Here is a 72,089-nt window from a genome sequence, read left to right on the forward strand (position 1 = left end):
GACATAACTCAATTGTTGATCGAATCGCCTATCATTGAAAGTGAACCTTCTGAGTCCATACTGGATCAAAGTCAACTGGTCAAGACGGCAGTCGACCCAGTCTTGCCTTCAAAAAATCCACCTTTAGATGATATAGCTTCCAAAGAGGATGAGAACGACACCATTCAAATTCTTCTTGTTGACATAGAGTCTAATGAACTTGGGGGCAATCCGCCCATTCCTTCACAACAGGAAGAGACCCCCCAGTTCATGAAACTTATCCAGACATTTATCTGGTACCTCCTCCAAGCAGTCTAGTTGTTTTCTTTGATTGGAATCAACTAACAAAACCTCGCCTTCCATCTAATGTACCATTCTGAATCGTAGTACAAGTTTATGAAATGATCGTGTCTGGCACAATCATAGATGAAGGGGATTCGGTGAGTATCCTTTCCTTAACTACTTGGAAAGCGCTTGGTTTGCCATTGCTTTTCCTAAAAATCAAAATTTGTCGGGCTTCAACAAAGGAACCAGTCGACCATTAGGGATCCTTCCAAAGTTTCTGATAACTTTGAGAAAGAAAATTGTTTATTTGAACGTGATGCTAGTCCAAGTTCCACTAGAGTACAATCTACTCCTTGGATGTGATTATATATATAGCATGGAAGCCATTGTTTCCACATTCTTTCGAGTGATGTGTTTTCCACATGAAGGCAAACTGGTGCAACTTGTCGACCAACTTTCATTTCCTGGTTCAAACATAGCTATAAATCGACCATCATCCCTAAATGGTATCTTCGCATCAACAATGTCTCTTCCATCTTCATCCCATCCACCTAATTACCATGAGTAGTTCGGTAAGTGTGATGAAGATTAGGGCGCGTGCACCCTAGTATGCTTCAGCAGGTGAACCCAGAGGAAAAGAGAGAATTTCTAGAAAGGTCATAATACTTGGACCGAATAACATTCCCGTATAAGTTATGCGATCAGTCTGATGCGATTATTTCCTTTGTACAATTGTGAAGCTTACATCATTCATCTTCGTACGTTATGTGATTGGGGCTCACAGCAATCACCTTCATCCATTTCGATGGGCAAAGCAAAGGAAGAGTTTTTTTCAATCGACGAAAACGATCCTGCCTATCCACAGGAACTTCCATTTGGTAACCAAGAAACTCTCCTTTTACTGAAATACCTAGGGGCATGGAAACCTTTGCATGCCAGTGAAAAGCGACCCTTGATTTTCTTAGTTTGTTGGTTCTTAACCCTTTAACCTCGTAGCTTGGTCATTTCTATCTTACATAAAAAGGTCATGAGCACATGTTATAGTAGTGATCAAGCTCATTAAAAAATAAATCTACCAAGAGACATAATCAAAAGACTGGTAAGAGCAATGTTCCCGTAAGGTTTAAGCTCGTTAAAAAATCAACCTACACTGAGCACATGTTGGCACAAGGTTCAAGCTCATTAAAAATAAATCCGCCTTTGGTAAATAACCTTTGTGATCGCTTTTCTATTTTCCCTTTGTGAACTTTGGTTGTGTTCCTTCTGTCACCTCCATTTCATTCGGCCAACCATACGCTTCCACTTGATTGTTTACCCTTTTGAGGAACATTTGCGATGAGTGATTCTGATTGCCACCCTCTTCACACTGCCATGTTTTGAGAAGTTCCAAACTTACCTGGAACCAGCTGCTACCCAGAAATATCACTCGTTCCTAAAAAACGAGCCTCTTTTAAACTCTTTTTAGACTCGTTAAATATAAAAATATTGTCGAGCTATTGGCCTTCCCAGCTCATTAAAATAAGGGGAATGCTCTCATATATTTTAATCTTTTTGGACTTGAGGGATCATTAAACAAAAATATCGAGCGCTTGTCTTTGTCAACTCCTTAAAACTATCGAAAAGTCATGCCTTTTGTATTATTTTTACACTTTTTTGGACTTAAGGGATTATGCCACGAAAAAGAACTGTTGGAGTCTCGTTTTCATCCATTTTCAGACTCTCTAAACAAGAAAATGACCGAGTTATCTTTGTCGTTAAACTAGTTAAAAAAATAGCAACGAACTTGTCCACCCAGACAAGAACGAGTCTCACTGACGCTAGGCTCGCTAAACACAAAGCAACAGGTTTGCCCAAAGGGAAAATTATAGACCAAGCATTTATTATCCTCCTCAAGCTTGTCAAAAATAAAGAGGTACTGGTCAGTAATGACTGGGGAAAAATGGGAAGAAAACTTGAAGAACTCTATTGGTAGCAAGTCGCTCTTGAACATGACAATTTCACTCCATCACCGTGATTGAGTTGGGTTGGGTTTCCGTTCACCGTCACCATTGGTCCGCCATGCCATCCATGGGGTTAACACTACCAGTCCATATTAGTGTCGCCAATATGTTCAAGAGAATTCATTCATAGAATTCACCATCCAGCAAACGCCTCATCCATTGCATTACATCCACACTTCATTTTTCATGACCGCCATTCCTGAACCCCATATCATCAGATCATTTTCACCTCCACAAAAATCATTTTCTCTGTTTCGCGTCATAGATGTGGGATACATCAAGGCCCTCCTATGACAAGTCACTTCTTGTCGACATCAGCTCATTATCCAAGAAGTTGACTCAGAAACAACCCTTTTAGTACTTTGAAGCTTGCATGCCTTAATGGAAATTTTCTCACTTCCGGCGACGGGTTTACATCAATGACCTTCGACCGAAAGACTTTGCATGGTGTTCAACATCGGCTCATATATTCATACCACGGGAATTGTATTGTAGTACCTTGAGGGTCATCATCATTATCGGTGGCTCCTCTCGCGTCTATTAATAGCTTATATCATTGGCTGGTAATCAGGCAATGGCTTTCCATGTTCGACTTCAAAACATCTTTTCACATGGATCGACTTGTACATCAAGCGAAGATTGCACGATTTTTGAAGACCCTGGATCTAGTTTCATCCATCCGGGCTGTGATATATTTAGGAAAATAAAGACATCAATTGTACATAGAAGCTGCACAGATGGTCATCTAAACCATGGAAGATGACTCTTCATGCGAAGAATAACAAGTCTGCAACAGCAAACGAATGTCTGTCCTATGTACATGAAAATGAATTTATAAAGTTGAGCATGGGAATGCCTGCCTCAGCTAGATCATGAAAATAATATGATGATGATGTATTGTATTGTATCTTATACAGGTCACCTTCCAATTCGAATACCTTGGATCCTCATGAATAAATCATTTCACCCGACATCAGAAGATTTACGACCACATGCTTTAAGGGGCAGTTGTTATAGACATATTTGGGTATTGAAACCCCAAACTCATATTTCCATAAACTAAGGGCTCCTTAAGTCCCTAAAAATTGTTGTTTCACACCCTAAAGGATCATGGTCAACTGATTACATCATTTCTGAGAAGTTCCACCTGAAAAACTACTCAAAACTGGCCAAAACTGGACCATACAGACTACTCCATGGGCAAGGTGCGATGCATACTAACTGCCTAACTGGCCAGGTGTGATGCATACTCAAATGGCCTTTTGTAGGGTTCGATGAGCGAGAATAGACAAATGGCAGAGACAGTTTGCAAGGTGGGTGATCGTGGAATCTTCCAGAAACTTCTCCTGTGACACTTGCCTCTCTGAATTCGCCCAGGGATGAGTAAGAGATCATGAAATCTCTAAGTGGAACCAAGAATTATCAGTGGAATGACACTAATCAAAAACCCAGAGCTGACTCACACCCTTGTAAGACATCTATAAATGGGTCCCGCATCCGAGAGATCTAGAGGCTGGAATTTTGTATTTTGTAAGGAAGTGTTGTTGGTTTGTTGGTGAGAAGAGACATTGCATTGTTTGGGTGATTTTCTTGTTCATGAGGTGAAGAGGGCTTATACAACTAGGAGGATGATGCTGGATCAAACAACTGGGTTGTAATCCTCTCTTACATTACTATTAATAAAGTTCTTTGATTTTTCCTCCATATGATCTTGTATTTGTGAATCTTATTGTTTATGAATGCAATTGTATGGTCAATGTGTTTCTGATTCCGCATTGTTTATGATGTTTTAGATAGAGATGCTTTGATATTTTGTTGTTACTTTGACTCTACAGGTACTCTTTGAAGTGGGACAAGTAGGAGAGGAGTGGCAAATTCTATCAAGGAAAGGAGAAATCAAGCTAGGATCAAAGCGAAAGATCCAAGTTGGTCCTCTCTTCGTCTCTTCCATCTATCACACTTAAAGGAACTCTTGGAAAGCTTTCATTGTTCATTTCTAAGATAGTTACCCATCTTAGTGGGACTAGCAGTTCGAATTGACAATAGTTTTCCCTGAAACAGTATACTTCTTAAAACTCAAGAGTGAAGTATTTAACATGTTCTGAGCCTTTAAGGCCTTTGTTGAGAAACAATCTAGACATCAAATTCTTAAGCTAAGATATGATAATGGCAGAGAATATGTTAACAAAAAATTCATCAACGTTTTCACTAAGCATGGAATTCAATTGCAACATACTGTTCCATATACTCCACAGCGAAATGATGTAGTTGAAAAGAAGAATCACACCTTAAAGGAAATGGCTAATTGTATGATTCAATCTAAATGACTTAATCTTAATTTTTGGGCAGAAGCAATTAAATGTGAAAATTACATAGTAAATCACACTCCTACTAAGGTTTTAAACAATATCACTCCAGAAGAAGCATGGATCTCAATTAAATGAGATGTAAGTCACTTTCATGTTTTTGGAAGTGAAGCATGGGCCCATGACGCAGGAGGCTGATGAAACAAAGGTGGTAGTCTTAAAAATAGACTATTGGTTACTTTAAAACCAATCAGATGCGTTCAAGCGGATTTTGTTTGTGGCTTACTTTATCCTGAGGGCCCCACTTTTCCCCTAAACACGTCGTTCCCACGTTGACTTTCCCTTTTTAAACAAGCGCTTCGCTCTACATCGTTGATCTCCTCTCTCCAGATCTAACGATCATCACTCATCCTGACCAATGAAACAATCTGATGATCCTACACCATTGATCAAAGCGCACTTGATCCAACGGTTAATAGTGATATCAGGTGAGCCACTTTGTTATAGACATTTTTGTGCCTTACAGCTCTAAGCATGAAATGTCCATAAACCAAGGGATCCTAAGTCCCTAAAAGTGTTGTTCTGACCCCTAAAGGAACAAGGTCAACAAATTACAGCTTCTCCCAGAAGTTCTCCACCAGAAAATGCTCAGAATCAGTCAAATCAGGATCATTTCAGCTGCTCCACTGGCTAGCTGCGTTGCATAGCACCCAAATACACTAGCTAGGTGCGTTGCAACGCACCTAAATGCACTACCAGGGTGCATTGAGCGGGAAATGACAAATGGCAGTGCCATTCCGCGAGGTGGAAAGACAATGGAAGCTTCCAGAATCTTCTCCAATGACACTTTCCTCACTGAATTTGACCAAGGATGAGTAAGAGGCTCTCAGTCTCCAAGTGGAAGCAAGAACTGACAGAGAGAAGCCACTAGTCAAATCATAAGCTGACTCATCCTCCTTGCATACATCTATATATGGATCCCTCATCCCAGAGATCCGGAGGCTGGAATTTTGTACATTGCAAAGAATTGTTGTTGGTTTTGAGATAGATATCAGAGTATTGGGTGATTTATGCTTTTTTGGAGGTGAAGAGGGGCTTCTTTGCTGGGAGGTTGATGCTGGATCAGGAATCATCGGTTGTAACTCCTCCTGGATCTTCTTCTTATATCAATAAAACTATTTGAGTTTCTCCTACATGCTTGTGTATCATTGATGTTTGTTACATTTGTATGTTTAGCTTAAATCTGATCCTAAGCTTTTTATGAATATAAACCCATGTCTTTGTATAGTTTCCTTCTTCTGTGATCTTGCAGGTACTTGGTGAAGTTGGACAAGTAAGGGAGCAAGTAGCTAGAAGCTGTCAAAGAGGAGAGAGATTGGATCAAAGGACTAGCGCAAGACACAGGTTGGTTCATCCTATTACTCTTTGTTTATAGTTCATAAAGAAGAATACAAAAGTAGTTTTCTCTATTTGTTTCTAAGGTCACTGTCACACCTTAGTGGGATAGGGTCGTTCTGAATAGACACTTTTCCCGTTAACAAAATGGCGACTCCACTGGGGATGATTGTCTAATTAGTTTGTTTGTGTTTCTCTTGCTGTTTGTTTCATAAACTTAGAAGTAGCAATCGAACTGCATTTGCCATTAACAAATGCAAAGTAGATATCTGCTACTTCAATCCATTCACTGGGTCTGTTTATGATTTGAACAGCTGATTCACAAATGATCTGATTGCCCTTTGTGATAGCTCTTAGACCTTCTTTAAATCTACCCTCTGATTGTGCATTACTGATTTCTTTTACTCGACCAAAAACCATAAATTAAACTGCAAACCGTGACCCAGAACCCAGATAGAATTCTCGTTTCTGCCCTAGCGCAGGCTCTATGAAGAGGTTCTGCATTTCAACGGACTTCCTGAGAGGGCTACCTGCGCTGCAATGCAATTTCTCTGTGTAACAGGTGCGCTGATCAGCCTAGCCCTGTGCAGCTGAGGTTCTTGTGCTTCATTCTTTCCAGTTTTGTCTCTATTTTTTGCAGCCTGTGATCAGTGTATGTGTCTGTTTAAAAACCCCTTTTCTTTGTTGTAATTCCGCCTCCTTTGTACAAAAAGACTGTAGATGTTTTTGTGTGTTTGTTACATCATTTACAGTTTTCCATTGCAAAAGTAGAATAGTCATACTGTCGTCCTTTGATTTAGATCTGTCGCAAGTGTCGATTTTGATCATAGGAGAAAGTTTATTTGTTGTTGACAGTCGATTATGCTTTTACTTTTGCCTTTGGTTTGAATTTGTAACTTTCTAGTGTCGAAACGAGTATTTATTTCAAAATCATAAAGTGTCGTAATCATCTCTACCTTTTGATTTCGAAAAGAAGCTTGTTTGTGTTGGTCACTTGAAAGCAAATTCAGATTTGTACATCAACTTTATTTTTAGGCATCAATATTAAGAAAGTGAAAAACAAATACATGCACATGTGCATTTGCATATTGACAGTCTGTTTGGCTTGATTTACGAAAGTGCATTTACAGTGTGCTCTTTGCTCTTTGTGAAAAGATTGTGTCTTCCTTTTCCCCTTGTAGCTAGGATTTTCATTGCTGAAAAGAGATAAAAGTTTGCTTATCATCTTTAGATTGCATTTTAGGAATTACATCTACATCTCGTGGTGAACCCAAAAGGAAAACTTCATAAGAAAGATCAACTTAAAATAAATTCAATGAACTTAACAACGCTTTGGAACTTAACGCGCAACATTTAGAGGTCTAGGCTAGAGATGTATTCCGGCGTCGTAAAGCCTGGTAACTATTGTCCTCACTGATGGTTGGGTGATTCCTCCACTTTGAGACGATAAGTGCTAGTACGGACTTGTGCTCCCACGTACCTTCGAGTATATATTGGGAGACCCTATAGGCTTAAATCCTTTTATCCATAGGAAGCCGTGTCGGCCGCCCTACTGATCGCAATGCACCGAACACAGCATTCGGGAAGATTGACTGTCGTACCGTAAAAAGTATTCTGCAGTTTTGCGATTGGTTTTGTACTCCCTCTACCTAGATCTCCAGAGCAGTCCCTTTTGTTCCTTTTCAGACTCCTTAACGGAAAAGGTCCATCTGAGCACTTGTCACTTCAGGCTCATTAAAAATCGAAGGAGACTAGAGTCACCTTTTGTTTTTTCTCGACTCTTAAAAACTGAAAAAACAAGTTGTGTCAAAGCGTCTAAAAATTTATTTTAAACGGAATATTCATTACCCCTTTCCTACGTTGATCTTAGGTTGAGAAAATGGAGTCCACCAACCAAGGAATTCCCCTTGGTGGAAATCCTAGTCCCTTCTCCTCTTGGGGAGATGTTGGTGCACCCCATATGGCCACATTGTGGCTTCCAGGACTGACAATTGGCTTGCCGGTATGGCTCTTCTCAACCAATGTCGTTCAGAACACCACTATTCTTGAAAAATCGAATCAGCAATTAGACGAGTCCAGAGTTGCCCACCAACCTTCTACTTCCTCTAATTCTTCCTCTCCTCCTTCCTCTTCACTTGATGGGGTTGGCAAAGCCAAAAGTCAAGTTCCTAAGGAGAAGAAGGAAAAGAAGAAGAAATAGAAGAAGAAGAAGGAGCCAAAGGCGAATGGGGGAAAACGAGTGTCGTCTAACGAAAATCCACACACTGCACCGACCAAGCCTAAATCGCCATGTGTCATTTGCAAAGGAGACCACATTCACAGAGATTGTCCTTGCATCCCCCGGATACTAAGGGACTGGTCTCCTCGTTTGCACAATCCGGTGTTGTCAACCTCTGGTGATCATGTTGAAAGTACACCGTCAACTAGTGAAAGTGAAGCCCCAGGACAAAAAGGGAAAGCTAACTTTCCTTGTAAACTGTGTGAAGGCAGTCATGCCGTCCACCGTTGTCCCTTCTTAGACGAAGCTAAAAGAGTTTTGGATTTATCGTCTGGTTTCATCGTTACGACTTCCTCCTGGATATAAAAAACTTTTGCCGAGTCCGTCGCTAGTTGAGAATCCAGCTGGCCCGCTCAAGTGGTCGGCTGAGGCGCCTATCATTGAAGATAAACCAACTGAATCCATACCAGACGAAAGTCAAAAGGTCAAGGCAGCAGTTGACCCGGTCTTGCCTTCAGAGGTTTTATCTTCAGATGATACAGTCACTGAAGAGAACAAAGATGACACCGTCCAAATTCTCTTCATCAACACAGACTCCGACGAACATGGGGGCAATCTACCCATTCCCTTACCGCAGGAGGGAAGTTCGTCAGAGCCATACCCGGCCGTCTACTCGGTCCCACCTCCAAGCAACCTAGTTGTCTCCTTCGATTCGAATCAACTAGGCAGACCCCGTTTACCAGCAAGCATACCATTCCGAATTATCGTTCAAATATATAGAATGGTCATGGTTGGTACCATCATAGATGAGGGGGCTTATGTGAGTATCCTTTCCTCTACTGCTTGGAAAGCGCTTGGTTCGCCATCGCTTTTTCCTGAGATGAGAAATCTGACAGGCTTTCATAAAGGAACCAGTCGACCTTTAGGGATCCTTCCCGATGTGCCCATAACATTGAGAGGGAAGACAGTTCGCATGAACGTAATGGTAGTTCAAGGACCCTTGGATTATAACCTACTCCTTGGACGAGACTATATTTATTGCATGGGAGCCATCGTCTCTTCACTCTTTAGAGTAATGTGTTTTCCGCACGAAGGAAGAGTGGTCAAGCTCATGGACCAGCTTTCATTTCCCGGATCACGCATAGCAAATAGTCATATACCGTCCCTAAATGGTCTTTTCAAGCAAGAAATGTCTCAATCCCCGGTCTGTCCTCCCGATGAGCGCGAGTAATTCGTAGGGATATGACTGAAACCCAGGGGGCATGCGTCCTGGTCTGCTTCAGCAGGAAAACTTCGGGTATAGGGTAGGTTTCCGCGAGAGAATATGACTAGTCTGTACCCCGTCCATCAGTGGAAGAGGGGTTATTCTAGAATAAGATTCTCTTGTCAAAGTTATGTGAGTTGGCGGGCATCGTCGCTCACCTTTGTTTATCTCGGTAGACATCGCCGAAGAAATGTTTCATTCGCAACGCGAATAAGACAATCTTTGGTAACCTGTAAGAGGTAGGCCTCTCCTGATAGAACAAATGTTTTGTCTGCAAATTGAGGGGTAACCTTCAAACCATATTTTATACCTGGGGGCATGAAAACCTTTTGGAGTGCAAGCGAGGGGCGGCTATTTATTTTTTTAAATTTTTAGGACCTCTAACCCTTTAAACTCTTAGGATTAGTCGTCACCTAACTTGCATAAAGAAAGGATGTGGGGCAAAAATCTAAAAATTGCCATTTTTTATATGAGACATTCTTATCATATGACTGGATTAATCGAGCAGTTTTAGCACATAGTTCAAGCTCGTTAAAAAATAAACATTAGACATGAGCAAATGTTTCCACCCGCGTTCAAGCTCGTTAAAAAATGAACTATTCCCTGGTCAATAACCACCGTGAATGTAGCATTTCAGCCATTAAAGCCTTGGTCGTGTTTGCACCGTCACCTCCACTTTTCCATTGGCCGATCATTCACCTCCATTTGATTGTTTACCCATTTTGAGGAACAGCTACGAAGAGTGATTTCACTAGCCAGCCTTGTGACACTGCCGTGATTGGAAAATTCCAACCCTTACCTGGAATCAACTGCTACCCATTTTATCACTCGTTCCTCAAAAGAGGAGTCTTCTTTAAGCTCTTTTCAACTGACTCGTAAAATATGAAAATATTGCGGAGTTTTGGCCTTCCAACTCGTTAAAGTGACGGGAAGTGCTATCCCTCCTCTAGATTTTAATCTTTTTGGACCTGAGGGATTATTGCACAAAAAGATCGAGCGCTTGTTTTGTTCGGCTCATTAAAACTATTGAAAATTCATCCCTTCTGTATTGTTTTATACTTTTTCGGACTCAAGGGATTAGATGACGAAAAAGGAATTTTGGAGTTACCTTTACGTACCTTTTCAGACTCTCTAAAAATGAAAAGGACCGAGTTATCTTTGTCGTTAAACTCGTTAAAAAGATTAATAGCGACAAACTTGTCTTTAGACGAGAACGAGTTTCACTATCGCTAGGCTCGTTAAAACATAGCGATGGATTTGCCCGAAGGGCAAATTATAGAACAAGCATATGTTATCCTCCTCAAGCTTGACAAAAATAAAGAGGTACTGGTCAGCAATGACTGGGGAAAAATTGGGAAGAAAACTCAAAGAATCTTTATTGGTAGCAAGTCGCTCTTGAACATGACACTTCCACTCCGTGTCCGAGTCAGGTTGGGTTGTTTCATTCGCCGGTCACATCACCATGGTCATGCCATACCATCCATATTTGGGGTAAATGCTACCAATCCATCACATAAGTGTCGCCGACATGTTCAAGAGAAGTCATCCAGAGAAGTCACCCGTGTCCCATCCACTACCATACATTATACTTCATTCTTTCATGACCGCCATCCTGAACCATATATCATCAGATCGTTTTCACCTCCATCAAAATCATTTGCTCCGTTCCGTGTCATTGATGTGGGATTCATTAAGGCCCTCCTTTGACGGATCGCTTCTTGTCGACATCAGCTCATTATCCAAGAAGTTGATTTAGGAACACCCCATTCAGTACTTTGAAGCTTGCATGCCTCAATGGCAAGTTTCTCACTTCCGGCGACAGGTATACATCAATGACCTTCGACCGAAAGATTTTGCGTGGTGTTTGACGCCAAGTCCTTTATTCACACCACGTGAATTGTACTACAGTACCTTGAGGGTCATCATCATTATCGGTGATTCCTCTCGTGCTTGTTAACAGTTTACATCATTGACTGGTAATCAAGCGATGTCTTTCCATGTTCGACTTCAAAACATTTCTCACATGGATCGACTTATACTTCGAGTGAAGATCAGACGAGATTGAAGACCCCGGATCTAGTTTCATCCATCCGGGCTGCGATATATATTCAGGAAAATAAAGACATTGAAATGTACAGCACTGCAGCACAGATAATCATCCTACCAAAAGGATGATGGCTCTATCAGAATCATCAGTCTACCATCAGACGATTGTCTGTCCTATGTACATGAAAATGAATTTATAAAGCTGAGCATGGGAATTCCCGCTCAGCTAGATCATGAAAATAGTATGAAGATAATGTATTGTATTGTATCTTATTACAGGTCTCCTCCCAGCATTGAAAGAACTTCGGATCCTCCTAATAAAGCATTTCACCCGATAAACGACCTCATACTTTAGGGGGCAACTGTTATAGACATTTTTTTGCCTTACAGCTCTAAGCATGAAATATCCATAAACCAAGGGATCCTAATTCCCTAAAATCGTTGTTCCGACCCCTAAAGGAACAAGGTCAACAAATTACAGCTTCTCCCAGAAGTTCTCCACCAGAAAATGCTCAGAATCAGTCAAATCAGGATCATTTCAGTTGCTCCACTGGCTAGCTGTGCTGCATATCACCCAAATACACTAGCTAGGTGCGTTGCAACGCACCTAAATGCACTACCAGGGTGCGTTGAGCAGGAAATGACAAATGGCAGTGCCATTCCGCGAGGTGGAAAGACAATGGAAGCTTCCAGAATCTTCTCCAATGACACTTGCCTCACTGAATTCAACCAAGGATGAGTAAGAGGCTATCAGTCTCCAAGTGGAAGCAAGAACTGACAGAGAGAAGCCATTAGTCAAATCATAAGCTGACTCATCCTCCTTGCATACATCTATATAGGGATCCCTCATCCCAGAGATCCGAAGGCTGGAATTTTGTACATTGCAAAGAATTGTTGTTGGCTTTGAGATAGATATCAGAGTATTGGGTGATTTATGCTTTGTTGGAGGTGAAGAGGGGCTTCTTTGCTGGGAGGTTGATGGTGGATCAGGAATCATCGGTTGTAAATCCTCCTGGATCTTCTTGTTATATCAATAAAACTATTTGAGTTTCTCCTACATGCTTGTGTATCATTGATGTTTGTTACATTTGTATGTTTAGCTTAAATCTGATCCTAAGCTTTTTATGAATATAAACCCATGTCTTTGTATAGTTTCCTTCTTTTGTGATCTTGCAGGTACTTGGTGAAGCTGGGCAAGTAAGGGAGCAAGTAGCTGGAAGCTGTCAAAGAGGAGAGAGATTGGATCAAAGGACTAGCGCAAGACACAGGTTGGTTCATCCTATTACTCTTTGTTTATAGTTCATAAAGAAGAATACAAAAGTAGTTTTCTCTGTTTGTTTCTAAGGTCACTGTCACACCTTAGTGGGATAGGGTCGTTCTGAATAGACACTTTTCCCGTTAACACACTTGCACAAGGATTACCCGCCTGATAAAGTGGTTTTCTCTCTCCACCTGAGTGCTATGTGTCACTTGGTTAATGGAATCAGGTGACAACCCTGAATTACCACTTACCACTTTTCCTCCGCCTGATAACCACCTTCACTGGAAAAACCCCGCTTTTCCAATACAACCACGTGCATTAAATCAAACTTAAATAAAGTCCTTAACAAGTGGTTTAGCGCTTAATTTCAAGGTTACTTATTAACATTAAATGACAACAATTTAGTGAAAAAACACATAAATAGTGAGATTTACCATTAAAGTGTGAAAATAGAGAAATACCCATTTACGTTTCCAAACGTGGATACACAGAGGTAAACGAGATTCTACACTAGGATTAATGCACAAATGCACACTGAATCAATTTCTTCAATATAATAGAAGTTACAGAGTCTTGACCCTCTTGTCTCAATTACAACAATTTGTTTTACCTCTGTCTCAATCTTAAATCCCTATATAACACTCAAACTCTCGCCTCTTACTCAATTCTCAATCATCTCAATTAATCCCTCTCCATTACATTTTTTCCTCTTTTATGAGTCAAATCCTATTCTAACTGTACTAACAACTCGATCTCTATTTTAATCAATCTAACAATCAAATCTCTCTTTGTAAGCTCTATTACACACCTATGCTAACAAATTATCCCTTAGTCTAAAATAATACAATTATATAATTATTACAATAATGAAATAAAGATCGTTTTTTAGAGATCCAACCCTCTCTACCAAACTGAATTTTGACCACTCAGGTCAGTGAAATTCAACTCATTTAGCCAGAACATGTGAACAAACCATCACATTGCTGGCTAAGTCCAGATGCTCTTGCATCAGACTCCCAGGGAAGAAAAGAATCATCCCTCAGACTTTCAAGTTTTACTCCATACTTCTGCAACTCTGCTATTGTCAACCAACTAGCATCCTCCACTGGCTGTCCTTTCCATTTGACTAGATATTGAAAATAAACATGTCCTCTGGTTCTTTTGGATACTCTTTTCTCCAAAATAGCTTCCACCTCTTTCTTAACTGTCTTTGGCATTTGTTCTTCCCAGTTCAAAGTTTGAACTTCATCTTCTATAGTTTCCTCCTATAGCTTTGTCTATGTCTCTTTGTATGGATACAAATCTGCAACATTGAAGATAGGTGATATTCCAATTCCTTCTGGCAATTCAATTTCATAAGCATTAGTTGAAAACTTTCTTACAATTCTACATGGTCCTATCTTTTTCATTTTTAGTTTATTGTAAGCCTTAGTAGGAAATATTTATTTTCTCAAGTACACCATCACTAAATTTCCCACTTGGAATTCTTTCTCTTTTCTTTTCATATCTACTCTTTGTTTGTATTTTCCACTGCTTTCCTGTAATCTGCCTTTGACATCTTCTTGTAGTCTCTGCATCTGCTCTACAAACTCTTCAGCTTTTGCACTTCTTGTCTCCTGTTTACCCAAATTTCTGAGCTCATACACACCTCTTGGATTCATCCCAAAAACAATCTGAAATGGACTCATTCCAATACTTCGATTTGGAGTGTCATTATAAGCAAACTCAGCCTGAGCTAGTGTTAAATCCCACTTCTTAGGATTTTGATACACTAAACTTCTCAATATGTTTCCCAAGCTTCTGTTTACCACTTTGATCTGTCCATCTATTTGAGGATGGTATGCTGAACTGAAACTGAGGTTAGTACCTAGTTTCTTCCAAAGGGTTCTCTAGAAATTCCCTACAAACTTTGTATCTCTGTCAGACACAATACTTATAGGCAATCCATGTAATCTTACAATTTCTGAAAAAAAAAAATAGATTAGCAATATGTGTTTCATCACTAGTCTTCTTACATACAATGAAATGTGCCATCTTGGAAAATCTGTCTACCACAACATAAATGGAATCATTCCCCCTTTGAGTTTTAGGTAACCACAAAACAAAATCCATGCTAACTGCATCCCATGGTCGGTCTGGTATTGGCAATGGCTGGTGCAATCCTGTATTCTGGCTTCTCCCTTTAGCATGCTGACATATCCTTCACTTCTCAACAAATCTCTTAACATCAGTCTGCATCTTAGGCCAATAGTAAAACGTATTTACCTGAGCAAAGGTTTTTTCTTGTCCAAAGTGACCAGATAACCCTCCACTGTATTTCTCCTTTATTATGTTTTCCCTCATAGAACATTTGGGAATGCACAACTTGTTGCCTTTAAACAATAAACGTCCTTGGATAAGATAATCTAACCACTGACTTCTATTATGAACTATTGGATTTTGTACTGCTGTATAAATAGCTTTGAAATCTACATCATCTTTATAGATTTCAACCATTTCTTCAAATCCTACAACACCAACTTTGAATTCTTGCACAATGAAATTTACCCTGCTTAAAGCATCAACAACTTTTTTCAACTTACCACTTGTGTGTTTTATCACAAAAGTAAAGCTCTGCAAAAGCTCTACCCACTTGGCATGTTTCTGGTTCAATTTTGGCTGGTTGTTTATGAACTGTAATGCATGATTGTCAGAATACAATATAAACTCCTTTGGTAGAAAATAATGTCTCCATTTTTTAAGGCTTGTACAATAGCTTAAAACTATTTATCATAAGAAGAATAGTTCCTCTTAGCTTATTTTAATTTCTCACTAAAGTATGCTATTGGTCTTTGTTCCTAAATCAAAATTGCTCCAATTGCAACTCCACTAGCATCTGTTTCAACTTGAAATACTTTTTCAAAATCAGGTTAATCCAAAACTAGTTTCTCTGTGATTTTCCTCTTCAGTAACTTAAAATTCTTGTCTGCTACTATCCACTTGAATGGCTAATTAGTCTCCTTGATTGTTTCAAGAATTGGTGCACAAATCTGACTAAAACCTCTGATAAATTTCCTATAAAAACTTGCAAGACCATGAAAACTTCTTACCTCAAATATATTCCTTGGAATAGGCCAGTTCTAAATTGCTTGGACTTTCTCTGGATCCATTTTCAACCCTTCTTTAGAAACTACAAATCCCAAGTAAATTAATTCTTCTTTCGTGAAACTACATTTCTTCATATTTATCTGTAGTTTCTCTTTCTGTAGAGTTCTTAAAACCAATTTAATATGCTCTAGATGTTCTTCTTTACTTCTACTAAAAACTAGAATATCATCAAGATAAATAATGACGAACTTGCCTGCATATTCATTCAAGACTTAATTCATCAATCTCATGAACGTGCTAGGTGCATTAGTGAGTCCAAAAGGCATCACTAACCACTCATACAGCCAATTGTTTGTTTTAAATGCAGTATTCCATTCATCTCCTTCTCTAATTCTTATTTGATGATATCCACTCTTCAGATCTATTTTAGTAAAATACTTTGACCCACGCAAACAATCCATCAAATCATCCATGTATGGTAAAGGAAATCTCTACCTGATAGTGATCTTGTTTATGGCTCTGGAATCTGTACACATACGCCATTTGCCTCCTTTCTTTGGATTGAGTATTGTTGGTACAACACATGGACTAAGACCCTCTCTGATTAGTCCCTTATTCATCAGTTCTTGCACTTGTTTTCCAACTTCTATATTCTCTTGAGGAGTTAATCTGTATGCTACTTTGTTTGGCAAACTTGCTTCTGGTATTAGATCAATATGATGACTAATACTCCTTATTGGTGGCAACGCATTTGGCAACTCATCCACAATAATATCAGCGAAATCATTCAACAGAGTTTTGATTTCTTCAGGTAAATCATATAAGTTTGTGGAAGCCAAAATTACCTTAGATATCCCTATGATAGCAAAATGCATTTCTTCACCTTTTCCAACCTCTTGCAACAACTCCTTTCCACTCATTAGCATAACACAGTTTCTAGGTGCTCCTTTGTCATCTTCATCTTTCAATGGCAGCAGTGTATGTTTATTTCCATCCTTTTCTAGAGTATAAGTATTTTTCCTCCCATCATGAATAGCTTTCCGATCAAACTACCAAGGTCTTCCTAGCAATACATGGCATACATCCATTGGCATTACATCACACAATACCACATCTTTATAAGTACCAATCTTTATCTCTACCTTACATTGTTCAGTGCTTCCACTGTCAATTATCACTTTACAACATTTACCTTTTGATTTGCATGTAGTTCTGAATAAACTCTTCCTCTGAGTTGGTTCTCTAATCTCTTTCTCTACCTTAAGCAATACCGTTTTCAACATTAGGGATTCTCCTACTTCAGGAGATTCTTCCTTTTCTATAATTTAAGGTGTTTCTTGCTTTGCCTCAGCCACATTCACATTTTGATGGCTTGTTGTTTTATTATGATGGCAGTCCCATGATACATGTCCCCATTCTCCACATGTGTAACACCAAATATCTCTTCCTCAACCTCTTCCTCTGGGTGCAAATTTTCCTCTATTAAAATCTCTCCTTTGTGTTGGTCTGCTACTTGAACTTCCTGCTTCATGCTAATGTTGTTGAACCCTTGGTCTGGTAGTTCCTCTACCTCTTACTGAACTTTTCCCTCTATTCCTCTGCTTTTGTTTTCTCAACATCTTCTCGTTTGCCTTCAAACCTGCTTGATAGGCATCTTCAATGGTCATCAGACTCAACAAGTTGATCTCATCCTGTATGTCATATCTTAAGCCATTGATATATCTTACTACCTTCTCCATGTCATCCTCTGCATGTCTTGCTCTAATACTCAATCTATAAAACTCTTTTGTATATTCTTTAACAGACATTCCTTTTTGCCTTAAATTATGTAATTGTTTGAAAATATTTAACTAATAATCTTAGGGCATAAATTTAGCTTTCATTTTACTCACCACTTGTCCCATTGCTTGATCTTGGACTTTCCTTTTCTTGTTATGGATGTTTTTAGTTCATCCCACTAAATAGCTGCATGACCCTTCAATCTGGTAACTGCAAATTTCACCTTCTTTTTGTCGTCAACCTCCTCATAGTCAAAATATTTTTCCAATGAACTGATCCAATCCATTAGCTCCTCTGCATTGATACTCCCTTCATACATAGGAATTTCCACCTTTGGTTTTCCACCTACTTTAGCCAACATCTTGATAAATTTGGTAGTTTCATTTTCCTCCTCTTCTTCTTCTTCAGAAGATTCTTCTGTAGCACTGGCAACTCTCAGGTGTTCTCCTCTGAGCAATCTCCATTGTGTCCATCCTCGTACGCAGACTCTGGATCTCTTCCAACAGAACTGCATTTGCTTTAGGTCTTCCTTGACCTATACCAGCTCCTCTCCTAGGCAGCATATTTACTACAGTCAACTCAATCTCTGTGCTCTAATACCAAAAATGGCGCAGGAGTCTGATGAAATTAAGGTGGTAGTCTTAAAAAAAGACTATTCGTTACTTTATAACCAATCAAATGCGTTCAAGTGGATTTTGTTTGTGGCCTATTTTATCCTGAGGGTCCCACTTTGCCCCTAAACATGTCAGTCCCACATTGACTTTCCCTTTTTAAACAAGTGTTTCGCTCTACGTCGTTGATCTCCTCTCTCCAAATCTAATGGTCATCACTCATCCTGATCAACAAAACAATTTGATGATCCTACTCGTTGATCAAAGAACACTTGATCCAACGGTTAATAGTGATATCGGGTTAACCACTTGCACAGGGATTACTCGCCCGATAAAGTGGTTTTATCTCTCCACCCGAGTGTTATGTGTCGCTTGGTTAATGGAATCAGGTGACCACCCCGAATTACCACTTACCACTTTTCCTCCACCCGATAACCAATACAACCACATGCATTAAATCAAACTTAAATAAAGTGCTTAACAAGTGGTTTAGCGCTTAATTTCAAGATTACTTATTAACACTAAATGACCACAATTTAGTGAAAAAACACATAAATACTGAGATTTACCATTAAAGTGTGAAAACAGAGAAATGCACGTTTACGTTTCCGAATGTGGATACATATAGGTAAACGAGAGTCTACACAAGGATTAACACACAAATGCACACTAAATCAATTTCTTCAATATAATAGAAGTTATAGAGTCTTGGCCCTCTCGGCTCAACAACAACAATTTGTTTGACCTTTGTTTCAATCTCAAATCCCTATATAACACTCAAACTCTTGCCTCTTACTCAATTCTCAATCATCTCAGCTAATCCCTCTCCATTAAATTTTTCCTCTTTTATGAGTCAAATCCTATTCTAATTGTACTAACAACTCGATCTCTATTTTAATCAATCTAACAATCAATTCTCTCTTTTTAAGCTCTATTACACACTTATGCTAACAACTTATCCCTTAGTCTAAAATAAGACAATTTTCTAATTATTACAATAATGAAGTAAAGATCATTTTCAAGAGATCCAACCCTCTCTACCAAACTAACTTTTGACCACTCATGTCAGTGAAATTCAACTCATTTAGCCACAACATGTGAACAAACCATCACATTGCTGGCTAAGTCCAAATGCTCCTGCATCAGCCCATATTCCAGATGAGAAACATAAAGCCTTAGAACCTAAGAGTGAAAAAATGTAGTTTTGTTGGATATTCTAAAGATGTCAAAGGTTATAGACTTCTTCAATATAAATCCAAAAATGTTATCATTAGAAGGAATGTAAAGTTTGTTGAAAATATATCGACCTACAAGCCTATTTCGGTGGATGTGCCACCTCTCTCTATCCCTTCTACTTCTGAAAACATTCCTTCTTCAAATGATGACAGCGAGGATGAAAATCCTTCCCCACCTTCTTGGGATCCTCCTTCAGCTCCTCAGCCTCCAAAATGGGTCCGTGCTACCCCGGATGCATCAAGTGCTCTTGCAGGTGATCCTACAAATCAGCGTCGTACACGTTATCAGTTCGATAGAGCCTCTTCTTTACTAGCTCAAGCTTCAGCGAATTATGATCCTAACACCTTTGCAGAAGCTTCAGGCCATCCAGATTGGGACGCAGCAATGAATGAATAATATCGTTCACTATTGGCAAATAACACATGGGACCTTGTTTCTCTTCCAAAGGGACGAAAACTTGTTAGATGAAAACAGGTTTACAGAACCAAGTTTGGACCAGATGGAAAAGTTGATAAACATAAAGCTCATCTTGTTGCTAAGGGTTTTTCACAAGTTGAAAGCATTTATTATACTGAAACCTTCTCCCCTGTTGCCAAAATGAACTCTATCTGCCTTGTTCTTTCCTTTGCTGCCTCTTTCAAATGGGAAGTCCATCAGATGGATGTTAAATCCACCTTCTTGCATGGGGACTTTCATGAAGAAATCTATATGGAACAACCTCCTGGATTTATACAAACAGACTCCAGCCTTGTATGTCAGCTTAAGAAATCCCTTTATGGTCTCAAGCAAGCCCCTCAGGCTTGGTATGCCAAAATGGATAACTTTCTTTTAGATACTAGATTTTCTAGGTGTCATTCTGAAAATATTGTCTACACCAAGAAAGTGGGTAAGTCTCTTATCATTCTTGTTCTTTATGTTGATGATCTCATCCTTACTAGTAGTGATACCAACCTTATAAACCATGTGACGTCCAGCCTTAAAAAGTAGTTTGAAATTACAGACTTAGGACACTTACATTATTTTCTTGGTCTTCAAATCTTGCAATCTAAATAAGGTATTTCCCTTTCCCAGTCCAAGTATTCCTGTGATCTTCTATGCCACTTTCACATGGAAGTCTGTAAGCCAACTCCTTCTCCCTTTCAGTTTGAAGCCAAACTTTCAGTCACTTGTACTTCCCCTAAAGTTGATGCTACCTTATACAATCAACTTGTTGAAAAAAATTTGTATCTGACCCATACCCGTCCTGACCTTTCCTTTGTTGTTGGCCTTGTTGCTCGGTTTATGAAAAACCCACATGAAAGTCATTGGAAAGAAACTAAAAGAATACTTCATTACGTTTGAGATACAATTCAGTATGGAATTCAGTACAATGCAGAAGCATCTCCTCTATTGGTTGGTTTCACTGATTCTGATTTGGCTGGTGACCCTGATGATCGGAAGTCTACTGCGGGTTATGTCTTCACTCTTGGTTCTGGACCTATTACGTGGGCTTGCAAGAAACAAAGTGTCATTTCTCTTTCTTCAACAAAAGCAGAGTATTATGGCATTGTTGAAGCTAGTAAGGAAGCCATGTGGCTTCGTCAGATCCAGTTAGAGTTTGGTTTTCAACAGCAAAATCCGACTACACTTTTGTGTGATAATCAAAGTGCCATTTAACTATGCAAAGATCCAATCCAACATCAGCGCAGCAAACACATTGAAATACGCATGCACTTCATCATAAATTCATTCATGACCATGTTCTTGAAGTGCAATATTTTTAAACTGATGGTCAAGTTGCAGAGATCTTTATAAAGGCTCTCACAAAGGCGAAGTTTACTAAACTTCAATTTATGGTTGGGGTTTAGGAAGTTTTCACTAATGGGGGATATGCTTTAATGCCTCCTTACTTCTCCTATTGTGTCATATTTGTACATCCTTCAACCCTATCCCAAGTTGTTATTAAGGGGGGATGTTAAGATGTTTCGACACATAGGAAATAATTAAGTATAACTTGGGCTAGTGTATATTTAGGTAAAGTGTGTTTCTTTAGTATGTACTTTTTGTAACTTACAATCCAATGGTCACGATATGTTCTAGACATGAAGTGATCTGACGGTTCATTCTCTCCTCGGTATTACCGACGCTTGATCTTTGTCTTAACACTAGATTGGTCCATGATCTCTATTTAAAGAGCATGGAGGCTCATTTGTTAGGTGACCGTTCATGAGAGAAGCTTATGTAAATTTTATTTCTTTTACATTAATAAATTGCCTAAAGTGGCCGCATTGACTCAGGCCAGGGACTGTTTCCCTCTTTGAGGGTTTTAACCACGTCAATAATACTGGTGTACTGATCTGTGATCTGTTTGTGAGAGGTGTCCTTTGGTGTTCTATCTAAGGAACTTACCCTGTAAATTCCTACAAGAGAGAATCTACCATAATGCTTACAAAATAAACCTTTAAAAACCAAATATAACCAAACATTTCTCATGAAAAATATAAGAATATAGAGAGAAAACTCATTAAGCTAGGGTAACACCATCAAATACACATTATGGAAGGAATCACTCCACAATCCATGCTTGTTACAAGACAACAAAATTCAACACACCTCCAATACAATGATACCCATGTGTATTTATACTTTCTCATGAACAATCATAATGGTCTTTTGTCAATTACCCCTTATTATTATAGGATTTCATTTTAATTACATAGTGGGCATATTCCATTATTATGCCCACATTACATTTATTATCACCTTGGATACCTCCCTAGGTATCCCATATTATCCTCCCTAAGTACATTAATTTAAGGTTTTCATTTCAAGGAAATATATTCTCAAAGCAATTGACTTTTGTATGCATTCAACGTTTAAAATTTTATTTTAATCATCGCAGTAATAGTCATTCTAATCTATTTGGGAATGAGCTTATAACTCGTAGTTCTAGAATCAAATATGACCTCTCTTCATTTGACAAGGTCACACTCTTTCATATCAAGCATGATCTAAACTTGAAGATTTATTATTGGGCCAAATTTGCTATTGATTTCATCCAAGAAAATTTGTCAAAAAATGGGGAATTTAAGCTTTAGCTCAATACCCTACCAAATATGAATCAATATGCAATTAGGTAGATCATGCCTTGGGAAGGATGAAGGGAGATTTATTCCTCAATTCCATTTATATTTGCAGAATCAACTTGTGGAAATTCAATACCCATTTGATGCTTGGGATTTGGAAATATGGATTATGGATGTTTGGCTCTCCTTGTAGAAACATTTCACAAGTCTTATGGCTATGTCCTTGTTGGGTCTTGGTGGTGGCCTCAGAGGTGGTTGTAGTGGCAGTCTTTATGTCAATTTTAAGTTTTTATTATTATTTTTCTATGGTGGTCTTGGTTGTGGTTTTGGTGGTTGTGTTAGTGCATATTTCATGGCCCTATCCTTGTTGGATCTCAATGGTGGTCTTTGTGCCTTGGTGATCTCAATTTTTTCAGGAGGTGATGGAGATATATCATCTCCACCTCCCTCTCTTTTTGTTTTCATGGAATCTATGTGTAGTGTTTGTTGGTGGAGGGAATTGTTGGTTCCAAAGTTGTGTGGTTTAGAGGAAACTCAAGGTGAAAGTTTCATGGTACAAGGAAGTTTTTCTATTTCAATGTTTGGAACCTCTTCCTATTATTTCAAACTTAGCAATTTGGTAAGGCAAGTCCTAAAATGTTTTCTTTGTCATTTTGGCAATCTCGTAAGTGTACTTTAAGTTCAAGATATCTAGAAATCTTGGAATAATATAAAGTTATAGTCTAAATCTTTGGATGACAAATGAATAGGTTAATTATAGTCAATTTGGTGTTTCCCATCCCACCTCTAGTCACCTATGAATGCAATACCATGAACCCGTACCTATGATTTCCTTCCCAATATTTTCAGGCCGGGAGGGTAACTCCACGAATTAACTTTCTTATTATATTACTAAGTTCATGAATGTATATCCCGGATGCGGGTGGTTATTTGGCATAGCAGGTCCGTGGCTCGTCATAAGGGCATCTGTACGCCCGGACGAGACACGTATACCAGGAGGATTTGTATTAGGTGTAGCAGCGTGCAGCATTTAAGGTCGCAGGTGATGGTTCATGGCAGTCGAGTCCTTTCGGCATTTACTGCCCTTCTTGGTAACTGGAACATGGCGCTTCAAAGCCAAAGCTTCTCGGTCATTCTCCCGCAGTTCATGTTGGCTCATGCTCTGGTCCTGAGGGAGGTCGTGGTGGCTCATTGTATTGGCTCCTGCTCTGGTTCTGACGGTGGTTGTGGAGGTTCTGAGGTCGCGAGGGGGTATTCCTTCAATTCGAGCAATTCGGGGATGTATGTCATTCTCCCGCAGTCTGGTATAAGGATTGGGTGCTCGGCGGTGGTGTGGGCTCATTCTCTGGTTCAGAAGGAGGCTGCGCGAGAGTATACCTGCTACCCGCCCAATTCAAGGATGCAGCGAGAGCGCCAACGAGGGATAAGTCGGCGCGGGAGTTATAGAGGCCGGGCTTCGATTCAGAGGCAAGCCCCCTCCCCCTCCTCCTCAATTGAGGTTTCTTCCGAACGCAGACGATCCAGGGGACGGGCAGTGGGCAGAGGAAGAGCCGCGGAACACCAAGAACGGATGGAATGTGGGCACTCTGAGCATCCTATGGTAAGATACCGCATTCCATGCACACTGTCAAATTCTACTTTCTTTGTAACGGTTTCGGTGGAGCACTGCAGAAATCCTCGAGGTCAAGATGAGGCTCTTCATGCCAGCCCTCCGCGGATTCCTGGGTTGGCTCCCTCAGTCGATATGCAACTTCCCGCCGTTGACATGCTGCGCCCTGTTCAAGACAGTTTCTCCCCAGATCCTGGGGCAGGCCCAAGTGAACCTGTGCAGCGCAACATTCCCACCGAACCGGACATCCACCAGCCTCCCAGATGCAAAACGGAGGACGACCCGCACACCACTGATGATGACTAGTTCGCTCTGCAATTCGCCACAGGTTTCTGAGCAAGGAATTTTTTCACTGTCTGCTCTCACCGCTATCTTATATGTGTCAGGTCTTTGTCATTATGTAATTCTATCCCTCTCTGTTACAGTGACGGCTATCTATAGTTGTTTCAGTCTCCATGTGTTTCAGTCTCAGCTAAACATGTATGTCGGTCTCATGAATGTCGATTTAGTTCAAGTGTCAATATTTTGTAATTTTGGAGATGATTATTCCTGAGCTTACTGTCAGTCCTTCGATAGGAATCACAGGGTTTCGGCTCTGTTGTAACACTGATGATGTAATTTTTGCCTTTTTTGTAATATAATAGCATAGTCTTATTCAGAAAAAAAAAAAAAAAAAAAAAAAAGTTCATGAATGTATACATGAGTGGAGAGACTCTTAGGATTCCAATTCCAAGGTCTCTGGGTTTTCTCTAATGCATAACTGGAATTATTTACAATAATCCCAATCCTTTCGAATTAGGTGTCAAAATTCCCCCACTTAATCTGAAGGGGTGTTGGTGAACCCAAGCATCATTATGAATCTTTCAAACTTTTCCCTTCCAAGTGCTTTGGTGAAGATGTCTGCAATCTACTCATTTGTGGAACAATGTTGTAGGTGGATTGTCTTGGCCTCAACATGATGTTGAATCAGATGATATTTTGTATTTATGTCCTTGGTTCGATCATGGAACTTTTGGTTCTTGGCTAACTTTATTGCAAAAGTGTTATCAATCAAAAGATAAGTTGAATGCACTTGTTTCTCCTGCAAACCCTCCAGAATTTTCCCGAGCTACACAATTTCCTTTGTTGCTTCAACTGCTACCACATATTTTACCTCAGTTGTGGAATCTGCTAGAACTGATTGTTTGTGTGAGCTCCAAGAGATAGCTTTTGATCCAAGACTCATAACATAACCTGAAGTAGATACCCTAGTTTCTTTATCTCCATCAAAATATGAATTAGAGTATCCAATCAAACTGAAGTCACCCACATGTGTATACTTGAGTCCAAAGTCTTGAGTTCCCTTCAAGTACTTTAGAACTCTTTTTGCAGCAGACCAATGACCCTCACAAGGCTTTTGCATAAACCTAGAGAGGATTCCAACAACAAATGAAATGTTTGGTTTGGTACTAGTCAGAAAGTTGAGACTTCCTACGAGTTGTCTATACTTTGTTGCATCCTCAAATTCTTTTCATTCAATAGATGTGAGATTTATGTTATGTTCCAGTGGAGTAGTCAAAGGATTGCACTCAGCCATGCCAAAATTGTTCAACATGTCTCCAATGTACTTCTTCTGAGAGAGGAATATAAACTTCGGATGTTGAGTTACTTCAATACCAAGATAGTAGTGAACATAGCCCAAATCTGTCATTTCAAAATCTTTCCTAAATTCTTTCTTTATGGATGCAATGTAGCTCTAATTTTTCCTTGTCATTAGAAGATCATCTACATACACCACAAGATATACAAATATTTTTCCAACTTTCTTGTCAAATAAAGTTGCATCATCAAGATCATAATATTTGAAATTGAGTTTCAAAAGATGCTCAGTCAGCCTTCTCTTAGTAGGCTGACGGTGCTTGCTTGAGGCTATACACGGATTTTACAAACTTGCATATATGCATCCAGATATATCATGACATCTCATAATAAATAGAACCACATGTCAACATAACCTCATCCCATAACATCATAAATAGGAGAATATTCTCAACACACATCAAATATAGAGCAATAATACACTATAAGCATTCTTATCATGAATCAATTTCATTTTCTTATATAAACAATGAATACCAACTACGAAATAAGATTATTCAACATCCCTTTAGGATCTAGGCTATCTCATCAATACCATTAGTGATATGTTTTTATCAAGATATCAATTAGTTTTCAATAATCATTCCCTGTTCTTTTAACTAGGAAGTTGGCTATTTACCTAGGTTATAGACATCATTGCTAAATTTCAAGGAGTGACATGCTTGGAGCAATGTTGACCAATCTTGATGACTATGAGAGTTCAATTATATATATATATATATATATATATATATATATATATATATATATATATATATATATATATATATATTCAACCATACAAATTGTGTCTATATCATTATTTAAATGATTCTCCCCACTATACATGACAACCGAAAATAACACAAATGTACACCTTTGCGAGATCAAACTCTTACATCAATTCCATCAAAAGATAATATGCTAGCAACTAGGATACAATAGGGGCACATTATCACATTATTGCTACCAACCCATAAATAAATATAGTAAGCAGTATCGAAATAATTGTATATGACTTATTGTGGATGAACACCATGAGAAAACTTGGTAATTCTATAATCAATTGATGATATCAAGTCATAATTGACACAACATCAATTATTCTAAAACTAATGCTAATAAGGTCCAGAGAATTATCCCTAAATCAAATGTAACTTTAATCTATTAATATCAACAACATTAGTAGCTCTATCAAAAGAAATCCAAATAATGAATAAAATTGACATCCCAACTTAATAAAGAAATAAAAAATCAATATTGTGATTAAAATTAGGTTTTCAACACTAAATAAATATATCCTTTCTTTCTTTCATGAAAATAATAATAAATTCCACCATCGAAAACAAAACCTAAATCTATTTTATTATTCATCCAAATCTCTTTCAAATCATCATATGTATGAATTTCACATCAACACAAAATAGCCTAAAAAAAAATTGGTAAATTCTTTTATCAAATAAAACAATTCTCTTATATATGGTTAATAAATATAACTTTTGTTGTTATCCTTCAGTGACCATATAAATGGCCTTTTTTCTTTGTTAGTGTTCAATCATTATAATTGGTTTCCATTACCTTTGTGAAAGAACTAAGAAATGATACGTTGCGTGTTCGAGTCACATAGGCACAGCTAACTATGAAAATATACGTTAATGCTAGTTTCAGATTATTTGGTAGTCACAGAAATTAATATAAAAGACACGTTTTAAATTTTAAATTTCCTAAGTAGTAACCGAATTTAGAAACTCACTTCTGTTGATATTTCGAAATGGGATAATTCTCAATTTAAAAAATAAATCACAACTAATTTATTTTATTATTAAGCATTTCCAATTTATTACTATTTAAAAAATCTCCAAAATTTATTGTCTCCATTGTCGCATTATAAGCCAGATTTATAAGTACAAGTTTCTTGCTAGATGGTTCCAAAAATTTTGTTTTACATATAGAATTTTAAATTTTATGTTTAAATTTTATATGATTTTATTATGTTAATTCATGGGAATTTTCGGAAAAAATTACATAGAGTATTTGGTCACGTTCGAACTAGTCAATGTGGTTCATCTGCAGGCAAGATGAAGAGACAGATCTCAGATGAAGATTAAATAAGGAACTAGGTCAACCTAACGGTCATAAGAAAAAACGACTAAATTTAACTAGCTAGGGAAAATATTAATGAAAACTAACTAAACGGCTATATAAGACTAGAGAAAGAGTAACTTTAAATTGATTAAATAATTAATAAATAATAATTTAATTAATTTAAATTTAATATATTAATTAACTTATTCATACCTTATTTATTTTTTGTCACAAGAACGATTATGGATTATATTAACTGATTGGCCTAATTGCCAGAGTTCTGATTACAAAGGGAGTTGTCCAGATCCACAATAGAACCGATCTCCTGAAGTATTGAATTTGTGTTCCTCTTTCATCTCTTTTTGGGCTCTACAATGGAGTTGATTTCTGTAATTTGTCCAAGTTTGAAAATGCAAACAAACTGATTTAGAATCAGGTAATAGAACATAGGTGCTGAAGTGATTATGGTATTGGATCCCAAGTTTCTATCCCGTCCCTTATCATTGCCCCGGCGGAGAGAAGAGCGGCCTTATTTGCTTCACGATCCGCTTCTTTATTATTTTCTCTTAGTACATGGAAATATTTCAGATTTTGGAACAGCTTTCCCAGGCTTCGAATTCTTTGTATCTGCCTTGCTAATCTTAAGTCCCGGGGGGCAGTGTTGGTTACCATGAGCTTTATGATCACTTGAGAATCCCCTAGAATGATTGCCTCCTTGATTTCCAGGCTCAATAGCAGTTTGAGACCTTGATACAGGGCCAATGCTTCCGCTTGGATGCTGGAATTGAACCCCAGCCCCCAGGCAAAGCTGTGAATCTGAGTGCCTTCCATGCTATTAACCGTTCCTCCTGCCTTATTTATTAATCAATATTATATATTTATTTATATGATTATTCGATTAAAAATAAATAATAAATAAATAAGATTATATAGAAATAAAATAAAAGCAGAGGGTGTCCGCATGGGGTAGCTCAAGTGGCAGTGGCCGTGGAAATGAAGTCTCACTGAACTAGAAGTCTTGGGTTCAAATCTTGGGCTACCCTTCCCCTGTAGCGGGGTGTGTAATGGACATGAAAATAAGAGAGTCCTACCAAGCTTACAAAAAAAAATAAAAAATAAAAGGTGTTCCTTAAATAATAAATAATAAATAAATAAAAATAGAATAAAATGAAACAAAAATATAACAAATTATTAAGTAAATTAAAAGGGTATATATATATACAAGTAAAATTAAATATTAAATAAACAAGTGTTGAAAATTAATTAATTAATTAATTATATATATATATATATATATATATATATATATATATATATATATATATAACTAATTATCAATGTTGTTTATTTAACATTTAATTTTACTTGTATTTATATACATTTTTAGTTTACTTAATAATTTGTTATATTTTTGTTTCATTTTATTCTATTTATTAAGTAAACTAAAAATGTATATATATATATATACAAGTAAAATTAAATATTAAATAAACAGTGTTGAAAATTAATTAATTTTTTATATTTATATATATATATAGATAATTAATTTTCAATATTGTTTATTTAACATTTAATTTTACTTGCATTTATATACATTTTTAGTTTACTTAATAATTTGTTATATTTTTGTTTCATTTTATTCTATTTTTGTTTATTTATTTTTATTTAAGAACACTTTTTCTTTTTATTTTATTTCTATATATTTTTATTTATTTATTTATTTTTAATCAAATAATCATATGAATAAATATATAATATTAATTAATAAATAAGGTATGAATAAGTTAATTAATATACTAAATTTAAATTAATTAAATTATTATTTATTAATTATTTAATCAATTTAAAGTGATCCCCTTCCCCTAGCTTATATAGTTGTTTAGTTGGTTTTCATTAATATTTTCCCTCCCTAGTTAAATTTAGCCATTTTTCCTTATGACCATTAGGTTGACCTAGTTCCTTATTTAACCTTCCTCTGAGATCTGTCTCTTCATCTTGTCCTGAAGATGAACCACAATGGTTGGTTCGAAATGCGTAGACCAAATACTCTCTATGTGATTTTTTCGGAAATTCTCATGAATTAACAAGTTATGGATGACAGAAGCTTGAATCGAATATGACTTTACTATAAGTGACAAGTCTTTTGTTAAATCTGTAATATTGAATTTATATATTCATTTTCTTAAATAAAAAAATGTTAAACGCTAAATTTTTTATTTTTCAAAATCAATCCTACTAAGTATTAAAAAATATTTTTAAAAAATTGTATATTACATGAATCATGTCTTTTTCAGCTGAGTATCTCTTTTATATATATATATATATATATATATATATATATGTGTGTGTGTGGGGTATTTGTTATTGAAATATAGTTTACCTGATTAGGTATATATAAAAAATTCCCTTCAAAATTTAAATTTTAAGGCTAATTAAAATTTAATAATTAATATAAGGAGATAGAGTAAATTATTTAATGTCATTAAAGGAAAAGTCTTTTATAACATATGTATTTGGTATTTATTTATTTATTTTTGTTATGAATAAATAATTTAACTAGTAATGCAGTTGTCATGAAACACAATTGTCAAAACTTGAAATTGGGTTAATCTTAATTTCACAAACAATTTTTTTTTTGACAAGGTCGGATATTGATTATATTACCAAAAAAAAGTGAAAATGAGCATGCTCCTGTTACATTCGATGCAGATTAAATTCAAATTGTAAAGGGAAATGGGAACGCAGTCCCTGATTCTATGCTTGAAATCCAAAATTCTATTCATTCCTATATCTATCCTGGCATATTGCCTTACATATTAGCCTGCAAGTAATATAAATTTACAAAACATTATATTACTTGTTTTTTTTTTCAGGTTTTATGGACTGACTGTTCTTCGGAGGAATGTTGCTTCTTTCCTTGGTGGACTGAATTTTCTCCCTCCTAGCTCAGGGTGGAGGATTTGAGGTAGGCTACCGCTTCCTCCAAGTGCACACATTTGTTCTTTAGTGCAATTATCTCCACTTTCTGGCTTTCCATATTCCTCTTTTGATAGTTGAATTCCATTTTCATTTCTGACTTAAGGTCTTGAAGAGCATCTTGAAACCTGTTGATCATAAACTTGTTTGCCTTACATGTGGCACAGCCGTCATTTCTTGTTGCTTTCTCAATTGGATTGAATTCCATCTTTGTCAACTCCTTCTCTATGTTTTTAAGGTAGTTGTTGTTCCTTTTGCGAATGTTATTCCTGTGATTTCTGTTGCCTAGAATGTTCCCTCTGCTAATTTTGTATTGCACTAGTATGTTGATTTCCGGATTTAGATGGGTTGTTGTTTTTGAGATAGGTTGCCCTTCCTTTGAATCATAGGATGAAACAGAGCAGAAGCTAACTGATAGAGTATTAATGGGTAAGGAGTTCAGGGATGCACGATATGGGGGACGAGAGGAGCATAGGGACCGCTTAGATGGATAGCCTGCAGTGAGCTTATTGATGTCTACGAGTAATGAAGTGAAGAGGTCGAGATGGTGTGAGGGAGAACGGTGAAGGAGAGGATAGGACGAGCACTTATTGAGAAAAAGAGGATGAGAGCTTTTGTAAGGCTCGGGATGAAGATTATACAGGAAGAGAGTGTTGAGTGAAGAGTTCAGATGGTGGATCAGGTGAGGAGGTGTCACAAGAGGGATTTTAATGGTACTACGAGATAACTGAAACAGAGAGATTGAGATAAATTTAACACTAATACAGCGGAGAGGAATGTTGAAATGCTTACACTTTAAAGGAGGAGAGTTGCATCGGTATTTGTCAAGGATGAGACAGTTTACTACACCATTCATTCGAATAGGATCATCCTCCTTGGTCTTCGGGCTAGAGTTGGATGCTGATTTTCTCCAGATTTTTTGATGGGGAGCCCATGATTTCCATCTGAGAGTTACTGCTGAAATATCTTCTCGATGATTTGTTGTTGTCCTTTTGAGGATATTTTGGTAGTTTTCATTCTTTTTTTAATGAGTAAATCTTTTCTCATGACAATTGATTTGATCTATGGAACTAAATTGTAATATATCTCTTTATTTCCTCTGGTGATTCCTTCAGTTCTTTCGGTTGCTTTGTTTGCATAATTGTCAGCCATTTTATTGTGCTCTCTCAGAACGTGCTTGAAAGTAACCATTCCTGAACCTTCCAGATTAGTTCTTATCCTCTTATAAATTCTATTTATGGCTAAATTGTTGGGGCTCTTGTTCCTAGCCATTGCCTCTATAATGATTGCTGAGTCTCCTATTATTATTGGATCTCAGATGGCTCTCTTTTTAATTATCCTTGATCCCAATAACAAACTATACGCTTCTACTTTATTGTTTGTTGTTTCTCCCAGACCCCATTCATATGAAACTATCTCTTTCCCATCAGGATCGCTTATAATTCCTCCTGCCCCTGCTTTCCTAGGATTGTTTTTTGATGCCCCATCAAAGAAGAGGTTGTATCTTTTTTGTTTTTCTTTCCAATTTGCAAATTCTTCTTCATTTAGCCGAATTTTCCAACTCTGTGCTGTGGGTGTTTTCTTAGGTCCTTTTTTCCCATTGTTTTTTATTATAGCTTTCCTGATCCAGTTTTTCTCCTCTTGCTATAAGATGGTATAGTCCATTACTGTAGTCCCATTTGTGCTTAAGATTTCGGATGTTAAGCCCCAAGTTTTTGATAAGATTTTTCCTATTCTTGGAGTCTGATCTTTGAAGATGCTTTTATTTCTTGTAAGCCATATTTTCCAACATAAGACTGCTAGTAGGCATTTCCAGAACCTGTTAATTGTCGCCTTATTCTTTGTTGGATAGGGATATGCCTTCTCCCAGGCTTGGAAGAAATCCGAAAAGGAGTTTGCAAAATTTAAGTTGATTTCCAGAGGGCTTGAGAGTTGTTTCCAGCATTCTTTTGCTATCATGCAATCCTGAAATAGGTGTTGGATGGTCTCTTCTTCCTTCAAGCACATAGAACACCTGGATGGGCCATGAAAGCCTTTTTTTTTAGATTTTCAGAGGTTAGGATTTTTCCTTTTAAGAGGGTCCAAATAAATATTTTGATTTTAGGTAGGCTTTCAGTCTTCCATATTGATTTCCAAGGGGCCCAATCCTGTTGGTTTTGATGATCTTGGAGAGCTTTGTAACCCATCTTGACTGTGTAGCCTCCTCCGCTTGGATCCCATGCAAATGCATCTTCTTCCTCAATGCTTGTGGGAGCTGCTCCTTTGAGGTGTTGCCTTAATCTGTCCCATTGGCCTTTCAGATTTGAAGGGATTATTATAGTTTTTCATTCATGCCAATTTCGTTGATCCCATGTGGAGATTGAGTGAAGTGTGTTCAGGCCTCTTTCTGTCATCCAGATTTGAATGCCTTCAAGATATGGTTGGAGATTTAAAGGCTCTTTTCCCATAATTCTATCCTCCCATATTGAGACCGTTTTCTCGTTACCTGGGATTTTAGAGATATGATTTCTGAGTAGAGGGATTGTCTTTTTTCACAAGTTTCCATACTTGTGTGCACAACCTTATGAGAATATTTTCAGTCAATAACTTTGTTCTAGATTGGTTCATGTATTTTATAGCGAGAGTTTTTTTTTCACCAACTCTCATTTCCTGTTATCATTCTCCATATGATTTTCATTCCTAATGCAGCATTCATTAAGCTGGGGAGTCTTATGGATAATCCTCCTTGTTCATATGGTAATGTGACTTTCTCCCACTTGACCAAACTGAATTTTTTGTTCTCTTGTTTCCATCCATGCCATAGGAAGCCTCTTATTATTAATTCCATTTGCTTATGTGCACTTGTTGAGGCCAAAATTATTGCATACTAATAGATTGGGAGCGCCATGAGTAATGCCTTAATCAAATCACCCTACCTGCCATATTGAGCCACATCATACCCCATTTTTGGATTTTATCTTTCATTTTTTCAACCTGTTTGATCCATAATTCTACTTTCAATTTCTCTTTTGAGATAGGAAGCCCAAGATAGAAGAAGTAGGTCCATTTTTGTTGAGTGGGGATATCAAGAATTTGCAAGATCTTTTGCATGATTCTGGGGTGAATATTCCAGCCATATATTCTGCACTTTGAGTTATTTAAAAGCCCACCAAAGACCTGAAGAAAATCTTCTGGGACTTTCTTTAATTTGCCTGCAATTATACTTGAATCACCTCCCAACAAGAGGGTGTCATCCGCAAAAAGAGAGTGATTGATGCTTTTGACTCCTCTTGCAATTTGGAGACCTGTGATGTTTCTTTCTCTCCTTTGTTTTTCTAGGGCTCTTCTTAGTGTTTCAGCCATAATGATATAGAGAAAAGGGGAGAGCGGGCACCCTTGTCTCAAACCTCTCGTGCTCTGGAAGAAATCGCTTGGCCTTCCATTTATAAGAGGTGCCATTAGATATGGAAGACTGACCCTGTCAAAAGCATTGGCCATATCTAATTTTATAATGATTCATTTCTCTTTCCTTTGCATGCTTGTATGAATGGCTTCTTGTACAACAATTACATTGTCAATAATTTGCCTGCTAGGAACAAAGCCTCCCTGATTTTCAGATATTATTTCCAGGAGCACTTTCTTGATTCTGTTGGCTATTATTTTTGTAATAATCTTGTAGGAGGAGTTACAAAGGGAGATAGGACGGAATCTATTGAAAGTGGAGGGATTGGGTTCCTTTGGAACTAGAGCCAGATAAGATGATTTTGTATTGCCACCCATTTATTTTTGAATACATTTCTTACCATTCTTAAGAAATCCTTTTTTATGATATCCCAATGTTGCCTATAAAAGGCAATTGTGAATATGTCTGGCCCAGGGGCCTTGTCTGGGTGGAGGCTCCAAATGGCTACAACTACTTCCTCTTCTAAAATCTCTTTATTTATTTCTGAATTATGATCTTCTCTTATTTTTTTTGTGTGCTAAAGGAAATTCTCATAATATGTTGTGTCTTCAAAAGTTGTCAGGAGGTTTTTGAAATGATTGTGTGTTGGTTTTTTCAGCTCTTCCGCTCCCTTTATTTCTTGCCCATCCACTTGGATTTTATCTATCTGATTTCTTGCTCTTCTTATTTTCATTGTGTTGTGGAAGAAGGTTGTGTTTTTGTCCGCTGCATTCAGCCAGAGGCTTATAGATTTCAATCTCATCTCTTCTTCCTCTTTTCTATTTTCTTTATATATTTCCCAAAAAAATATCCTTTTCTTTTAAGTAAGCTTTTTTTTCCTCTTCTTTGTTTTCCTTTTCTTCTTGCATGTTGTCCATTTTTGTTTGCAGCTTTATTTTCTTTTCTTTTTTCTGTATTTCATTTTCTTTTGTCCAAATCTTTAGCTTAATTCTCAAATTTTTTGGTTTTGTTTCCCAAACATAATGGGGTGATTCTGTAATATTTTGTGCCCAAGCATCTGTGATTTGATTTCTGAAGTCTTCATTGTTGTCCCATATTGGTATGTATTTAAATGGGAGAGACCCTTGATTATCCATTTTTCCCAATATGATTGCCACTGGCTTGTGGTTAGATGTCGTTGTGTGAAGAATTTTGGATCTTACTGAATTGAACCCTGATGCAATGTTTTCTTGGACCAATATTTGATCCAGCCTCTCCTTTATATTACTTTTTCCCACCATTTTATTACTCCATGTATATTTCCCATTGGTTGGGGGAATATCAATTAATTTATGTTGTTCCATTATTGCTTCCAAATCTTCTTTGGATGGATCGACATGATATGACCCTCCAAATTTCTCTTCTATATTTCGAACCAAGTTTAGGTCCCCTCTCAAGATTATTTTCCCATTTTGGACTTTAGATAGAGTTTCTTTCACTGTACCCCAACATTTCTCTTTTTCCATGTAATGATTTGGAGAATAAATATTGATGAAATTGTACTGCTCCTTTATGCTTGTTTCATTTAGATATGTTTTGATCCAATGTTGTTCATTTTTTTGTTGTATCATTTCCCATTCTCCTTTTTTCTAGAGTGTGCAAATTCCTCTTGAGGCTCATGTAGCCTGTATTGCTACTCCTTCATAATTTTAATTTTTTTACCATTTTTTCATATTCTTGATTGTTTATTTTGGTCCCCTAAATCATGAAAATATCTGGGGATTCTTTTGCTAGAATGTCTCTTGTTGTATTTACTTTGTAGGTTGTTCCCACTCCATGACAATTCCAGGAGACCACTATCATTACTTATTTGTTTGGTGGTGTGCGGGACCTTTCCCTCTCAACTGGTTTTTTTCATTTTTTCCATAACTTTTCCTAAAAAAATAATCCATTGGTTGTTGTGTTCCTAGAGCCATTTCCTTGGTTGTTGCTTCATCCCTCAACTCCTTATTGGATTTCCTTCCTACTTTTTTTATGTTCAAAAGTTTGAAGGGACTCCTTGGACTGGTTTCTGGTTAGTATTCGATCAAAAGATGGGGGAGGGGAGTGCGGGTGTTTGTAGGAAGAGAGGACATAATGGGGGAGCTATGGGGATGTAGAGGGGATCGGGGTGAAGGCTCTTCCAAGGGCCCAAAGGGGTTCAGGTTTATGAGAGATGAAGGGATGTCTGCATTGGGTGATGGAGGGGAAGGTTCTGTGGAGACCTGGGGCTGCGATGAAGTAGGGAGGGGTTGTTTATTGGATGATTTCTTCCATTTAACTTGTTCCCATTTGTTTTCTGGTTCTTCTACATTTTCATTTTCTTCTTTTTTTAGCATCTATTGGCGAAATGACCATATTCGTGACATACCTTGCACTTGAATGGGATTTGTTCATAATCTAGCTGTTGAATGTGCATCCATTGATCCACTTTAATCTTTATCGCCTCCGGAAGCCCTTTCCCTAGATCCACTTCTACGCATATTCTGGTGCAAGCATGCATGTTCTCCTTTGGTTCACATCTGTCTATGTATTTCCCTACTGCGTTTCCAATGACCTTTACTGATTCATCTCCCCAGCAGTGGAGAGGAAGGTGTGGCAGCCTAACCCATACTGGCACAGCGTTGGGTACATCCATTTTAGGGTCGAAATCTGGAGTCCATCGATTTAAATACAGTCCTCTCATATCCATGAAGTATGGATCGTTCCTAAATATTAGATCTTGGTTTTCTTTTGTTTCAAAATGGAAGGTGTAATACCCTCTTCCACAAAATCTTATTGAAATTTTCCCATTGATTGACGAGGTCTAGTTTCTTTCAACCCATTTCTGAACCGACTTGGGTGATGGCCTTAGACTAGGAAACTGCCCAACTAGGCTGCCTTCAGCGAGAGATAGCGTTGCTCTACGCAGTAGAGTAGGTGGGAGGGAGATTCAAGAATTTCATCTAATCTTTTGACGAACTTGCTTACTGATGGCCTGTTTTTTGGAGGTCCCATTGCAGATATGAGAGAAGCAAATGCATTTGCAGAATCTTCAGGTTCCTGATGATGATCTGGTGGTGGCTCTCCATCCTCTGGAGAGTCCATTTGCTCCAAGGTCTCAACAGCAAGGGGCCACTGAGAGGCAGCTGCGGGTAGGGTGTTCCCAGGCTATGTCACGCAAAGCAGCAGTGCAGCAACAGAGGGTTTTTTTTACTCTCTTCTAAACTATGGGAGAGACTTGAATGAATTATGGCACTATTTCACAAACAAAATTATGGATAGATTTAATTAAATATTTTTTTTCTCGAACTTTTGCTAAGAGATCACACTGAATTGAAACTTGCTTTTATACCATATGTAACAACCTCGATTTAAAATATACAAATAATTATATCAATTTATACAATTAATAATCAACACCTAGTTATTCAACTAATTAACATAGAATTTAAAAAAAAAAACACGAGCATAGACAACATACCTGTGGCGATGATATTCCTTACTTGTGATTTCGGAGTTGAATGCTATTTGAATCCCATTACCCGCAACAAAGTTTTGGGAACAACTCTCCACCCAATCGTAGGCTCAGCTGCACATAACATTTCTACAGCTCGCCACCCCCGAGCCCTCAATCAATGTACTATTGCTAGGGAATCCTTTGTCTCACAACATCTTTTTCCCGAGACAATGGATGAAGGAATGATGAATCTCATCTTCATTGTCGTCCATTAAATAGACCAAAAAATGGAAAAGAGATGGCATGCACACATTCCATATGTCAATATGCAACTTTTATTTCTTTATTTTAAGTTTTACTTAATTTAATATTTCTCTTAATTTATCTCTTTCTTATATTATTCATTTTTACTTTTTGCTAACTTTACTTATTTTTAATATTTTCATAGTTTACTTTTATATATATTTATTTAGAACCCCAGTTTATTATTTACTATTTTATTTATTTATTATTATTATATTCTCCTCATTATTTATTATTTATTTACTATTATTATATTTTTGTGTTATTTATTTACCATTATTATCTTTCATTTATTTATTTTTAGTATTCATTTATCATTATTATCTTTTCTTTATTGTTTATTATTTATTTACTTATATTTTAATATTATATTTTTTTATTAATATTGTTATTATGGGACATTGCATGCGGCAAGCATTTCACAATCTAGAACAATAATTTCAAACGTGCAATAAGAAATAGCATACATGCACACAATATTTTTCCTAAGGAAAGCAATTTGCTAAAAATTCCAATGTATGTTTGCATTAATCTGATGAATAGAGATGTATTACAATTGTTTTGCTCAACTAAGCACAACCTGTAAGTGAATAACCTATCTCTCTACTAACTAAGAAGCTTTGACCCATAACTAGTCAAATTCTACCTCTCCTTGGGCCCCTATTTCATTTCATAATTCCTTAAGAAATTAGGCCCCTGTTATGTAAGAATTTCTACAAAATGGATTGCACAATTCCCTGCAACACTTGTACACTCAAGACTAGTCTACAACTAATGTTACACTGCCTTGGAATCTCCACCACAACTCAAGAACTCGAATTCTCTGCATGCGCTAGCTATTTTGGGTTGATTGATCAGTTAACTAGATAATCACTAAGTTAGACTGAAGTCACACTATATGACTGATCTTCCACTAGTTACTCCAACAGTTAGAACTAGTTTAGTTGAAAACAAATTGAAATAACTGACATTGATTGCTACAAATTAGCAATCACACATGCTTAACTGAAATCTAACTCCTCTAACTCGAATTTAATGAGCTAACTCGGTGGCAAGAGCCATGTCGCCTTAGTTAACTTCATCCAAGTTGTCCGTTGATGTGGAAATTCAAATTTTCTCAATTTAATAGAGGGAAAATCAAATTGAGAATTTCTTGCTGCATTTTTCAACACTCCCTTTCAGCAAGAAAGGGATTATCAACCACCCCTATCCTGCCGCTATGGAACTCAAACTTCCTCTTGATAAGGCCTTTGTCAAAATGCTAGCATCTTGTTCCTTTATCAAAATGTATTGAAGCAACATTATATGTCTTTGCACAATCCTGTAAATGGTGATACCATATATCTATATGCTTAGATCGATCGTGAAAAGCAAGATTCTCATAGAGCTTGATGTAACTCTGATTATCATAGTAGATCATAGTTGGATGCATCATCTAACCAAACAATTCCACAAGTATCTTTCTCATCTAGATCACCTCACATGTTGCTTGACTTGCAGCCATGTACTATGCTTCTGTCACGCTGAGTGCCACAGATATTTGCTTCGTATTGTACCAGGAAACTTCTTTGGACCCAACACTGAAAATTCCAGTTAATGTACTCTTTCAGTCTGATGGACTCCCTGTTCAATCTACATCTGTGAATCCACACAACTTCACTCACTGTATCCATCTGTACCATAGTCGAAACTTGGTAGTGCCTTTGAGGCACTGTAAAACATGCTTAACTGCCTTCCAAAATAATTTGTTTGGCCTAATCATAGCTTGACTTAGCTTGTTGACTACATCGCACATATTTGGTTGTGTGTTCACAAGATACATCACTAAAACAATTAGTTGTCGATAAATGGTAGCATCCACTTCTTCACCTGAAGTGGCATCCTCCTACCTCTAGTTGGTCGCTAGAGGTGTCTCCATGGTTTCACAATTATCCATGTTGAATCTCTGAAGTATCTCATTGGCATACTTGCCTTGAGAGACAAACAATTCCCCATCGCCTTTCCATACTTCCAAACCGAGGAAATAATGCATGAGACCCATGTCCTTCATTTCAAATTCTCTTGCAATGTCCTCCTTGCAAGATCTCATCAGTTGTTCATCGCTAGTTAAAATCAAATCATCAACATATAAGACAATAATGATCAATTTACCTTTTTCATCCGTCTCACTTTTAGTGAAGCCCAAACCGGTGAGATAACTATCGATCCTAGTGTACCAAGCACGTGGCGCTTGTTTGAGACCATATAATGCTCGCTTGAGTCTGCACATATGAGACTCTCGATCAAATGTCTCAAAACCTTCTAGTTTCTTGATGTACACTTCCTCCTCAATAACCCCATTGAGAAATGTTGTTTTTACATCCATTTGGTGGATCTTCCACCCCATCTACATAGCGAGTGCAAGAATTGATCTAATGGATGAGTACCTTGCCACAGGGGTAAATGTCTCGTTATAGTCACTTCCCTCAACTTGAGAGTACCACTTGGCCGCAAATTTGGCCTTGTACTTCTCTATGCTTCTATCCATTGCATGCTTAACCTTAAAGATCCATCTCAAACCCACAACTGATTTATCTATTGGTCTTAGGACCACTTCCCAAGCACCGTTCTTTACAATGTATTCGTATTCCTCCACCAATGCATCAACCCATATAGGTTTCTCTACTGCTTCCTCAAAAGAGGATGGTTCAGTCTCTACAAGTTCAGTCATTAGAGACATACAACGATTGTATTAATTAGGTGATCTTCTCTACATGCACTGATTTGAAGGAGCACCCACATTTTCCCTCGCATCCTACACGAGTCTTTCAACTTCTTTGTTTCTTTTTCTACCTTCTCTGGATGGTTAACTTAACTCTAACTCCTCCAACTTGAATTTACTGAGCTAATTGAGTGACAAGAGTCGTCTCACCTCAGTTCATTGTGTCCAAGTTGTCCGCTGATGTGGAAATTTGAATTAATTCTCAATTTAATCAAGACAAAATCAAATCGAAAATTCTTGTTGCAATTTTCAACAATCACCTCTGACCCTTTCACTATTTTTAATTATAATTATTTCTTTTTTTCATTATAATTTTTGTTTTAAATTGTTTTTCTCTAATTTTTAAATTTGTTGGATATTTACTTTTAAAAGTTTGTATTTATATTTGTTGTTTTTTCTTTTATTTACTATAATAATAATAATAATAATACTTTTTTAATATAATTATTTTATTTAAAAAAAAAATTAATTTTTTTTAGTTTTTAATTTCTAATTTTTATATGCACTCTTATTTATTTTGTATAGCTTTTCTTTACTGGTTTTTTTTGTAATGTAATATTTTTTTTAATATAGATTCTAAATTGCTTTATAAATTTGGTTTTTTAGTCATTTTAATTGTTTTTTTTTAATTGCTTAAAAGGTGTTTTTTTTATTATTTAATTTGATTTTTCTTAACAAACAATTATTCGATTAGATCTGAGACTTTTGTGATCCATATTGTAGATAAATGTCTTTTGGATTAATCACATTATTAGGATTTGGTCGACGTTTCGAACCAACTAAGTGATTCATCCTCGTCTTGAGGATGAACCACATTAGTTGGTTCAAAACGTCAACCAAATCCTAATAATGTGATTAATTCGAAAGACATTTATCAACAGTTATTCTTTCATTAATTAAAAAAAATTATTAAATGGTGTTGTTTATGATATTGTTTACATTAGTGATGATCTTATAGACCAATCTAGATCCATCTTAACACCGGGTCTATCAAGCGTCGATAGAGATCAAATCTGTCAAGTGCAAGTCTCTTTATTTGAGTGCAAAATTCGAAGAAAGGTTTGCACCTCGAGATATTTAATCCCTCTCAGCTTGATAGATCTAGAGTTATGGATCTGTTGGACATAGTGTGGTCATTGATGTCAAAGGGTAAGTCAAATGAAGCAAACTATTGAGTATGATAGATTGAAAAATTGAAAGATCGCATCAAATTTGTCAAATTGATTCGAATTTTATTGAGTTTTTGTTGAAGTTATGATGTGCAAATAATCTGTGGATTGCATAATTGGATAGTCCTCTTCGAAACCTTTCCAACAATATATCACACTTGGTCAAACTCTTCTCGGATGAGAAGATATGTCAATGTGAAGTTTGCATTGGCAAAAAAGGAAAAAAACACCAAATTGATAAATGTTGTGCATTTCTGGATCATATCCATGAATTTAAGGGAAAATCAACCATAGATGGCACGCGAACTTGCACACTAGTTAACCAAAATAATGTTCGATCATCTCGGGGTAGATATGGCCATTAAAAAACACATGAATGATAGATGGAGCTTTAACATGTGTGAAGGTTAATGAAGCCTGCACCCCTCATGTCGGACCAATGCAACAATGACATGTGGCAAGTGTCAGATAGACCTCATGTTTGGATGCCACGTGGACCCCCTAGCGCACGTGATAATGACATGGCATCCAAGACGTGGACATTGAGGTGGCAAATCTAGATTGGGCAGATGGAAGTCCAGTGACACATGGGGGCTCGTGCATGGCTAAAGGATAATGACATAGGTGTAATGACATGGAAAGCGATCATGATGTGGCATATTGACATGATGACACATGGCATGTTGAAATGGCATTTTTTATTGAACAATGCAGGCAAATTTTGACAACATGTGGCATCACTCAGAGAATGTCATATCACAGTTGTGACATCATGATGACATCAACATAAGGGTGACCATTGACCCCTAGGTTCGAGTCATATGGTATGATCTCATGAAGTGTCTTGAAGGTCATCCCTATGCCAAAATTAGACCCCAGCACACGTATAAATAAAGGTCGCATGGCTTGAGGATAATGGGATGGGAATGTGAGTGGAGTAACATGGGAAGGCTTTGCCTTCGTGATCTAAACATGAGTATGTAGTCTTGGATGTCACGGGTTTGAGTCTATCCCTATGGTTTGGTTGCGATATGATGTGGTTATATATGGTGTGATTGGTGCACAAGCTTTGGTCTAACCTCATGGCAGCTTGAGTTGGCTCTCTGTAAGTGGCACACAAGTTTTGGTTTGGATATCGTGGTTGTTTGAAGTGGTTCTTTGTGATTGGTGCACAAGTTGTTGTTTGTCTCTCAAGGCAGTTTTAATTGGCTCCCTATGATAGGCACACAATCTTTTGTCTAGCTCTCATGGTAGTTTGATTTGGTTCTCTATTATTGGCGCACATTGTTCTACCTCTCGTGGTAGTTTGAAGTGGCTCTCTATGATTGTCATAGAAGTTTTGGTATGGCTCTCATGGCAATGTGGATTGGTTCTCTATGATTGGCACACAAGTTTTGGTATGACCTTGTGGTGGTTTGGCCTTTGTGACAGTTGGCCCTCTGTGATTGGTCTAACCTTCGTGACAATTGGTTCTCTATGATTGGTGCAACACATATGGTCAAGCCTCCATGACAGTGTGATGTGGGTCTTATTAGTATGATTGCCGTGTGATGTGGCTCTTTGTAGCCATATCCAATTGGCTTCGCAGGCGCAATCTGGCTCCTCATTTGGAAGCTCGATTAGCACGACTTGGTATGATCGACATCAATGACATAAATATGTTCTGAAGAGTTTAAACAAGGATTACAATAACCCATTTGGTGAAGCGTGTTGTGACACCCCAAGAGGTCAAGGGTTCGATTTCAATGAGGTAGGCCACAATTTTTATATTTGCCCACAAAGTCCATTTTGTCGAATGGATAATAGAATAACAAAGTGCATTTTGTAGAATAACCACTAGAAAAGTGTAATTTATAAGTAGCAGATAAAAAGAGGTGCAAATTGTAGAACAATTAATTTTTATAATGTTTACATGGGTTAATTTGAATACAAATTGAATTTTGAAAAGGGGTTTTGGTTGGAATTCTTTTCTAATTTGAAATAGGGGAGCTACAAATGGTTTTTGAGAACAAGGGGTCATGGTTATTGTCAAAATGAACTCATGAACAGGTTAAATTTGAAATGAATAAGTTACAAAAGATTGATAATTAAAGAATAAGTTGATTTGGTTGTGATTTGAGCTTGTGGATCTAGTTTGAAATATTGTAGTGCCTCCATCGAGGTTGTTGTCTCAATCTAGTTGAAACCTACTACAAGTCAGCGCTTGCATATTTTTGAGGTTGGTGCCTCAATCAAGTTGTAGCATACAACAAATCGTTGTTTGTGCATTTTTGGGAGTTGGTGCCTCCAAATCCATGTAATCAAAACTAAAGAAGATAAAAATAACTGTGGTTTTATGCCGCAAGAATTTCCACGTGCATCTGGTGTTCTCTTATGGTAATGTGATGATGTTATCTAAAGATGCATGATTATGTTTGCAATCTTGACTTATAATTAAATTGTTTAAGTTGATGAAAATTGGTCATTACACTTATACAATCACACGCCCCCCAGCCCCCTCCCCCCAATGTAATCTTTAGTCTAATAGGATCTAGGTTGCTTTAAAAGAAATATTTGCACCTCGAGAGATTTGATCCCTCTTAGTGTTTGATAGATCCAGAGTTAAGATATATAAATATATTTTTCACTTTTTTAAATAGACTATATTACATAAGAATATAATTGCCTATATTACATAAGAATATCATTGGCAAAAGCATGGGTTGTTAAAATCCAAAGCCAAAAACCACCAACGATAATTTTTTTAATAACTATTTATTTAGTTTATTTTATTTTTATGTAATTTGACTGAATCAAAATGTTTACATACCAAGACATTACAACATCTCTTCCATATTGAGCTAGAAAGTGTCTCTCAACATAATAATAGTGAAAAAAATGTTGTAATTTTGATGCCCCATTGAAAAGGGGTTCAAGTTGTCTTACACTAAAATTTAAAAATGAGCTATAATTTAAACCTTAAAAAAATAAATCGTTCTTGGTAAAGATATAGGTGTTGAATTTTAGGTTTTTCATAGTCATTATATTTTGTCATTAATGCAATTGTTGAAATATGTTGAAAGCTTATCCCTGAAAATGGGGGGTTGATATTGCATCACCACTTTTGCATTTTGACGTTTTTTTCATGTCTTTCATAGTATTGATATATGGTTTTTAATGCCTTGATGGAAAAATGTTTAAATTTTAACCTAAAATGAAAAAAAATGGTGATGTTGCATCACCACTTTTGCATTTTGGGGTGTTTTTTCATGTTTTTTACACAAAAATATGGGTTTGTGGGGCTTGAGTTCCCATTTTGATGTCATAGTGCTTGTTAAGTTGGTAACTTTGTTCATCGCATTGATTCCCAAATCTAGCAACCCTTCTTGTTTGAAAACTTCCATCCAATTTACCTATGCAACTGCAGTAAAAGTAATATCAAAGATTATTTCAAGAAGGATGAAAGGGATACTTCCTCATCAAATCTCTCGCAAGCACATTGGATTCTTAGAAGGGTGACAAATACACGTGGAAAAAGATATTTACTCAAGGACTCCATTCAATAAATACCATAAATTTAATAGCAATTATTGTAAAATTATATCTATCCAAAGCCTTTGATAGGATGATTTGGCTAATCCTTAGATTACTTCTTATCTATCTGAGATACACCATTAATTTGTCGTGTGGACTATGAGCTATATTAACTCTATCTCTTTTTACAATCCTAGTAAACAAGGCAACATTCCCTTTCTTCACTGCTGAAAGTAGAATTAAGTATGGATGCTCACAATCCCCTGCAACCCTAGTCTAGAGAGAGGGGAAAGAAAGGAATGATGTTAGTCTCTTGGGGAAAAAAATAGCAATTCAAAATCACAAGGAGATGGGGCCTCAAGAACATCTTCTTGTTCTAGAAGGCTTTCGCTACCAAAAATGTTTGGAGGATCCTCCAAGACATCAATTTTTGGGTGTAGGTCATAAAATGTAAATATATAGCTCAAAACTCTATTGAAGATTGAGTAAGGAATCCTATTAAAAAAAATCTATAATACCTCGATTGTTCGTAAAGAAATCATCTCAACATTCCCCCTAATTGGCAATTGGTTGGTATGGCGTGTTAGAAAGGGCTATAAGTCCAATTAGGCCTAGATCCATGGATAGGAAGTAGAGACTCTTTCAAGTTACTAGACCATGTCATTCATCATCTAAAAATTAGAGGTTATCACACCCTAAGGCAAACTTTAAAAAGACCTAATGAAAATAATAAGCTATAACAATGGCTCTCTTGGGGAGGACTAGGCCTCAAGGAAGAGCCTAAAGAGTGATTAACTTGATAAGAAGGATTAACTTATATGATTTTTGAATCCTTTTGGGGGATATGAACCAAGGGTATGTTATAAAGCACTTGTGTAAGAAGTGAGAATCCACCAATGTGGTGGTGAAAGTTAATTTGAAAATTAAAATGCCCAACTAGATAAAAAAAAATTATGTGACTTCTCCTAAATAACAAAACGCTAACTTTGGACATCCTTTAGCATAAAATTTGTGAAGGCCTTGGTAGGTCCTACCTTTGTGAATCTAACAATGAATCCAATTCTCATCTCATCGTGTCTTACCACCACTCAAAGCAAGTTTGGAGGGAGATAAAATGTTAGCATGACTTCATAATACCTAGATGGAAATCCATTGAAGAATCTCTTGGAGGTTAGTGTCAAAATAAGGAAAATAAGAGGTTTAGAGTTCTCCCACTCTCTATTTCTTTGGGAATTTAGTTGGCTAGAAAATCCAAACTCTTCGAGGGTGAGAACACACTACCACTTAAATGCACTACCCAAAGTTTAAACATCCTTGATTCTTTACCCCAACCTTCAAACACGTAATCCCACAATGAACTGCCTTGTAGAAGAAGTAATAAATAAAGAAAATCCCATGGTATTTCTTTAATGGTGCATCACAAGGAAATCTTGTTACAAGTGGCACTATGGGGGATTATCCATCTCTTCCCAAGCCACTATTTATCATTTAAAATGGGAATAGGCTCTAAAACAAACAATTTCTATGAACTTATGGCTCTAAAACTAGTTCTAATGTGGGTCCAAGAAAGAGGATTTTCTCAAATTTAGATTTTTGGAGATCCATTTCTCTTCATACAATGGATGAAAGGAGAATTCACCTAAGGAACTTCACTCTACAACCATTGTTTCTTGACATTCAAAACTTACAAGTAGGCTTCACTTATTTCTCTTTTGCTCAAGTTTACAAGGACAAAAACAAGGAAGCAAACATGTTATCCAAAGGAGGAGTGATGTTGGAAAAAGGAACATGGAAAATCCTTGAATCCACTCAAGGGAACCCTTTTACTTATATTCATGAACCTTGGTCTTAACTTTTCACATATACTGGAATTCTGGAAATGTGATTGTTTATGATAAAAATCAATGTCTCTTTCAAATTATATATTTAGACCGTAGGGAATTTTTGAAGAAAAATAGGTTGGTGATAGCAGTTGGAAAAAAATGTGATCCTTTATGAAGATGTAAAGTGACTATGCTTTTGATATTTTGATACTTGAAAGCAAGTAATTGTAGAACACTACTCAAGTCTTTTGTAGTAGACTCTATGAGGCATAATAAAATGTTGCTAAATATTTGACTTCGTAATTTTGTTACAATTAACACAATTCCTAGACTTTTTTCCTAAAAAACGATGTGCAGTGCAAAGGCATTTTAATCAGTAGTAGTATTTCATCAGTCACTAGTATTTTAGTTTCCATCATCACCAACACAGACATATGAATCAACAATAGTACTTCATTAGTACCAAAATATGCAGCATATGAGCCACTAACATCACCAATTGATATCGTCATAAGCATATGATTAATTCACAAAATTTAGTTCCATTCGAGTCAGAATTATTACGTGGGATTTCATTTGTTGTCCATCATTCAGTTCAAACCAAAAACCTCAATTTCAATAGTTTATTTACATCCTTATTTTGGCCATAACCACCAATAACACCAACAACTAGAATTGGATCATAAATTAACTAATGATACCAAAGCCACATTTACAAAAGGATATCATTGCCATCTATTGATATTGAAATTTTTTTCTTCCTTGTAATGTGAATGACCATTTAGAGTATAAATTTTTGGCTGCATAGTTTTATTGAAGCATGTAAGTCTTGGTGGGACTCATCAAGAGATGAAGTTTTTAGGAACATTACACCCCTCATTTGCTTGGGGATTTGGCTAGCAAGGAACAAAGCCATATTCGGGGACAAACCATCTGCTCCAAACCTCATTTTAGCAGGAAATAGGAGTGGTTTATACTCTCTTGCCTAAGGAGGAGTCTCATCATGTGACATGCATCATCTCTGTAAAAGAAATCAATCAACAAATTGCCTAGTCTTATTTTGGCGGAGCATCAAATGAGGATGGTGGTTGTGGGGAGGGCTCTTTTTCTTCAAAGATAAGTGTTCTCTGAATTAAAAAAAAAATGGTCTGGGCAGGGGTTCCAACAATTATGCAGAACTACTCTCTGAAACTTCTTTTATGTTAGGCTTTGGAATATGATTCTCGTTCTCTCCAAGTGTTCGAGGACTCTTTAAATGTTTTAAATTGGTTTAATGCTTCTCAAAGATGCCACAATCACACACAATTCCAATACATCAAGAGATATTTCATTTAAGCAAGCTTTTGATTTTATCTCTTGTTGTGAAATCTACAAAGGAAGAAATTTTGAGGCAGATATTATGTCTAAGGATAGCACTAGACAACATATACACAGTAGGCAATTCACTGAACATCTAGATGGGGCAACACAACACTTCCAACACCTGACCTTCACTTAAGTCTAATGGCCTTTAGTGAACATTTTACTATTACAACACCAGTTTTTGGGCTACTTTTTGTTGAACATGATATCTATATGGATCAGCTCTCTATTTTTTGTGTATATATTACAGCCTATGACAACAGATATTAAAAGCTGCAAAACTTATTTTTTGACCCATTATGGCATAAAAATCTTATCTCGGTTTCAAGATGACACGTTTTATTTATTCTTATGGTCCCAAGGTTGGTTTATCTACAGCTCGCTTATTCTTTTGCTTATAATGGTCTTTTGGGACAAGCAGTTGAATGCACTAATGCATGTAACTTTTTATTTAATAGAAAGTTGTGATTTTTTCTTCTGGAAAAGAAAAAATAGATAAAAATTAAAATTAAAATGGCTACAAAATTAAGAATAATGTTTCTCTTCAAAAGAGTGTCAAATAATAATCAAATATGAGACTTTGCTTTTTTACCAACAATTAAGGTTTTCATGTTAAAAGAAAAATATTCTTAAGAGTGATTCGGTCTTGAAAGTATTCAACTTTCAAAATTATATTTTAATCATGGCAAAGTTTTAAAAGGTTGAGCTATGCAGCAGATTGGAGAACACATACCTATTATGCGAAATTCTAGGTCGTCTTATCGTCTTATCTACCATCATGGGATAAGATAGAATCAGGTTTCAATTATGGATTGAGATAAATCAATTCATGTTACAATTACTAAGTGAAACCAAATTGTTACTAGAGGATTTTTTTCATCAAAACAAATAGATTGAAGATTTAATTTATTTTTAAATTAAAGTGTATAATAATGAAAAAACATGTTCAAAAAGATTTTAAATATTAGGAAATAATTGAGGTTAGCTAATAAATATTTCCCTTTTCAATGTTTATTTCATGTTTATATATATATATATATATATATATATATTTTCCTTTCAATATTTATTTCATGTTTATATATATCTATATATATATATAAATTGGTAATTCTTCTTTGGCCTTTATTTTGTAGAGGTGAGGTGATTAATGCTAATGATTTTACTAAATCAGTAAATCTAAGAGGCCGTTACATTGCCTACCAATCATAGATTGTATTCACAGTTTTTCAACTGCGCTTCCATACATCTCTATTAACAACAAAGATCGACTACCAGAGGAATGTAACCGAGAAACATGTGAGATCATATAGGGTTTTATAATGTATAAGAAATGTGAAAAGAGTTATCTAAACAACATCACAATTGTCCCCTTTGTTGGACTGAAGGTGCAAAGGTCCATTAAAGTAGGCATACCTCTATCTTTTATCTGCATTAGATGAGTAATCTGAACATCTCTAAAGTAGGTGGTTTAAATTTTTTTTAATGATTTCATTAGAGAAATTTACTTATGAGATTAGGCCTCAAGGGAGACTTTTACGTCACTTCCTTATTCAACCGTCATTCCCATGTGAGAGCTTCAAGCCTTCAACTTCCAGTGATTAGTCTTGATTATGTCATTTGAATACTTGACTAGGGTTACAGTCCAATCGTTAACGACTTCATATTTTACTTTTTACTATAAAAACCATAGGGAGAAATTGCCAAGAAGTTAAAAAGATACTGCTTTTCATAAAAAAATAAATTAAAAAATGCACATATTGGTAAGGACAATCTGCCTTTATATAAGAGTTAAACTACTTATTTAAGACCATTAATAACATTCATTCAAATAACAGGATAACTCTGTTTATGGTTTTCAAAGATGAGGCGTTTGCTGTGAAACAAGTATTTGCTCAGAGGCACGCTGAACTCTGTAAAGTACACGTTCTAGTTTGCAACATAATCATGAACTCTGTAAAGTACACGTTCTAGTTTGCAACATAATCATGTCTGTGGTCTGTTAAGTACAAATCAATATTGGTATTTGCCTTTCTCATGCTGATAAAATGAGTTTAATTATGCACCAAAAAGTAATGGAGGAATAAATCCCATGCTATCAAGGCTATAAATGAATGGTGGTTGTATATGTCGGGAGGCTGTATATGCCTATAATTCGATTTGTCTTAACCGCGGCTGTATATGCCCACAGCTTAGCAAAATCGAACTAGCCTTAACAAGATCGAACGGTGGACATATACAGCCGCCGTTCATTTATAGCGCAATATCATGGGAAATATGGCTCGCCAACGAAGAAGGTTGAGTTGCACCTTCAGTTAAAAGCAATACTCTTGAATCGCTCTTGTTTTAAAATCTGCTTCTCAGAATTGTTAGCTGACCCCTGTTACAGGCACCCTTCTTTTATGCCAAGGCATCCATAAACTGTTACATTCTCTGCTTGCATGCACAAAAGACTTTAAAGATAAAGGCAGTGAACGAAATCTCATATTAAGTGAAGCTGCTCACAACTTTCGTTCAATTATTTTGACTGAAGCACACACTGAAGTCTCCTTGTCAACTATCAGCTTTCGCAGCTTTCTCTCCGTAGTAAATATCCCGCAGAATGGTGGAGGATTCGGGATTCCTATTAACATACTTTTCCAAGAACTGTTTCTCTGTGTAATTAACAATATGTGGAGAAATCCTCTGTGTCTTCAACAGTTGCATGGACTTCAAGGCCTCCATTACTCTATACCGAGGGATTATCCTCGTCTCCAAGTTACATGTCAACAGAGCGGAATATCTAACAATATCATCCAATGAAAGCCCCAGTGATCTGACCAGAAAATCTACTTTTCGTTTCAGTTTTTCCTCTGAGAGTCCAAGAATCCCCGGCGTCCGACTGGAGAACTGGAGAAACCTAGACTGCTCAAACATTGCAGTTTTCGATCTATCTTTTCTTTCCCTATTTCTAGTAACCCACACAAAGGGTGCCCAAATATTTTGGATCCCCTCTCAATCCCCAGACCCTCCACCACTTTAAATGACTCCATAACTTTTTCCTCCGAAAACGAGAGGAGACGAAGTTGCCTTGCCAATAACTTCGGTAATGCATCGCCCTCAATACCCAATCTTTGCAACAGCGAAAACGCGGTATAAAGAAGCTTGCAGATATCCTCTTTGTTCATGATAGACCTTAGGCAGCTGAGCCTAGACAATAAGCCTCCTTCGGATTTATATAAGAAAATCCCAGGGTTACAAAGAACCACTCTTCGAATCTGAGCAGGGGTGGTCAAACCACACTCAATTAACAACTCCAAACCTTCTTCCAAATCCTTGCGAAGTTTAAGTACTTTTGAAACATCTTTCTCGGTCATACCGCATTTGTTGATTAAAAATTCTGTGACAACGCCCTCATCTGGTGGAGGTGGGAATGGGGTTGCTGTTTCCGTGCAGAATTTGGCGACTTATATGTGGGAATTTGCGTTGATTGCAAGAGGACGATACAGCAAAATTGGGATTGATACACAAGTGGATACTAGTGGGAATTTCTCCACTATCAAACGTTTCCATATTGGCTGAATAGACATTGAAATCACAGATTAAATCGTACCCTTGGTAAACTAAAAAGCAGAAACAGAGAAATAAGTACTGGAGGAGCCCGCCGGACTGGATGTCTGGCTGAATATCATCGTAGGTGGTTCGGAGGGCAAAACGTTTTCGAAGCCCAGAAGTGAGGACGGTGCTGCGAAAATTTAGGGTTTCATTTGAGTTGGGGATTTTCGGTGGTGAGATAATGTTTAGTGTTTTATAAGGATTCGGGCAAAAGGAGATGGATTTGGCGAAGTGTATATGTATTTGATTATTTTTTTATACTCATCTATATCACATATTGTTTGAGAGGTCTAATGCTGAAGAGCATATGTTTTTTTTAAGAGGTCATACCTTCAAATCCAAAGGGGTAGAATATGTATGTCTTTGTAGATTTTGTTGTCAAATTTTTGTGTGAAAGTAAGGTGGGTCTCTTGTCCCACAAACAAGGGGTCTCATACTTAGGTGACCTTAAAATTGGATAATAATAATAATAATTACAATTCTAGATTTATTTAAGTCTTTTTAGGTGTAAACTTTTCAAGTTTTATATTACAAAAAAGAGATTTGTACCTTAAGAGATTTTATCCTTCTAAACACTTAATAGATCCGGAGTTAAGATGAATTTACACTGATTTAATTATTAATAATTAAGAAGTTTTTTTTTCCCTTGGAAAAGGTCGTACTTTCTATTAGTAAAGAGAAATTACATTTTGTAGATGTCATAGCATATGCATATTGAGGTTGGTTGCCTGCCCAGACTGTTTGATGAAATAGCAAAACACAAAAAAAATTGTACTCTCCACGCAGGGAGGTCATGTAAATCTCAAAAGTATTGTTACTTATTAGAGTTTTCAAAATAAACAACAAGAAAAACAGTGAACTGGATTCTCCACGCAGGGAGATCATGAAGGTCTCAAAAATGTAATAACACTGATGTAGATTTTACTGAGAGTCTGTCAGATAAAAAACTAGATGAGAGTTCTGTAGCGACATTTATACAGAAATTTTAAACTGCATGCGAAATACTGTAAAAAAACAGGAAGAAAGTAAAGGATAGTGTGTTTAAATCCCCTGGTGCCTGTGTCGATCCATGAATGGCCTGTGGTAAAACTGGTGGAAAGTGCCATCAATTTCCTCCTATATCAACCAGTCCTCTTCCTGTCGGCGCGCTGCCTCCTTTGAAAGGTGGTCTGCCCCTGAGTTTGTTTATAGTAAACATGAGTAATGATTGAAATTTATCTTAAAAATAGTTATTATTTTTCTATCTTTTTAGTTAAATTGATTAATGAAAAAATGTCACATGGACGTGAGTTATGGTTTTTTGGACATGTGGTATTGTAGCGAAGCTTATTTACAAATTATGAATCTCCATGGCAAAATAGGAGAGAATCTAGATTGGCTCCACATCATACATATTTAACATATTTATTGACAAAGCCTACTTAGATATTCATTGTATGTTAGTCCTACGGGATAGCTCAGTTGGTTGAGTTCTTATTGCTAAGTACATCGCCTATCGGGAGACCATGGGGTCAAATCTCCTCAACACCCTTGGGTTAAGCTTGCTAGTTTGGTTAGTGGGTAGAACCCTTTGGTTTGATCTACTTGGATTTCCTCGTGGATGTAGTGACCACTCAGTGGCTGTGAACCATCCTAAAAAAAAAGATACTCATTGTATGTTAACGTTTAGATAGTTTTTTCACCAACAATGCTTTCAAAGTTTAGCCCCTTTATTTTAATCTTTAAAAATTGATAATTAACTGAGATTAAATTTAGAAAATGGATCATTTATCATAAAGATTATCTAAAGAAGGGGTTTGATCAATAGCTTGTCCTTCAGACCAAACCAACAAAATCACAGTAAAAGTTAAACCTAAATAAAAATTTAATTCCCTCCTTTACACATTGGCTACAACCCTTGGACATTATAATAATATTTCATAAAGACAGGTAATGGAAAATGTCTCCCTCAACCTGAAAATGTTATGAAACCAACTCACAATAAGATAGAAAAGAGAGATAAATGCCTTATAATTCAACCTCTTTGACGGGGCAACCTCCTTTACATTACACAAATGAACAATTCTTGGATGATACAAATGACAAAACCTCCTTTCTATATATAGGAATCTAGGGGGTCACAATATAACCAAAGCCGACCTAACAATAATAATATAAGGGCACACAAATAACAATAGTGGGCTTCTATGGGGCACAATAATAAAAATAAGGGATACAATGACAATAGTAATGGGGGAATCACTAGTATTATAGGGACCTAACATGCCCCTCTCCTTCAAAATAGTGTTGTCCTCAACACTTGAGTAGTTCTGGATGCTTCTGTATAAAATTTTCATCTTCCCATGTGGAATCTTCAACGGGTAAGTTTTTCCACTTGATAAGATACTCTGAAATTGATCGATTTTGTAGTTGTCGAGTTGTTGTTTCTTTAACTGCTTTAGGTTCCAATATGAATTTTCCTTTCTCATCAAGTTCTAGCAATATTGTTTGAACTGGGAGCTTGTCACCTATAACCTTCTTTAAGCATGAAACATGGAAAACTAGGTGCACTCGGGAAGCTGCAGGAAGCTCCAATTTGTATGCCATAATACCTATCTTTTGCAACACCTTGTACAAACCATAATACTTTGGCGATAATTTATTATCCTTCTTAGCTTGCTTGAGGGACATTTTTTTATATGGTTGTAGCTGTAGGAATACCCAATTATCACCTACATCAAAACTTCTTTCGCTGCGATGTTGATATGCCTGTTGTTTCATTCTATTCTGCACCAAGGTGAGGTTATCCTTTAAGAGTTGGAGAACTTGTTGTTGATGCTCGATGTGATATTCCAGTGCTTGAACCTTAGAACTTTCTCTTAAATATGATGTGATGGATGGTGGATGATATCCATAAAGTGCCACAAATAGGGTAATTTTTGTTGCAGTATGGAAGGAAGTGTTATACCACCATTCAGCCAGAGGCAACCATTTGACCTATTGTGTCTATTTATTAGATACAAAGCAACGAAGATATCCTTCCAAACATTTGTTTACTATCTTAGTTTGCCCATCAGATTGAGGATGATAAGATGAGCTATGAGCTAATTAAGTACCAAGACAAGAAAATAATTATGTCCAAAATTTACAGTGAAAATGGGATCTTTGTCGCTTACAATAATCTTTGGATTTCCATGTAGCTTTTGAATTGTTTCCATAAATGCAGTAGAAACTATACTCGCTTTAAATGGATGAGATAATGCACAAAAGTGTGCATAATTGGTAAGTCTGTCAACTACCACCATGATAACACTCTTTCCTTCGGACTTGGGTAAACCTGTGATAAAATCCATTGAAACCTCCTCCCAATGTTGGCTTGGAATGGATAAAGGTTGTAATAGACCCAGGATCTTAATTGTTTCAACTTTATTTTGTTGGCAAACCAAACATTTTGCCACAAACTTTTGAATATCTTATTTAAGGCCATCCAAAAAAAATTCCTTCTTAACCCTGTGGTAAGTTTTTAGAAATCCTAAGTGCCCTCCTAAGGGAGAGGTGTGCAATTCCCTAAGAATATTTTGTTTTAGTTGGGAATTCTTACGTAGGTATAACCAATATGTGTACCATAACAAATCATTTTTCCAGCTAAATGTATCAAATGCACTAGGATCTTGTTGTAACTTTTGAATGAGTGCCCACAATTCTTCGTCATTCTTCCATTCATCCCTTGATTCATTTATCCAATCTGGTTGGATAATAGAAATGGCACAAAGAAATTCTTCCACATCCTCATCCTTTCTTGAGAGTGCATTTGCCACAACATTTTACTTCCCTTTTTGTAGATGATTTCAAAGTATAACCCAACATCTTTGTGACCCATTTTTGCTACTCTTCTAAAGATAATCTTTGTTCTAAAAAGTATTTAAGACTATCATGATATGTTTTTACCTTGAAGTGTCTTCCCATTAGGTAGGGTCGTCATTTCTTAAGTGCATGTAGTATTGCCAACATTTCCTTCTCATAAATAGCTTTGTGTAAATACTTTCCTTTGATTGGACGACTTTCGAAATAAATAGGTGTTTCTTCTTGCATTAAAACAACACCAATTCCATTTCTTGAGGCATCACATTCCACAATAAAGGTTTTTGTGAAGTCTTGTGTAGCTAAGATCGATGCTTGGCACATTGCCTCTTTAAGATGTTCAAAGGCATTCGTTGGTCTTGGAGTCCATGGAAATGCATCTTTCTTCAATAATGTTGTTATAGGTGCTGCTATTCTCCCATAATTCTTAACAAACTTGCGATACTACCCTGTCAACCCGAGAAATCCTTGTGGATGCTTTATGGATGTGGGTATTTTCCATTCCTTTGTTGAAAATAACAACAAGAAATGCTAAAAATAGCACTGTTATAAATAGCATTTCAGGATATACTCCAACTCACTTGGAAATAGAAAAAAATAGAAATGCTAAAAATAACATTGCTATAAATAGCATTTCGGGATAGATTCCAATTTTAATTAGTCCTTGAATTAAAATTGAGTCTTAAAATTCAAATTTAGTCTCACTAGTTGTTTGAAAAATAATTAATTAATTCATCTTGAGTTAATTAGTTGGAGAAAATTAAACGTGAAGTCTTTGAGAAGACATGCAACAGTTATCCCTTTGATTAAGGAAGTTATCCCTTAATTAAGGAGATAAGGATGAGTTGTATTTGAGTTGTAATTAGTTAGCTCAGTTAACTGAGTTAAGTCCACTTAAATTAGTTCCAAACAGTTTGCGGAACTAATTGTGAGTTCATTGAGTTAATGCATGCATGCATGCAACTAGTGTTTTCCAGATAATTAAATATTCTCTCATAAATAACTCATGCATGTCAGTTCAGACAGAGACCCAGTTGAGATTAAAGACAGGGACATTGTACTATCAGTTGGAGGAATTTTCCTATAAAGGAAACTCATCCATGCAAAAGGAATTATCTCCTTCAAGATTGCGTAGTTATTTCAGAGGTCAGAGTAGTGTGTGAGGGATTATTACACACAGGTGACAGCTTGAGGACCCAGGAGAAACTGCGCAAGGAAATAGGAGGCTTGGAGGACTGAAGGAAGGCATATGTGTTGTCTATTCTATCTATGAGCAGTAGTGAGGGATTGTACTGAGAGATGGATAGCTTGAGAGCTAAAGCTTTGTGTAATATTGAGATATTTCCACTTGTATGATAATACAGATAGCAGGGTTTTTAGCTGAGGCTTTCCCTAGAGTATTCTTCTGTGTTTCATGTATGATTGATTTCTTCTTCATCTATTATATGTGTTCTATTTGATCTTGCTCAAAATCGATTAAGCTTCCGCAAGTTTAATTGTAGAAGTAGATTAAGTATTTTGCTTTAGTACATTGCTTAATCAGTTTAATCTACAATGAGAATTTCTACATGGTATCAGAGCTAGTTGATCTATAGATGAATTTCTACATGGTATCAGAGCAAAATTGGAGGACAAAGGCTACGATGTTGTCTTCAATAAGGGAAATGTGCTCCTTAGACACATCACCATGAGACAGGTGAGGCAGATTGGTTCACGAGTCAAGAACCTGTATGCTCTTGAGGTTCAAGATGCATGCAAAGCCTTGAGGAGCAAGGCAAATGTTGGAGACTTGGTGGTTGAGAGGGAGAGTACACTACCTCTTAACATGCAGCTCCAGAAGAAGTCTCATACAATGTGGAGGAGCCATAATTGGTGAAGCAACTTCAGGAGGTTATGGAGCAGCCACAACTGGAGAAGCCGAGAGGAGACCGAGTGGAGGCATCCACTCATGTAGAGACCTCCAGTAGTGGGAAATTTCAAGCCAAGTGGGCAGAAGGATCACATGCAACCATGCCTCTAGGTGTGAGGTGGGGTGATGTGAAGTGATAGTCCCAATAAGGCTGAAATAAGGGTATGATCCTTAGGGTACCAAAACTCTTTTATTAGACCTTACTACAGGAGCCCCAACTAGGAGTAGCAGGACTGGCTGAGAGGGCAGAGACGGATGTGGATGGAGCGGCAGAGGGAGCTTCGGCATCAGAGGGTGTTTCTAGCCCAACAGGGAAATCAGTTAGGAGATCAGTTACTTACTTCTCAGTAATTGAGTTGCAGTGCAGCATTGGGCAGCACGATGCAACATGATGAGAGGAGGTGCAGTGTGGATGTAGTGCTGGGAGATAAGACCAACAACAGCACAGATGCAGCTAGAGTAATCATTGTGATTGATGCAGTCAGAGATCAAAGTGATAGAGGCTAGAGTAGTTAGATACTAAAGGGCACAAAGGTGCAGAGTTTTCAGTCGACAGAGGAAATAGCAGTCAGAGACTTTGATGATAAAGGAATCATTCTAATTCAGGTTGGATATTTTTTGTTTCTGGAGTTGTTGGAACAACAACACTTGAGAGAAGTGTTGCATGCATAACATTCCAAAGGTTCAGGATTGGGTTCGAGTTGAATGCCTTTATTGTTGAGAGGGAGTGTTGAAAATAGCAACAAGAAATGCTAAAAATAGAAATGATAAAAACAACATTGCTATAAATAGAATTTCAGGATATACTCCAACTCAGTTGGAAATAACAAAAATTAGAAATGCTATAAATAGCATTTCGAAATAGATTCCAATTTTAATTAGTCCCTGAATTAAAATTCGAATTTAGTCTCACTAGTTGTTTGAAAAATAATTAATTAATTCATCTTGAGTTAATTAGTTGGAGAAAATCAAACATGAAGCCTTTGTGAAGACATGCAATAGTTATCCCTGTGATTGAGGAAGTTATCCCTTAATTAAGGAGATAAGGATGAGTTGTATTTGAGTTGTAATTAGTTAGCTCAGTGAACTGAGTTAAGTCCAGTTAAATTAGTTCCAAACAGTTTGAGGAACTAATTGTGAGTTCAGTGAGTTAATGCATGCATGCATGTAACTAGTGTTCTCTAGATAACTTAATATTCTCTCATAAATACTCGTGCATGTCAGTTCAGACAGAGACCCAGTTGAGATTAATGACGGGGACATTGTACTATCAGTTGGAGGAATTTTCCTATAAAGGAAACTCATCCATGCAAAAGGAATTATCTCCTTCAAGATTGCACAGTTATTTCAGAGGTCAGAGTAGTGTGCGAGGGATTATTACACACAAGTGGCAGCTTGAGGACCCAGGAGAAACTGCACAAGGAAATAGGAGCCTTAGAGGACTGAAGGAAGGCATATGTGTTGTCTATTCTGTCTATGAGCAGTAGTGAGGGATTGTACTGAGAGCTAGGTAGCTTGAGAGCTAAAGCTTTGTGTAATCCTGAGATATTTCCACTTTTATGATAATACAGATAGTGGGGTTTTAGCTGAGGATTTCCCCAAAGTATTCTTTTGTGTTTCATGTGTGATTGATTTCTTCTTCATCTATTATATGTGTTCTATTTGGTCTTTCTCGAAATCGATTAAGCTTCCACAAGTTTGATTGTAGAAGTAGATTAAGTATTTTGCTTTAGTACATTGCATAATCAGTTTAATCTACAGTGAGAATTTCTACATCCTTGATGGCTTTAATTTTTCTAGGGTCTACCTTAACACATTCATGAGATACAATATGACCCAGATATTCCACCTCTTGTACTCCAAAGAAACATTTGGAGCTTTTTGCATATAATTGTTTCTCCTCCAATAGTTTGAGCACCCTGTCAACATGTTGACCATGATCCTTCCAAGACTTGTTGTAGATTAGTATATCATCAAAAAACACTAACACAAATTTTCTAAGGAAGGGTTTGAAAATGGAATTCATCAAACCTTGAAATGTAGAAATTGCATTGGTAAGGCAAAAAGGCATGACCAAAAATTCATAATGACCTTCATGAGTTCTAAATGTTTTTTTTTGGAATGTCTTCAATCATCATTCTAATTTGATGATATCCTAAACGAAGATCCAACTTGGTGAAGTAAATTGATCCATGCAATTCATCCAATAATTCATCAATGACAGGAATGGGAAATTGATCTTTAATAATGAGCTTGTTGAGCTCCCTATAATCTAGACACATGTGCCATGATCCATCCTTCTTGTGAACCAATACTATTGTAGAAGAGAAAGAACTTTGACTAGGTTGAATTATACCAGCCTCTAACATTTCTGCAACCATATGTTCAATTTCACTCTTTTGGGCATAGGGATATCTGTAAGGGCGGATGTTTGGAGGAACACTTCGTGGAATCAAATGAATAGCCTGATCATGATCAAAAATAGGTGGGAGGCCTTTTGGAGTCTGGAATACCTTGGAATGAATGTCCAATACTTTTTGGAGATCTGGAGAAATAGATGATTTCAATGTGGGAACCTCTAGTGAACATAATTGTGTAATTATGTCTCGTTGTTCTTTCTTTAGAACCTCATGTTCCCAAAGGCGAACCTCATGTTAGATGTTATCCTTTAAAGTCCCTATGAGCACATCAATCCTATGCTCCTCTGAAATATCTTTTACCCTTATATTCAATTTTTGGAAGTCCTCAATGTGCTCCATCATTGAACCCTTTTGTTTGAGATTTATCAATTGGCTAAAAAAAGTGTTGCTTTGTGTATCCTCATAATGTTCTATCATTTCATCCATAAAAATAGCCCAAGTGACAATTTGTTTACGAGAGCAAAGCCATCAATACCATACAAAATGATTTGGTTCCAAATATAAAGTTGCAATGCGTACCTTTTGTGTGTTTTGCACATTATGGAGATCGAAAAATTGCTCCATCCATAGTATCCATGTTACGGGATCCTTTCCATCAAACTTCTTCATATTGATCTTTGGAACATGGTGGTTCTTCGATCCAACGTTAGAGTCTATGAAATCATGATTAACATTTATTTTGTTCTCATCACGAGTTTCCTTTACTACCCTTTCGCCATTAGTAAGCATTTCTTGTAGAAACTTTGTCAAATTTGTCTTCAAATCTTCCATCTTAGCTTCCACATATTTCTTTAAATCATTCATCTTAGCTTCCACGCTATCCATCTTAGCTTCTACGCCTTTCTTTAAACCATCCATCTTAGCTTCCACACCTTTCTTTAAACCATCAATCTTAGCTTCCACACCTTTCTTTAAACCATCAATCTTAGCTTCCACTCCATACATATTAGCTTCTACGTCTTTCTTTAAACCATCCATCTTAGCTTATGTTACTTTTTGTGCGAGTGAAATTTGTTGCACTTGGTCTCATAATTTTGATATATCATGTTGCATTTCTTCCTCTTCTTCATGAGTCATGTTAGAGCTTTCATGTTTCTTAACAGGTGTTTCCATTTTCTTTCTTCGGGGCATCAATTACTGATAATAATACTTCACTATGCCCTTTGAATTCCTTCAAACTAATTTTTCAAACCACACTTATGCAACAAAAAAAAAAACTACACACCATTTTTCACTTTGTAGGAGCTCAATATTCAATCTGTTGTATCTCTGTAATTTTGGATCTCCAGGGTTTGAAATTGCTTCTTGCGGTAACCCTCTGAGTACTCTTTCTAACCCCATAAGTTTGATCAAGATTGTATTCTCCAATGAAGAGTTATGCAAAATATCTGACAATGACCTTATTGTAAACTGGTTCAATAGAGCGAGATTGTATGAAGTTCCACGTGTCACTGTTTTTACCTTAGGATCTGAAATGGATACACAAAAAACTAAAGTCCATCCTCTATCTGTAACTTCTTACGAAATTTAAATATGATGCTTAGAAAAAAAGTTATGAGGATTTGCCCCAGGTCACCTATTTGAGATATAATTTGGGATCCTGGAAAAACCCTAACTTCCTTGGATCATATATCCGAAAATATAGTGATACAAGACCTGAAATTCAGACCCAAAGTTCAGAAAGATTTCAGCTCAAATGGGTTTTTTTTCACTTCTGAAACGTAACGACAAAAAGTTATAGCGAAAATTCCACGATGACCTGTTTGGAGCAGCGAAACCCTAGAATCCAAGCTCTAATACCAAATGTTATGAAACCAAATCACAATAAGATATAAAAGAGAGATAAACGCCTTAGAATTTAGCCTCTTTGAGGGGGGAAGCATCCTTTACATTACACAAATGAACAATTCTTAGATGATACAAATGACAAAACCTCCTTTCTATACATAGGAGTCTAAGGGGTCACAATATAACCAAAGCCGATCTAACAATAATAATATAGGGGCACAAAAATAACAATAGTGGGCTTCTATGGGGCACAATGGTAACAATATGGTGACAATAGGGGCACCATAATAACAATAAAGGATACAATGACAATAGTAATGGGGGAATCACTAGTACTATATGGACCTGTTAGTGTCGGTATCTTCATCCCTCCTTCAGTGATCAAATTCTCTTGTTGCATTGCATATTAGGTGTCTCGCTTAGTCAGCTACATTCCATTAGGAGCATGGATCATCTGATGGTAGTGGCTTGTTGTACATTTTCCCTCATGTCCTTTACCTGCTGGCCCATTTCCATTCATCAAGATCATCTGCAGTCACTTTTTGTCTTTAAATTTGCAAGAGTCATTTCTAGGGTTTCAGTTTCATTAGGTCTAGGGTTTCATCAAAAAGGTCTTCAAAATGTCCAATAACGGTCAGCAAGCACATGAGGAGGTTGAATAAAGTTCCAGTACCAATAAATTTCATAATCACATGCTCAGAAATGTATTTTTCCTCAAAACCCTGTTTTGAGGAAAAACAGAGTATTTTAGGTTTTTATTGTATAAATTCATGTAATTTCAGTTCTCTCATATGTAAATCACTTCAGTGGCAACCCTGGTCACCTTGCCAAGCTTCAGCAGCTCCATCCCCTGCAAGGCAAACAAAAATAAAATCATTCAGTTCATCAAAGGCACGAATAAAGTAAACTGCTAAAAAAAAACAGAGTTGAAAAATTAAGTCACAATGCAAACATTATAAAAGTGGGTTTTATGAATGAAAAATCAAAATCTCTTGTATATAACTCATTGGTCATGTTCAAAGAGCTCATTTGTCTTCAAAGAAGAAATATTGAGCAAAAGAAAGTCATGTTGGAAAAAGGAAGCAAGTTTGAAGTAAAACTGTGCAAGTTCGTGGGTGTGACGCATTGGGTGAGAGGCGCGGTACAATAGGCCGGCCTCCACAGTGTAAAAAATACACTGGCTCGACACATATAAAGGGCGCAATGTGTTGGGTTTGTGGCATGGCGCATAGAGCTGCAAGACCAATTTCACCATAAACTCCCTCAAAATTTCCAAATTTGCTCAATCCTATGGTGTGCAAGTAAGTCTAGAATTCTTCCCTTGGTAGTGAAAGAGTTTTTCTTAGAATTTATGGTGGTTTAGTGTGTAAAATCTCAAACCCTACCTCTTGGCAATTTTGCTCAAAAAAAATTTCCTAGGGTTTGTATTTATGTTTTTGCTACCAAGTCTATTCCATCACTCCCTTACTCTTTGACTCCTCCATTTATTTTTCAGTTTCATCCACTCATTCCTTAATTCCCATATTCCTAAAAAATCATTCATCCCTATCCCCAATTCCCATTTTCCCAAATCCTAACTACAAAATCCCCAAACCCTAATTGTTGTCCCTAAGCTTACATACTATTCCTCAAACCCCCTATTTCCCCAAAAAAAACTTGTCATAACATTCCCAAAACGCCTCATACCCTCTCCCTCCACAGTCCCTCATACATTCTTACCCTTGGTGGCAGAAAACTAAAAACACCATAAATATCTTCATACTCATCAAGAAAACTCACACATTAGCAAACATGGAGTCTGATCTTTCCTATGACTGAGATGAAGAAGAGACACACAGTGACTCTCCTACAGAAATGCATGCACCAAGGAGACCTCACAAGGGTGGCAAACATATACGAGAGGAGCCTACTTCACTTGCCGAGCTACAGGCTTGCCCTCTTGCTATCACATGCTTCCAACACCAATCCTGTTATCAGTTCTGTGAGATGATTGCTAGAGTCCAGTACCATCATGAGTTGGCTAGGTTGTTTGTGCTTCATCTACATAATGGCCAAGTCACTCTTGCAAGTGTGACATTCACCTTGACACCGGAATCTATTTCTCTAGCAACCAGCATTCCAAATGTCGGAGAGCAGTGGAATAAAAGGCAAAAAATTGACAGGGAAAATTATGAGCCATACATCAAGCCTGGTTATTTGAGACAAATCAGCAGAGTTTTTCCCTTTCGGTACCTGAACGATTCATATGCTCCCTTGATGAAACTCATAATTAAGTATTTCAGCTATGAAGGCCGGTTTTCTCGCCTATATGCCTATCACATCAAATTGTTGATGCACTTTACCAGGGTGAGAATGATTAATCTCCCCTACTTCATGTGTCGAAATATTGAGAATATGACCACCCTAGTGCAAAAGAAAACTCCTCAGCAGCAGTATAACAGTATATATCATTTTGTACTCATCAAAATTGTGGTCATGCATCAGCTTGGTTTGCAAGACATCTCATGGGAGGATTTCATTTCTCATGAGTTCTTCACGGCTCCTCAGGTACCTCCAGAAGCTTTTAATGAGACAGGTGGATCTTCACATCAACATGAGAGTCATGAGACATAGGCCGCTAGTGTCCCAGTGTTTGTCACCTATCAAAAGGGCACTAGACAATTGTTTGTAGCAGCAAAGCGAGTATTATCTCCACCCCGGGTGGAAGGGGTGTCACTTCCTCCATCAGCAGAGCAGGTTCAGGACAATGGCAAGAGGCCATTACATAATGAGGGGCCTTCAGGAGAGAAAGAGATGGATTTCATTCTCATTCAGGAGGATGACACTGATTTGGGCCCACATAGCTCAAAGTTCAGGGAGATCATTCAGGAGCAACAAGTAGACATTAATGCTTTGTCCCTTAACCTAGAAAGAGCCAAGTGGATAATCAAATACCTTGAGCAAAGAAACAAGCAGCTAGAGGACCAAAAAACCATTATGGAGCTTCAAAACATACAAGAAAACCGGCAAGCTGCTAAAAGGAGGAAAGTGAAGCTCACATCGCTAGAACAAGAAATCAATGCTGATCATGAGTCTTGGCTTGAGAGAGCTAATGTCCACTTGGAAAAGTTGTTAGAGAAGGCCAACAGGGAGAAAACAATGTTGAGGCACATGGCCTACCATTACTTGGCAAGAAACAAAGTGTGCAAGGCAAGAATCAGGAACTTGAAGGCCAAGTTGAAGAAGGAATAGAAGAAGTGAAAGGAGCAAGATAGACTTCAAATATTGGCTGAGGCTTACTTGGCCCAACACAACACTTGATGGAGAGCACTCAGCCCAAATTTCAAAAAATTTGGGATACTTTTTGCATTTTTGGAATTTTTGGGCTAAAACACAGGTTTTTCTGCCTAATGCGCTGTGCCACCTAGTGCTCGCTTTTGATGGGGGACTCCTTTTGAGGAAAACTAAACATTTTTGGATTTTTCATGGAATAGTATGCATTCCTACCAATGGCCAAGAAATTTTGACAGGTTTTTAGCCCTCAAAAAGGTCAAAAACACCCAAAAAATTACCTTTCTGCCCCTTTTTTGACACATAGGAAGCAGTGTTGGTAGAACTCAATTTTGGAGGGGAAAATGGAATCCAAATTCAAAAATTCCACTTATTATGGAAAGTAGACAGGCATACCTTTCCAACAAGCCCACTTGGAGAAAATTTTGACCCCAGGAACGCCTCGAAAATTGGTTGCAAACAGGCGCTACGCATAGGGAAATCAGTGTGGCGCATTGGGGAAATTTTGCTCAGTTTGACCAAAAATACTTTGTTTTTCACCTAGTTTCTTGACAATTTCACTTTTCTCCTTCTTAATGTCAAACTCATGATGTAATTTAATGTAATTTGATGGATCTTGATGTAATTATGCTAAATTTTCACTCATAGAGGTAGATTCATCCATCAGAAAGTAGTTTTCAACTGAATGAATCAGTTCCCTAGTTTTTAGAGACAAGCTGTTCCACTGCCTAATTTTTAGTTCTCAGTTTAGAATTTGTTGGAATAGTTCCTAAACTTATGAGCTCAACCCCTAGAGGCTAGGATGAGTTATTTTTTTCCTATATCTTGTGATTTTTCAGTCATTAGCATGGTTAGACTTTTGAGAAAGCTTGGAGCTTCATTGTATACTCATATTAGCAGTTTTGGCTAAGGAATAGACTAGGGTTTGCAGCACTTTATGGGATTCATGTGGCATATTGCTTTGGTATTGTGTTTCCTTCTATAATTGTGAGTTTACTTATGTTTTATGCATGCCATTATCTCTCTTGCTTCATCTTAACTAAAACAAACAAGGATATAGGTAGAATCCATTGAAATTGCAGTGCTCTACCTAGGGTTTGCTTAGTTATTTATGTTTTCAGCTGTTTGAAGAGGATCCTTGAGATTTTCTTGCCCTATTCAACTCCTCACCTGTCTAAATCTCTCCATTTCATTCAATTTTAAGTGCCACATCAGTTTGCCTACCTCGCCCCATAGAGATCTCTGCAAAACTGAGCCTCATTCCTCAAACCCAAATCTGCCTTTCCATGTGAGCCAACAAAACATCATTATATTCAATCAAACTCTTTTGCACACATACCTAGCCTAAGATCAGTATTCACATCAGTCATCTCAAGCCTCATTGATCATATTTTGCTAAGAGTGACAAGGAGAGAGCCCTCTCCCAACCTGGTAGGGCTAGCTACCAGGTTAAGCATGGTTTGATGTTATCCTAGATCCTATCTTTCTCAGCCTGAGGTAGATTTAGGCACTAACAAGACCTAACAGAAAAAATCCATAATATGAGCACTAATCGAAATGCCACCCAGAAAAGCCATGAATGGCTCTTGCCAAGAAAACATATCTCCAAATTTAGCATCCTATGATGTCGAGGCGTAGTGTTTGAACTACCTTAGCATAGGGTAGGGTGCCCTATGGTCTTTCCCATAAGACAAGTATTGATGCCCTCACTACAATCTCCTCCCTCACCTCCTCCATGGCTACAAAACACAAATATTTTGACTTTCGATAGCTTACCCTCACCACAATCTCCTCCTTCACCTCTTCCACAACCGGCAAATATAAATTTCCTAAGTTTCAATAGCTACCCTTCTCTCGGGGCTTGTTCTTGGCCCTTTGTTTGGACACATTGGCCCATTTCTGTTTAACTTAATTTTCCCTAGACATCCTGCCTTGGAGGAGGTTGGTTCCTTGGACTCAAACACGACACTTTTGTGTTAGATTAGGAAGGTCCATTTTGGTAGATGATGTGTGTCTCTCGAGGCAAATAATTTGATAATCTGGAGATTTGACTATTTAATAGAAATGTCATTTTGAAAGGTATCCAGATAAGTGGATTATGGATATTTGAAAATCTAGATATCCAGATCTGACACTTTTATTTAAATGAATTTATGAATGCTCTTGGATAAGCGAATCTCGAATATCCAAGAATCTAGATATCTAGATAAGGATTTTCCATTTAAGTGATTAAATGGGATTTTTTGAATATCTGGAAGTCTAAATCCCTAGAGGTATAACTCTTTTAATAAAATGAATTTATTGAAATCCACAGATTAAAATATAACTTGGTACGTTGACTTGTTTGACTCTAGATGTGACACTATGCGATAGTGACATGTGATTAGAGAACTACCACATGTCAAACAATTGATGTGGCACAATATGGTGTTGAAATATGGCACCAAACTGCTACATGTATTCCATGTGTCAATAGTATGATTGTTGCTATGGAATTAAGAAGGGTAAAATTTCTGAGGGCCATATCTTCATGTCCAAAGCTCAAAATTTGATGAATTTATATCATTCAAAAGCTCTCTATGAGAAAATGATGATGGTGGCCTCAAAAAATGAGGTTTGATATGGTTAAAAGAAGAGAAAATGTGGATATCCCACCTCCATAAAGTGACCTTAGGGGTTGGGAAATTACATATCGTACCCTAAAAGATCTTTGAGGTGATTGGGTGTGCTACAACTTGATTGAAAAGAGTTCCCTTTAAAAACCACTACGGGCTTATTTGATTCAAGCTTCTATAGATCCGTTAGGAAGGAGGTCTTTCGACATAATTTTAGTGTTACTTGCATTAACTTTTTCACTAAATCTTTTCATGATAGTTAGATCGTCATCACTTATACATTAAATGATTGCTCAACATGATTGCCCATTTTTTTTGGCAAGTTGAATACTAATCAATATATGAAGGCCACGCACTTGGCTTTCTTAACCATACATGCCTTTTACACCACTCCAACATATCATCACATGTATCTCATGTTGGAGTTCAATTGAAGGGTGAGAAGAAGGGTCTATGAGTGTTGTTATCTTTGGTATTAAACTCATAGCTACTACAATCTCAAGCTTATGGATTTGTTGAAGTGAAAATTCAATCCCCCCTTCCCCCACCATTTTTAACTTATTCATTTCAAATAATGTGGACCTTTTCCATAAATTTTTGGCTAAATCATTTTTTTAATATTTTATTTTGGTTAAGTGTCCTACAATTTTCCAATTTTTCATTTTCATCTGATTTCTATTTTGATTGCTTCATTGAGTTCTACTTTTCACTAGTTTTCTATCGGTACTCGTTTAATCTCATTTGGTTCAATAATTTTTACTGTCTGGATTTTTAAAAAGTTCAAAATATATTATTTTAATTTTTGTAAATAAAATAGTAATTGATTGTAAATATTAATTCCTAGTTAATTTTTACTAATTATTTCATTTTTCACTAACGGTCCTACAAAATCACCGCAAGCAAATTGTAGAATAATTAAAATTATGTGTTTTTGAGATCTCAATAATTTATTCCAATTTCCAATTTTAAAAGAAATTACGAGACCTAAAATCTCCAAATTGCAAAGTGGTTGTACTTCATTTTGTCAGATTTTTAATTACCAAGTGGTTGTAGTTTATAATGGATGAGTCTCACTCCACGTGGGCTCCACTTCACTTCACCTCCTCCCTTACTCTTTTATAAAAACTCTGATGAAACATTCTTCAAACCTCCAATGGAATAAAAATATTGATAAAAAAAGTATTGATATAAATATTCTGATAAAAAAATCTCGATATAAAAATCCCAATAAAAAAAATCTCGATAAAAAATAAAAAAAACCTTCCACATAAATATATAAAATAAATAAATTAATTAATTAATTAAAAAATTAAAAAATTATCAGGACTTCGAGCCTTTTGGACATCAAAAGATCGTTTCAAAAGACTTACAATATAAAATACTTTTGATATCATCTGATGCTTTTGTGTGGATGGCTTGGCTTAAAACACTCCATGATTTTCAAACGTATTATTCAATGGTCCTTTAACATATTATTTGCAAGTTACTAAAACGAATTGTGATGGATAGTGTAATATTGTTTATAATATACGAACACACCCAAGAACCAGATGAGATGAAGTAGATGCAAGATAAAGGAAGTTGGCAGACCATAGAGAAAAAAAAGAAAGCTACAGCATCAATCTCGCCAAGAAAGACGAGAAGCCAGACAATTAAAAACTAAGAAAATTATAGGTCCGATAGACCAATTTGGTCTCAGTGGATGGTAACCACTATCATCATCATCATCATCATAATTTTAATATAATCCAAATATAATATATTATTAATTTAATTAAATTGAATTTTAATTAATTAAATTGATTAATTTGTAAATAATTTAATTAATTGTTTATTAATTTAATTAAATTGAATTTTCAATAATATAATTAATGTTGACACCTAATCCTTAGGATTGGGTGAATATAATGGAAATAGATAAATAAGTAATATGAACAGTCATCGGGAGATGAAGTGAACAGTCTCTCCCTCATGTATATAATGAAGACCTACCTGATGGAATAAGACACATGAATCAATTTTGGTTGAGGAGTTACTGCCTAGTCTGACATGGTATCAGAGCCAGCTCCCAAAATAGTTGTAACTCCCACTGCCTACTGCTCTCTGTCCACTGCCTACTACTCTTTATCCCCTCCACAGTCGTTGTTGTGTGCTGTACACTGGCCTGACATGCGTTGAACTATCCTAATGAAATCCTGCTCACTCAGAGTTATTCCTACTCTGTCTTCTATCCGCTGAATGCATACAGTTCTTTCTTATACACTATACGTTGCTGTCAATTTTTTTTGAACCATACGCTGGTCTGTTGAACTGTTTTGTAATGGTGAACCCGACGTGAACATTGTTTCGTTGAACTGTTTTGTAATGGTGAACCCGACGTGAACGTTGGTCCATTGGTAAAGCTTTGTAATGGTGTCCGTTGGTAAAGCTTTGTAATGGTGAACCTCTGTTGTGTTGTAATGGTGAACCTCTGCTGTGTTGGTAAACCTTTGTAATGGTGAACCTCTGCTGCGTTGTTAATGTTGAACCTCTGCTGCTTTGTAATGGTGAACCTCTGCGGCGTTGGTAAAGCTTTGTAATGGTGGAGATGCAGGGTACGAGTCTTCCTACGATGAAGTGTTGCACATTAAATTTTTTCAGTGCTTTGACAATTTTAATGAAGCTAGGACTTTTTAGATTTCAATAACTGTTTCAGTTATATGAATATTGCATGTGACAAATCTAGTGGTGGGGCTTGTGTCTATATAGTAATTTGTGTGGAAGTGTAAGGCCCTTATTATTTTTGGAATCCGTGAGCATGTGGATTGCTACAACAAGAGGAGGATTATCGTGGAATGTCAATATATATACGTTTGCGTGAATCTGCAACGTAGTATGATTTATAAACAATGCCTGTAGCGTGGACATACCTTACGTAGTAGTTATAGTTGTTCTAAGATACATAAGAATATATTTGTTGAAGAGATCTTGAACCTTGATGCAATGAGTTAAGGATTAGTCTCACATATTGACAGTTGAATCTTCTGTCAAGTCATATCAAAAATATATTTCTTTGAATTGTAATTTTTAATTACCACCAGAAGTACAATTTTACTGTATATTGGCAGAAGTATTTTTCTATCAGCAGAAGTATTTTTTTTACAGTATGCATTCAATCATATCCATTGTGGGAATAGTTCTCACTGGCAAGGAGAACTATCCTGAATGGTCCCGGATGATAAAACACAACCTTATTTTCAATGAGTTGTGGAAAGGAGTGTGTGTTGGATGTTAGAGCCTAGATTTACCTCAGGCTGAAAAGGTAGGATCCAGGGCCAACATCAAACCATGCTCAGCCTCGTAGCTAGCCCTACGAGGACAGGAGAGGGCTCTCTCCAGGTCAATCTCAACAAAAGATGATCTATAGGGCTTGAGATGACTGAAATGTAAACTAATTTTAGGCTAGGTATGAAGTACAAGGTTTTGATGTGATTTTTTTGGGGGTTTTGTTGGAATCAAGGGAAAGGTAGATTTTGGGGTGCAGGGATTGAGGCTCAGTTCTGCAGAGATTTCAATGGGGCAAGGTAGGCAAATGAATTTGGCACTCTAAATCAAGTGAGATGGATGGATCAGATAGAGGAGGAGTTGAAGAGGGCAAGAGCAACCATGGATCCTCTCCAAACAAATGAAAACATCAAATAACTAAATCAAACTTCAAGTAGAGCACTGCACTTTCAATGGATTCTACTTACACTCTTGTTTGTTTAGTTCAAAAGAAATAAGATAGATAATGCAATCACATAAACAAATTCACAATCACAAAGAGAAGCAATGTACCAAGACAAATTGCCACATGAATCCCAAAGAGTGCTACAAATCCTGGTCTCAATTCCTTAGCCAAAATACTAAAATGAGTGTACAATGAAGCTCAAGGCTTTCTCAAGAGTCCAACCCTGAAAATGAATGGGAAATTACATGATATAGACAAGCCTAACTCCTTCCCATGCCTCTACAGGTCGAGCTCATCATTCTAGGAGCTGTTTTAACCATATCTAAACAAGGGACTGAAAAATAGGCAATGAAAC

At 36.8% G+C, this 72,089-nt stretch overlaps 1 protein-coding gene across 1 annotated transcript; it reads right to left on the reverse strand.

Annotated features, from left to right (window-relative positions):
* Positions 1-28,305: 28,305 nt before the first annotated feature.
* LOC149236158 (uncharacterized) lies at positions 28,306-28,674 on the reverse strand. Its single transcript, XM_089368790.1, has one exon. It carries the CDS (start codon positions 28,672-28,674, stop codon positions 28,306-28,308), a length of 369 nt encoding a protein of 122 aa, XP_089224916.1.
* Positions 28,675-72,089: the final 43,415 nt, after the last annotated feature.

Source organism: Pinus tabuliformis, chromosome 8 (assembly GCF_031772625.1).
Source record: "Pinus tabuliformis cultivar Carrire ecotype Pingquan chromosome 8, CPIR1, whole genome shotgun sequence".
Lineage (NCBI taxonomy): Eukaryota > Viridiplantae > Streptophyta > Pinopsida > Pinales > Pinaceae > Pinus > Pinus tabuliformis.

Excerpts from the sequence above, each read along its gene's own strand:
- LOC149236158 (XM_089368790.1), bottom strand. The coding sequence starts at position 28,674 with ATGGAAGGCACTCAGATTCACAGCTTTGCCTGGGGGCTGGGGTTCAAT.